Here is a 72089-nt window from a genome sequence, read left to right on the forward strand (position 1 = left end):
TGGGTGGAAATAGGGAAATTAGAAAACAACTAGAGTCATGAAAAGATATGTGATAGGTAATACATGAAAGGAAATAAGTTGAAAAGAAGTAGACAGGAAAGAACAAAATTATTTTTTCAAAGCAAAAATAAATATAAAATCTATTGTAATCAGTGGTGCTGCCTTTGCCCCTCAGAGCTCAAACAAAGGCAGATGAGACACCCATAATTATTATTTATTCATGCCCCTGGCTTCGGTGGGGTTCTCCTGGCAAAATTCCAGCAGCTTTGCCATTTTCAAGAATAAGGGCTTGAGAGTGTATCTGCTTTGCGGATTTGGTCCTGTAATCTTCTTTAATGTTGCGTTGCATCAAAAGGTCATCTCAATTCAGATGTTCATAAAATTGAAATTAGTTTGAGGTCCCTTGGAGATCTAAAGCCCTGGCAGACAGGAGATGCCTGTAAGGGGTATCATACCCAAGACATAAAGAACTCTTTTAAAACATACCATTTTGTCGTCTCCTGAGGTTTGATAACCATGCAGTCACACTGAGCCTGCCTTGTCCATCCTATTGCATATATCCTGCCACAAACTGAAATTTCAGTAGCAACCATCATGACTGAGTTGAAGAGCTCAGTATTCCACCAGACATGGTAATGGAGAACATCTTTTGCTATTTCAAATAAGTTTTGTACATATGCTTAAGCATTTGTACATATTACATTTTTAGAAGTACATTGATGGGTCAAAGGGATTGTGCATTTAAAAACTTGATAAATGCCACTCCCAATTCACTACTGATAAACATGCAATTTTGTAAAAAAAAAGGAAAATATATTGCCATTAAAATCCCAGCACATACATATATCCTTGGTAACATGTAGAAGTTTTTCTCAAAGGCAATTCCCTATAAATGGCATGATCTTGTAAATGGGTAAGTGTTTTCAATGTTAGGGAGACTTGTGGAAAAATCTAGGAATCCAGGGAATGAGTTATGGGAAGTACACAGGAAAGTGACTATAACATGAAGCCCACCTCACTAATGTTGCAGCCCTGAAAGAAAAACATGTGGGGACATATCCATGAGTGTGCTTCATTCATTCAAACACCACCCAGTATCTGTGTCCTGGAAGCAAACAACAGTGCATGATTGTTGCTTTAAGATACTAGAAGCCATTTGGAAATAGGACTTTGAGATAATGGGTCACAAAAATTAAGTGAATTGGGGAGAATGTGGGGTCAAGAGGAGAGCCTGGAGGCGAGCGGCAGCGGTGATATGGGTACTGAAACACAAGGAGGTGGCACTGAGGGGAGAAGAAAGGCAAATGGAAGGCAATGGAGATGATCATTTTATGAGGACAGCTGGAGCTAACTGTTCAGTCACCTAACAATGCAAGAGAGGTGGGGAGGAGAAGGAGTTGAGATTCTCTGGCCACAAGAGGTCAAAGTAAAAATTCCAGAATACTTCTGTGAGCCCTTGTGAAAACACTTAGTAAAATGGGGATCCCCCAGGTCCTTCCTTTTTTCTCCCTTAAACCTTTTGAAGGATCTGCTTTGAGAAATACAACAAACCAACACTTGATGTCATTGTCATTCCATGTCCTTCTGGTAGGTGCTACAAGCACCAGGCCACTATCAAGCTTCTTTGCCTCTGCTCACCCTCCCCATGTCAGCATTTCCACATAGTAAAAACCAATCCTCTTTGCATTTCCGGACAGGAAGGCTCTTCTGCCAACCTGTGGTCCTTTTTCTCTAGGACAACTCCTAGCATCCTTGAAGTCTAAGCTTCCAAACTGTTCTTCTAGACTGCTACCCTGTCCCCTAAGCTAGCAGTTCCTCTTGGCTGAAATATTTAGACTAAATATTTTGAGTTCTTTCCACCATCTATCAAATGGTGATTAAACAAACATATGTTTAATTGCTTATTTAATTCTAGTGTCTAAAAAAAAACATGAGAGGAAATATGCCTACCCTGAGTACCAATTTATCCATGGGATAATATAATACCTAGCACACATTGGAAATAGCATAGAATGAATGACCAAATGAATAGATGGATGAACAGACAGCTGAAAAGCAGTCATCAGTGAGGTGAGGAATTAGACCTATGGACTTGAACAATTCATAAACTGGAAAATAAATTTCTGAATAACTAAGAATTAGCTAATATTCTCAAACTGTCTTGATAAAAGTTTGTACACAAAAACATTCAGAACTCACCATGAGATAAATGAGTTATGAAGAATAATAAATCCTTGCTTGTGCAGTCATATAAAATATTTTTGAAATAAACATATCAGAATTTATCTGTTCATCAAATGAACATAAATGCATTTAAATGTACACATATTTAAGTTTCACATACTAAACTATTTTGTCCTGAAATAAAATTTGCACAAAAACTGAAAAGTTACTTTTAGGACAGTGGAGGGTTGTGCTGTAGTCGGGCTGCAGCAAAATAACCGGGGGGTGACGAGCAACTTGTGTAGATTGATATAGCAGGAGTGGGAGCCGTTTATTGTAGGACAGGAGGGGTATTTATACATTCCACACAGCTTATCTTAATTAACATAAACTAGATACAGCAGTCAACCAATAAGAAATCTCCACACTTAATGGCTAGCTGGCGCCACCTCACAAACCACTCCCCCTGGCAAAATACCAGGCGCCATCCTGACTTGTTTACAGACTCTAACCGGGTTGAAAATATTTTGGGATCTTTTATGAATTAGGGCAAGAGAACAATTTAAAAGATTAAATCATAGACTTTTATTTATGAGACTTACTTAACACTAACCTTCCTGAATGACACAGACTTGATTTGATGCTTATTACTCAAGTTAAAATTTATCTTCATTTTCAACTCTTAAAGTTTATTTACCAAAACTGTTTTATCTAAGGTGCCCAAACATATTAATTGTAAATAAAACATTGCCTTTCTGATAAACATGCAATTATCCCCTGCACCCTTATTAAACATGTATACTATATTATTTACCTGAGAAGTTGGAATTATTCCAGAACTCTCTATGTAATTGCATAATTAGGTGGTTTCTTAAAATGAGGATCATGTCCTAAAACAGAAAATGTCTGTTTACCATTCTAATATATAATCAAACTGTAGACATTCCAATAAAATTCCTGCCAAAACTCATATAAATGTACTGAAAGCACACAGGAGATGCCAATTAGTTTCAGCTAATAGGAATTTGGTAAACATTACATCAACTAACTTTATTAGCAAAAAGACCCACCTAATATGGATAAATCAAAGGGATTATGTTGGTGATGAAGTAAAAATAAATCTCTCAAAAGCATTAAAACATTGGGTCAATCCAAACTGCTTATTTTAGGGAGGGTCTAACTCCTGGAAGTGTATCCCATTTGACTTGAAACTAGTCAAGTTATTCTTTTACTCTCCAACTAATTTTTTTTTCAATCACCAAGGATTGAATTATCTATAATATTTTTGTAAAAGTGGATTTATTGAATCTATTTAAGATTTTCTTTGCAAATTAAAATTTATTCATCTTAACAAAGCTATTCCCTTAAAAAAAAATCCACCTTTTGAGTTAAAAGCGGTACCGATTTGATCTATTTTTAAGAACTAAATAAAAAAAGCAATTCAGAGTTTTTATATTTATTGTTTTTAAAAGCAGGCCAAAACTTGTGAACTACAATAAGTGTCACAGTATTTAAAATCTATTATCTATGTCCTACTGAGTAATCTATTTGTTTTCATAAAGAGCAAAACCAAAGCACCAAGCTAACAGTAGATTTCTCTTACACTAAAGAAGAGTTTGTATGTTGGCACTTCCCTTCTTTTTAACATTCAATGTTCTTATCACTGTAAACTCATTTGGCGTGAGTTACTGATCAAAGGAAGTTATGCATGAGAGAGTATTTTGGTTGAGGAATGAGGGTCTGTCATGCCCTGAAACATCTCTGTGATTTATAATATATGAACTCTATGTGAAAAGAGGCAAATAAATTAAAGCAATTTGAAAACAGAGGGAAAACATGCTGTATATACAAGTGATTGGTCACACAGTCATGGATATTATATTCTAATTCCATTTTAATTTCTTAAAATATTTGGATGACATGGAAAGAAAACTGTCCTAAATATATGCAACAGTGCACACACATACACATGCACAAAGATCAAATACAATATGGGAACGCTGGAAAAATCATTTTCATGGCTACAACTTTTAAATAGATTGGATGCTTCCATGTTCTCATTAGTTAATTAAGTAGGCTGTTCCTTTGTTTCATTTTTATCTTTAATTATTGAAAGAAGATTAAAGACAAAACATTCTGTCTGCTAAAGCAGGAAAAGTTTAAACCATACCCATGACACAAAGAGAGAGATTGAGACTGAGCAGGATCAAGAGTCAGAGAGACAGAGACACAGGAGTTCAATTCAGGCTGTATTCCTACATCAGATTGAAAGAATGAGTTACTTCTCTCCTTTGTAGAAAAGAGGAAGGTGAAGAGCAAAGGGCAATAGAAATTGCTGGGGTAACTCTGCAGATATTCCTAAAGTCAGGGTTGCACTTTGACTTAAAGGTTGGTTTTGAAATTTTTTGAATGAGAACTCAAATGATCTCATAGTCATCAGTGAATGTTAAATTTCCTATAAACAAGTTATTTGTGGACTGCTTGTATTTTAGGATAAATTTGTACAATCTTCCTTTCTATTACTATGGAAAATCATGTCATTTTGGATGGTAAAATGAAAACTCTAGGAATGCTAGTAATCAACTGTAGGCATTATAAGTTTTATACCTATATTTAGATTGAGGAATTGTCCCCAAAGTTTCACTGACCAATCCTCCTTATGAACTGGTTCAATTTTTTTCCAAAGAGAATCTGAGATGGTTTACTTTTAAGATGCAATCATGCTAAAAATATAAATAATGGAAAAAAAAGTTGAATGAAAAGAAAAAGAAGGTAGAAAAAGGAAATGAGACCAGTGCCAAGAACAATATATGCTGTTAATCATAACGGTTTTGTTTGTTTCAAGAATTACATTGTGAATTTGATTCTAAGCTTACTGGAATCCAGAGAAAGTTACTGTTCAGAAATATAGATTTCCCAAATTCTGAGAAAAATTCTCTCCCTTGTTCCTCATAAAGGTGACACTATGAGACATAGGAACTTCTCCACAAGGTCACAAAACTCTTTATTTTAGCAATATTCTTTAGGAAAGCCAATGTACAGTGACAACGTGCCATTCAGTAAAACAATTTTTCATAAGGGTAAGTTTTTCTACTTGTAACATTCTATTGAACTGGATGATTAAAGAATGAATTGTCAACCATCAAGAATTTTTAGATTGAGTACCTTTTAAATGAGTTTCAAAATCTTGCAACCAAATTCTTAAGAATAGGAAAGAAGCAAAGAGACAATTCAAGGGTTGATTCCGTAGGTAAAATCCCTGTGCCAATTAACAATAAATTTATGTGTTTGATAACCATCCAAAGAGTGGGTAGGAGTTTCATTATCCTCTTAAAAAGGGAAGCCTACTGACTCAGATGATGTGAAAGAAATGGCTACCCAACTTCCACAAGTGCCACCTGATGCTCTTGAATCAATTCTGAAGTATTGCATTATGCATTAATTCTGACTGATACATGACATTTGAAAATACTAATACACCCATTTTTAAAGGAGTCATTTAAAATGACAAGTTTGCAGATGTGAAGAAAAACAAAACCACAATTCTTAATGGCCAACACTTGGGAATTTTTCTGTCTGCACATGCAGGCACTTGAACCTTGACTATAATAACATTTATCATAAATGATTCTTCACTTCCACATCTCTCTTTCCACATCTGTAAGCATTTGAGCCTTGCCTATCATAGCACTTATCACAGGGTATTATTTCAAATGCCTCTTTACTTCCCTGTTTGCACCACAGGCAGGAGCTATGTCAGTCTCCTTCACCTCCTTGATGCTGGCCACAGTGCGGCTCCTGACAGGATTAGTAGATATCTAACAACCGAGTGAATACCTCTAGGAATAATTGTAAGAACAAGGGTGAAAAATGCAACAATGCATAGCAGGTGTTTAGTAAATGTTTATATTCTTAGGTTTTCAGCAATGAAAATATAGGAAACTTTTAAACAACAACAGAAAAGCTTTCTCAAGGCTCAGAGAAGGAGAAGCAGAGTTACCATCAAATATCTCATGTCTTTCACTTAGTATTTGGCCTGAAAGTTTGTATTTCCTGTACATGGATTCAGATCTTGGTTTCTAAATTTAGCTCAGACACTAAGTCTGCATTTTCTCATCTGTACAATGTGAATGCTATTGGTACCTAGTTCTAAATGAAAAATAAATGTGATAATGCATATATAGCGTATGACACACTCCACATCCTCAATGAACATTTTTAATGTTGTCCTGGCTCCTTGTCAGCAGAGCTGTGGCTGCTTCTACAGCTTCTCAGGCTGCCCTTGCTCTCCAGGCTGCCCTTGGCTCTCTTCTGGATGAAGTATATCTTGACAATTGATCAGGAACAGAACTAGGTCAGTGCAGAGATATTCTAAAGATATAAAATCAGTTCTTAGAGGCAGGAACTTTTGTGTTTGGATGGGAAAAAAAAAGATGAAGGAGATGAAATGGCTGAGATTCTGCTCGTAAAAGTGGTGTATGAGTAAACAAAATGTATAGGAATTATGAAAAGGAGAGCCCTTAGGAATTTCCCCTGCATATCAGAGGCTTCCAGTTTCATTTGTCCCTTATATTTTATTCCTCTCCTTGAAGAATATACAGAGAATGAAAAACTCCCCCCACCCATTTTGCTAAGAACCATGTACTACACAAGGGTGGTATTTCTGTGCAAAATTAATTCCACACATGTATTCACTCTCTTTTGTTAAAATAGCTTAAGTTTTGTTAAAAGTATAACAAAGCATTTTCAGCCTAAACAAAGTTTCAGTTTGAATACTTAATTCTTTCTGTTCAACATTTCAGAAATATATTTATTCCAGAAAGCAAGATACAATTGACTTATTTTACCCTGTTGAATTTATGTATTGTTAGTTACAAAATCTGCTTTATACTTCTGGAACAAAGTATTTCTACCAGAATATACCAGGTCAGCTGCTGGAACAAGAGCTTGTGTTTAGCTGAGGTTTAAAAGGTGGTATCTGCCTCCCCAGTAAGGTGAGGTGGGGTGACAAATGACTGAGATATCTGAGGACAAGAGTAATTTTATCCTTACAGGATTTGGTACAGTGCCTGCCATGTTTCAACATGCCATTGTTATTTAACTAAACTATTAATAGGAATAATGGAAGTAGAAATTTCTGTAAGAGGTATTGTATAGTCCACGGCTCTCATTTTATAGATGGGGATCTAAATTCTTTCAGGTGACTTGCCCAAACTCACGTAACTCATCAGCTTGCAGGCATAAATGTGGTAGACAGCCTTCCATGCTCCTTGCCTACTGGTATTCATGCCCTTGAATAAACTCCCCAGGAGTGTGGGTTAGACTTGGTAACTGGCATCTAATAAAACAGCACATACCTGATGAATGTCGCTATCCAAATGGGCACAAAAAGATCCCAGCTCTGTCTTATTCATTCTCCCTTGCTCACCCTTTCTTGCTCTCTCAGATGACGGATGGAAGCTAGATGTCATGTTATGAGTTCCTCCTGGAGACATCTACATGGAGAAGAATTGAAAGGTTTCTGTCCAACACCCACTGAGAAGCTGAAGCCCTCAGTTCCACAGCTTGCCAGGCATTGATTCTTGCTAACAGTAGTATGAATGTGTTTCAAAGCAGATCCTTCCTCAGTCAAGACTTCAGATGACACCACACCCTACTCATGGGTTATTGATTGGTAGAAATTCTGGGATTATGAACATTTTAAATGATGAAATTTTAGTGTAATTTTTTAGTCAGTCATAGATGATTAAAACATTAGGATGAAGTCCTGAGTGTTTGTTTCATTTTGTTGATGGTATTTCAGAAGCTATTCTCTGAGAACTATTTTCCTCATTACTTTGGTTTTCCTGCATATTTTTTCCATTTACTTTAAAAATCTTCTCTTTGTGATGTCAATCTCTGTCTTCTACTACTAAGAAAGTTTTTTATTTCTTTTACTTTCTGTTGGCAAAGTTCAGGATAAGTTCTGTACCCTCTGACATAGATAGTGTAAGTAAGGCATGGTATGTCAAAATGTGCTATTTTATTAGATACGTATCAAATATATCTATTCTTAGAGATCCAGAAAGACTCAAATAAGCTGCAAAACAAGAAATAGAAAAGGCCTAACACTCCACCCCTGGGGTATATCCCTCCTTCCCATTTTCTACTGAGGCTGTGTTGATTCCCTACATCTTACCCAGACCTTATGTTTAGTCTGGTGGTTTGAGGTTTTTAGGTAGCGTTTTTGGGTTTCCTTTCATTGATTGTGTATCTAACCTTGGGCAAGTCAGTTAGCCTTGCTGTAGCCCTTTTCTACTTTTTTGTAAGTAAAAATAAAATGACTTGGGCAAAAATGTAGAAATTCCCAGAGAAAAATTATTAATAAGGAATATTATTTCAGATAAAAAAATAAACTAATTATATCATACACTTATCTTTGTTAATTGTATTATTTCACATGCGTAGAGAAAACATGTGTATTCACAACGTTTTACTGTTGTGGTTATAGACACATTCAATTACAAAATCAGTGAACAATTCCTACTAAATGTGTTGAAAAGGTAACAAGCTACCTATCTGTGTGGTTTACATACTATCTACCACTCTGTCACAAAATGCATAAAAGCAGAGTTCATTGTTGTCTATAATGTTCCAATAAATCACATCAATTAAGAAGTCAGAATGTGAGATCATAAAGGTGTGGAGAACACACGTTCCATTGCTATGAAAGGATATAGAATTGATTTTAATTGGATTAAGCGAAACTTCATTCTTGATCCAAGTGGAAATTTTCCTCTTTCCAGGGGGGGCTGCTGTGGCTGGCTCTTTCTGTGGGGAAGGAGAGTTGACTCTTCCTTTATTCTCCCCTTACCCCCACTGGCAGCTGTGTCTGTCCTAGCCAGGGGTTTACATACCATCTTCTCTATCAACTAGAAAAATATGTTTTTTAAAAGAAGAGTCTGATAATCAGGCTGTCCTGATATTCTCTAACAAAACTCACCATTGGAAGGTGCCATGGTGTACCCTCACAGCCATTCCTCACCCTGTGGTTATAGGCCCTTTGCATGAGTCCAGTTGCTGTGCCTCCATGACTTCAGGGAAACACCCCACATACTCTATCTGTCCCATTGAAGTCCCCTCACTAAACTTGGTATGCAAAGGCAAAGATTTCCCACCTTCCTTTTGTCAGAAGATCTCATAGCACAGCTCCGTCTAGACAAAGGGACAGACAAGGAAAATCTTTGCCAGGGAAATCTCTTTCTTCATCAACCAAAACCTTTGTATTCCCCCTGGAATGGATACAGGCTGTTATAGTTTGCATATAACTATCCTTGCAAAGCTTATGTGTTAGGCAATGTGGGAACACTCATGGGTGAAATGATTAGCTCATGAGAGCTATAACCTCATGAAATGGTTAGTCCATTTGATGGAATATTAATTTAAAGGGATTATTTGGTGGTAACTATAGGCAAGAGGGGCAGGACTGGAAAAAGTAAGTAAGAGGTGGGGGGGCATGCCCTTGGGGGTTATATTTTGCCCTAATTCTCTCTCTCTCTCTCTCTCTCTCTCTCTGTGTGTGTGTGTGTGTGTGTTTCCTGGATGCATGATCAGAGCAGCTTTTCTCCACTACATCATTCTGCTATGGTATTTCTGCCGCACTCAAGTCTAGAGCAATATAGTGGCCAACCACAGACTGAAACTTCCGAAACCATGAATCCAAATAAACTTTTCCTCCTCCAGGTTGTTCCTGTCTGGCATTTGGTTTTGAAAAGGGAGTGAGGAACCGGGAGATGGGCAAGCGAGAAATGAGAAAGACGGAGACCAGGCAGAGATACACACAAGAGTGTATGTGTCAGAGTTGACAAATAAAGGCACATCTCTCCATAGACAAAGACAGGCAAAACAGGGTTAGGGTTCAGGGCTTTTATGAGGCAGGCTCTGGGATTAGAGCTGGGTGGGTCCTAATGCAGGTGGTTAAGGGTAGGGTTGGTATGAGGGAGTGGTAAGCAGAAACACCCTTGGGAGGGAAAGTGAAATTTTTCTTAAAATGGTGGCTGTCACTTAAGATGGACATCCAGATGCAAAGCAAGGACCCTATAGTAACAAAAGCTGAGTAACACATGGGCCAAAGGTTAAAGAGTCATTTTCAAGCTAGCACCTCAGTAGACATCACATCCTCACTTGGAAAAATTATATCAAATATAATTTCCTTCCGCAAAATTTCCAACTTAACATGCCTGATAGAATGACCTGAACTATGGTGGGAAAAGTTGAGTGGCAAATTGATCCTTGATTCTATAAAACTCACATGTTTTTGTATGCCCTCAAACACTGATAGCTGCTCTACTGGGAAAGTGTTCATTGAAAAAGATATAAGGTTTGGACGCACGCCTCTGATCCTGTTACAAGGTAAACATAAAAATGTCCCCCTTCTGACACTTTAGATACCACGGTGTGGCCTAGGTCAAAGTCTTATGGCTAAGTTATAAATTCCAGAAAAGCATTATTCTTGAAGCATTGGCACAAGCTTAAACTACAGCTGCTAAGCAGAGCAGTGGGAAAGAAAGAACACATTCAAAGGTATGTAAGAGCAAAGTATGAAATGTGTCTACGATAGTGATCTTTTAATTATAATGAATATTTTACATGCAGTAAGTAGTAGCAGAAACACTACTGAGGAATACATCATTTAGAACACCATTGTAATGCTAACGTAAATAATCACCAATGGGCTCTTGGTGTTTATTCCAGTTGTCTGTTAGTAAACAATAAACTTAAACTCAGTAGTTTAGACCACAATAATTTATTGAATCAGAATTCCTCAATCTGGGTTGGATTTAGCTTTATGGCTCTTCTTCTGGTCTCACTTGAGGTCACTCATGTTGCTGTAGTCATTTGAGGCCATTGACTGTGACTGGAAAGCCGACTTGATTTCATTTACAGGTCTATCACCTTGGAAGGGAGGACAAGATCTGCTGGAGAAGTGCTGGCCATCTCTGTCTGTGGGTATGATCTCTCAAGAAGAGTAACAAGAGCAACAAAGTTGCCTAGGATTCCTTGGAAGGCCTGGATACATGATCACTATCACTACCTTCCATAGGTTAAAGCAATTCACAAACTCAACCCTGATTCAAGAGGATGGGAAATAGACTTCATTGGTGAGAAGGAATTCTTGAACATTGGTAATTCACCACATGATGCTTTAAAGAAAATACTTTGTTATCTCTGGAGAACAATAATATCAGTGTTGATGAATACTCTCAGAATTGTCAATCAATTGATGATCTCAAACTCAGTCCAGCAACATTTATGAGTAAAAGAGAAAGAGATTTCATTCAAAGAGATGGTAGCAATATTTGTGAGACCTAGAAAAAGTGAAAATACACACATAGGGAATGTGCTAGATCTAATATGTTCCTTCCTAGCCATCTCTAACTTCGCTGGTCTTATGTATTTATCATCAGTGATTATTATAATCTCTCACCCTGGTGACAGCATCCCAATGGATCATTAATAATTCATTAAATCCATCCTTCCACCATTAATCCATTTATTCAAGATGGTTTGATCACCTTGTGTGACAGATAGTGTACTATACCTCAATAATATAAAAATGAACGATGCATAGTTATTTCCTTCAAAAAACTCACAATTCTATAATCGCAACCAAAGTTTAAGGAGTGATGTGACAGAGATGAAGAAGTCTGTTAGCTCAGCCTCTGCAGGGGTATGGTGATAGATTTGACTCCTAGAGAGAAGGGCAGCCAGTCTTGAGAGAGGAGTGGAGTTCACTGGGTGAATAGAACATACTCAAATTCATGGAGGCAAGAAACAGTTTTTAGGGCTGGGGATGTGGCTCAAGCGGTAGCGCGCTCGCCTGTCATGCATGCGGCCCAGGTTTGATCCTCAGCACCACATACAAACAAAGATGTTGTGTCTGCCAATAACTGAAAAATAAATATTAAAAAAAATTATCTCTCTCTCCCTCTCTCTCTCTCACTCTCTCTTTAAAAAAAAAAGAAAAGAAACAGTTTTAGTGCTCAGAAAAATGAGAACAGTTCAGCATGTACAGAGAAGGTAGCATGTGTAGAAAATAAACTGAATGTAAAGTAGAGATAAGCAGGACTTCCTATGCTATTCTAAGGAGACATATTTTAACCAGTGGAGATGAGGAGACACCGAAGCAGAACAGGGACCTCTAAGTTACTATTCCTTAAGGTCATTGTTTCTTTCTGCCTTCAGAGAACTATCAGTTCTATTGTCTCCTTACAATGAATAACACTGCAGACAGACTACATTCAACAGTTCTTAATGATAATAATATTATGTAATCACAGTTCTTCAAAATCTTTTTCTAGTGTGATTTTTCCTGCAGGCTACCAAAAGACATTTTATAAGATTTTCATTCCTACCCACATAGAACCAGAATCAGTGCAGTTGAGACAGAAAAAGCAAATAAAACAGAAAAAAGGAGAGGAAAATGTGCCATGCTTTAATGACAAATGTATAAAAAAACAGATTTCTCATTTCTGCTCAATGAAATACAGAGACAGTTGATTAGCAAGCACACCAGCAGAACAAACATAGCATGTGCAATACAGGTATTCAGCACGTAACAAGGAGAGCAATTTGTGAGGTAAGCATTTCATTTACATTAATTGAGTAAGCCATATCCATTGCCTACAAATTACTTTCTGGACCCATTAGTGAACACTAGGCATTCAGTGATAAATGAAATGGATTTATTTCCACCTTGTTGGTGCTGGCCATTCTTCTCCCAAAGTATTTGATGGAAACCTCAGGAGTCATTGCCCAGAAGTTAATTTTTTTTTACTGATAAGGTATGAGATAAGGATTGGAACTTCTCCTGGAGAACTTAAGACTTCATCAAGGGCTCACCCCTTACCCTGGCTGCTTGACTAAATTATAATTAAGTCTGTCACATTCATTGTCACCACCTATGGGTTTTGTTTTTGTTTATGTTCTTTCTCTGGAATGGAAGGCAACACCTTGATTGGAAGGAGGTAGAACCCAGAAAACTTATTGTTGAAGACAGGAATAGAATAAATTGAGAACTAAGGCTTTTCTTCTGTCCTCTAAAAAGAATTTTCTGAGTGTTGTTATGTATTTACAATTAAATATCCAATGACAAAGTGCACAAAGTCATTAGTGACATGTGACCCTCTTGTACACATGCTTCAATGAAAATCTACTATAAATGTTCCTAGTCTAATACATCCATAGTTCTTCCTGCTGCAGATAGGACGCAGAATCTAGTTTCAGCTTATTTTCTGTTTGGAGCACAGCTTCTAAATTAGGGACAGTCCATTACCAAGACCTACTTGCCTGGTGAGGAAAAGTTGACTTCAGGATAGTTGTTATAAAGAGAATCTCCCATTAAAAACTGTTCAAACTACAGAGGTCCAGATGTTGAGCATCTGCTGTTTTTGTCAAGAGCTTGAAACTGACAATCCATAAATGGTATATTTGGAAGAACAGAGATGATCCTGGAAAGACCACCCCCTGGTCCTTGATATCTAAATGAAGATTTGGGGCTAATAGCCCCCCACCCCCTTAGAATTTTTCAGAATTGTAGCCTCTAGGATTCTCATTTGCTCCAGTTTAGCCAATTTTGGACATACTCAGTAGGAGATATGGCCACTTCCCTACCATGCATTAAATATTAATAATCTATTCATTTCAGAGAGCTAAGTAATACAATGAGAATTTAATTATTTTGTTAAGATCAATTAAAATTAGGCTACCAAAAGACATTTTATAAGATTTTCATTCCTACTCACAAGCTCTTTAATTTGGCTAATTTAGCATAAGACTCCATGCTGGAAGCCAAACTTGTAATTTGAAAGTAAGATGGGCTTTTCAATTTAAGTCTCCCTCCTTCCCCTGGTTTTATTACAGCCAAATGCAACATGCTGTTTTAAGATTCTGTGGATTATAAACATTTATGTGCAATCCTCTTTTAAAATTATTATTTTCCAGACTTTAAGAGGCTAGACCTATTAAAAAGTTTAAAATTTCCTAAGTCTTAGTTTAGGAGGAAGAGCAAAAATGGTTTCTACTATTCAACCTTTTGTATGTGCAAATTCAAGGTTCTGTTTTTACAGAAGAACCTTTTTCCAAATTTATTTCCAGCTACTTTTGTTTTCCTTGAGGGACCTTTGAAACACTATATTGCTACTTTTCATGTTTTTTATTTGCCCTCTGGAACAATAAAAGCTCAAAGGTTCATAAATATGCATTCTGTAAATGTATTATGCTGACAAAGTGTTGCTCAGATAGCTGTTTTTGCCTTTGGGGAAATGAATAAGTTTACAGCATGCTTAAACAACATTGTAAGGTGGAAAGAGAGGAAAGAAAAAAAAAGAGCAGAAGAAACGGAGAAGGGAAGGAAGAGAGAAAATTGGAGATAAACAAAAATGGAGAACAAAGAAATGGAGAAAATTGAAGAATCCCATCTACAAATGAGGGGAAGAAGAAACCTGTAGTGAATGAAAAATGCAAAAGGAAATGAGAGACAAAAGCACAGCCATATTTTGTACATGCTTATAATGTCAAGAGAGAAAGAAATCTGTTCTCCCACCAAAAATCCAAAGTTAGTTTTTTCCCCGTAATGTGGTTGGAACTGAGCAACATGCAACACTTCTAGTCTAATTTATGTCATGCTTTTATTAAAATAAAATTTTAATGCAAGGCTTTTGTCCTTATTAATTCTAATTTTCTCTGGACTTAGTCTAGTGCAGCTCCACTCAACTAAAATTAGATAAACCACAGTCCTGATGATTATCAGTATGCAAGGAGTAGAAAGAATAGCATAATGACAGACGTGCAAAACCCCTGAACACAAAAATCTCAAGTGAAATATACTAATGAACATAAATATAAATATTAGTGGAACAAAGGTCTGAGTCAGAGTAAGTGCATCAGGTCTAGCAATGATAATTGGCTAACCACATTAACAGTCTCCTTCTCAGGAGAAATTAACTGTGAGGCTCAGAAAATTCTTTATTTTTTTGAAATGAAAATGAATGTTTTATACCCCAAATAGTCAAACTTGGAGAAGTAAGTAAAATGCATTTGTAACTTGAAGGAAAACATCTCAGAGCAAAATCACTAAGAATCTGGAAAATTGTTTCAGATATGAAGAGACATTGCATAATCTCTAAATCATCAGATTATAATTATTGGTGATAATTATTACCAATTATTGCACCAACATTGTTGCTGATCAGCAAAAATATTGAAAAGTAATAAAATATCCTGCAGGTTTTTGTTAATTTCTATAAAAGTTTTTAACTCTGACAGTCAAAAGTCTATGATTATCGTCTTACATCTTTCTCCTTTATGAAATTCTCAGCCATTGTTAAGTGGGTGAAAGTTTCCTCCCAAACTTGTTCCTTCTTTCAAGATTTCCTCAAAATCCCATCATTCTGAGGACAAAATATCTTTTGTGTACTTTACAAAAGTTATTTTGTTTTTATTCCTTTTTCATTTATCCAATGGACATTGAGAGTTCCACCTTTTATTAAGCAATTGTCTGAGGAGTTTCTAATTGCAGAGAGGTGAAGAACTGTATATAACAGGATGTGTGGGGTGCTCCCAGAGAGATACATCCATAGCACAACCAGAAGCGCTGTGTCCCACTGGGAGGAGCCCAGAGGAGACGATATTTGAATTGGGCCTTGAAGTTTTATCAAGCAAAGAAATAGGTAGAGGTTTGGCCAAAGGCACGAAGGCATTGACTATGTTCAGGGAGCTGTGTGGGGACTAAGCTGGTTAGATAATTTTTAAGAAATGAGGAGCAAAGAAGAAAGATTCAAACGGCAGAGAAGAAGTCAATTGTGAAAAGCCCTATAAACCACACTGCAACTTTTAGGCCAGAGAGCTTCCCATATTTCAATAACAATGTGTAAAATGAAGCACATAATATACGCAACCCAGCACAACATACATACAATAATTCGAAGTTTCACATAAGGAAACTTTTGATTTGCAGCACACAGATTTTTTAAGGTTGTTTACATTGATTATGACCTCAATTTGAAAGAAAACTTGCCCTAGGTAATGGGTTTTGTATGAGAATGATACATTTAATCTCAGTTTTAGAAAAAAGAACTAGAAACTGAATAGAAGAGGGCTTAGAAAGTGGAGAAGCTGAAGGCAGAAAATCAGGTTGGAGCAGTGGCTGTAGGGATCTGGGCAAGAGATCTGCCATTTTAGCAAGTGATAAACTGCTGTTAATGTCAGATTGTCCAAAAAAGATCTGTGCACACCAAGGGTGTAGTGATTTACTACATTGCCACTTGCTATTGTTTGAACCTGGAATGTGCCCCACAGAATCATGTGTTGAAGGCTTGGTTTCCCAATGCAGCAATGTTCAGAGGCGGGGTTTTGGGGAAGAGATTGGAATGTGATCTTATCAGTGGATTAATCCATTCATAGATGAATGGACTATTAGGAAGTGGTGGAAATTATAGGTGGTAGGGTCTGATTGGAAGAAGTAGGTCACTGGGGGGTGCCTTCTAGAAGGATATTTCTTGTCCCCTGTCCCTAGAACCCTCAACTAGACCCCCCAAGACACCTCTACCCCAGCCCCCTTTCTCTCTTTTTCCCATCTGCTCTGAGCTCAGCAGCTTTTCCTGTTTTCCGCTCCCTTGCCCTTCAGACACGATGTTCTGCCTCACCTCAGGTTCAAATCAATGGAGGTGGCCCACCACGGACCCTCTGAAACAGTGAGTCAAAATAAACTTTTCCTCCTTTAAGTTGTTAATGTCAGGTATTTTGGTCACAATGGCAAAAAGCTGATTAATACACCACTCTCAGGCCTATTTATAGACCTTTAAGGGATTCTTAAAAGAATTCTTTGAAAGGGGTGTTAACCTGGGGACACATTTTACTGGAGTTACTCAACATATCTTTCTCAGGGGGTTTCCTATGTTTTGGTCTGGGCTATAATTATGCAACAAAATTGAGATCAAGTAGTTGGTAATAGAAATGGGTACACATAAGTGCGGCAAAGCCACAGTAATGTATGAAGTTGTCCCTAGCTGCTTTTCTAAAAACCTTATCTTTTCTGTATCAAAGCAGAGGCTTCCTCTGACACAGAATGAGTGCAGGAAACCTGCCACCTCAATGTTTTAAAATAATCTGTAGAGGACCAACTAAAGGAGGAAGAAACAACTGGGACTCTGTCAATTTATTGTTTATTACCTTTTGAAATTTATATAAATAATGCCAAAATAACACATAGAAAAAAATTGTCATTGTCTCTATCGTATCAACTATTTCCTTTTTATTTCCTGAGTTGTAATCATAGTAAATTTACAATTTGAATTATTTTTTCCTTACTTAAGCATTTCCACATTCATGTAGCGCCTTTGTAGAATTGAAACTAGAGGCTTTTTCCTATTTCCATTTGCAGAGTATTTACAAATCTTCCCCTATTTTTCTCAAACTCAATTTGAATTCATGCATCCATACATGTCCCATTTTCCAAAGGAGAGGATGAATTCAAATGGGAGAAATACAATGTGATTCTAAGTTATGGTCTCTCAGAAAGCCAATTCTGGAATTTGAACTTAATGTTGGGTTCACATTAGATTTTCTAAACCATGGTTTAAGGTGGAGCATTTTTTTAATATTTAATTTTTAGTTGTAGTTGGACACAATATCTTTATTTATTTATTTTTATGTGGTGCATGAAGATCGAATCCAGGGCCTCATATGTGCTAGGCAAGCGCTCTACCATTGAGTCACAACCCCAGCCCAAGGTGGAGCATTTTCTACATAATGGGCAGAGAGATTCAAAGCTAATGAGAAAGTTCAGATATAGTAAACACAGTGGGACAATTTTTTTTTATTTTGTTTTCTCATCTCGTTTAAATGAGCAAATAGAGCCAATGGAAAGCCTCCTTGGTAGGCCACCAGTCTCTCACTCTTCAGGAGGCCTGACTCTCTTCAAGTGCCTTTTGTCTTATGTGGTCCTCAGTATCTTCCATTTCATCTCCATTCATTTTACATTCCATCCCCTGGCCCCAGAGACATTCTGTAACACAGAAGTCTTTAGATTTCCCTTCTCTCTCACTTTAATTTCATGCCCTTTTATCTTCTGTGTGTGCACGCACTTTCTGAAGAGAGCCATCCTCCACTGAAGCAATTTCACCACATCACTGAGGGTCTTTAAGGAAAACTTGAAAAGTCAGCTTTCATGTGCTCCCCATTCACCATCCCCTGAGAATTCAATGAAATCGGCTACTGCTGGGGCTAAAATCCAATGAAACAAGGCTTCTGAGGGTATCCTACTTTATTTGTTTATTTATGTGTTTATTGTGCTTTGCCTTTAGAAGTTGATTCCAAGAACTGTTCTTGATTCTAAGGCACTCCTGGATAATGGATATTAAAAATGAATTTTATTAAATAAGAAAATGAGGAACAAAACAGTAAGCTATCACCCAGGATTCGACCAGCCAGGAACATATATTAACAAGGAGGTGTGCATGTCCTAGTCCACTGATAGTCCATTATCACAATGATGGACCTAGTTACTCCAAGTCTCCAGACCTCGGTCTGAGTAGCCAAAGGGTCGTGGCATGCAGGAGAGTTTCATAAGAATGGTCCCAAGTCTTTGAAAATTAGTTTTCTCTGGATTCTCTAGGTGAGAACCTCATGTAATTAATGGTCCATACATCCAGAAAGTTCTAAAAAAAAAATCTCAAAATATCAATGACAACAAACAACAAAGCATGCTGTGTGCTGTTTACATCTTTATACACTGATTTGTTTGTGAACTACAGTTATGTTTATAGTTATTCTATGCTTTGGAATTAAAAACTTCACATATAGCAGACTTCACCTTTATTTTGCCCTCATAATTACTCATCTCTAGCATTGGTAGTTTGCTCCATTTTCTTAACCACCTGGATTCTCTCTTGTCTTCACACTGCACAGGTAATCACTGTCTCACTGTCTGCCTGAGAGCCATGCGCTCCCTATTGTCCCCCGCCCCCTGTGTATATACATATATAAACAAAGCAGTCCCTCCCAGGGCTCTCAGAACTTGGGTAGGTTTCACTGGGTTTCCTCTATTATTTCTTTGCAGTACATATTTATATGAATACAGTGATATATTAAATCTCCTGTTTACAAAGTATTGACCCATGTTTTATTTCCTCACTACCTTCCCATTTTCTCAAGACTAGTCTCACTCACTCATCAGTGTAAAATCCATGCCTATATCACCGTATGCTTATAATCGCTAGCCAAGGAGCACTATAATGTAAAGATTAACATCATGAGTCCTAAAGTCCGACCACAATGGTTCAAATCCAAGCTCTGCTGTGTGACATTCTGGGACTTACTTAGCTTCCTTGTGTCTCAGTTTTCTCATCTGTGAAAGAAAGATATTAATAGTACCTACCTATGGGGTAGGATTAAGTGGGTTAACACACATAGTGTTTAGAATGCAGTAAAAATAATTTGTCAACAGTGGCTTTGCCTAGAACTGTTATTTGTATTAGATTATGATTGTCATAAAAACAGTGCCTGGCTCAAGGTGCACGTGGTATGAGTAAGGAGTGAACCAGGTGAACCTTGAGCTAGTGGCTTACAGTCCAGGGAGGAGCAGAGAAGGAGATGCACAGGAGCCACAGTGGAAATGTCCCTTATGGGAGTCCAAGCAAGGCCCGCAGACTCACTGGTGACCAGAGCTGAGAACAGCAGAAAAGGCTTCTGGTGCTGGGAGTGGGGGTATTAAATCAGATAGAACTCTCAGGATCACAGCTGCCAGAATCCGACCTCAATTGTCTCTCGAAATCATAATCCCAAATCCCAAATCTATACACATCCCAAACAATGAGGTCCCATTCATCACAGAAATATTTTCTTTTAAAATGTGTCCCATATGGAGGCCTCTAGACAGAGCCAGTACAAAAGAAAGCAGGAAAACTTTTCCAATTAGTTTTCAGAGTGATTTACTCTTACGTATGTTACTAGATTAATGTTCAGTAGTAGTACGGAGAAAAGTGCCACATTCATTACATTGCCCTGTGACAGCATCATCTCCCATGCAAGCCCAGGAAGCGCTGTTCTCGCTGTGACTATGTGGTATGAAATGTGGGCTCCAGGAAATACCTGGAGGGAATAAAGCATGTGTGACTTGCCCTGGGGCTGGGCAGCACAGAGTGCTGAAGCTAAACCAAGAGGTTGGGGACATATTTGATATTAGAAGTTTATTCTCAGAAATTCTTGAGATTAGAAGTAAACATCAGTCATTTCACACTTTTATTCACCAGCCCTACTTTTGCCTACACATGAAACTATCCTACGTATGCTCCTTAATACATTAGAAACCTTATCACTGAAGCCCCACAGTAAAATTGGCAAACACCAAGTATTTACTGAGCTTTTATTTTAAGCATAACACTATCTTAGGCGCCAATGGGATGCAAAGACCCATTCATTGTTGTCACCTGAAAAATGGCTTCTCAATATTCTCAAGTCCTAACCCCTGGAACATGTTCATGGTACTTTATATGGCAGATATGATTAAGTGACGAATCTTAAGATGGGAATATTACCCTGAACGGCCTGGATAGGCATAAACATAGTCAAATGTCCTTTTAAGAGGGAGGAAGACAGAGAGTTGACTGCAGACCAAAGAGAAGTGATGTGACAAATGAAGCCAAGATTAGAGCAACTCAGCCTTAAGCCAAGGAAGGACAGAAGTGACCAGATGCTCAAAAGACAAGAAAATAGCATCTCCCCGGAGCCTTCTGAGGGAGAACCATCTTTCAGATACCTTGATTTGGCCCCACTGGACTCCATGCAGACTTCTGGCCTCCAGAGGCATAAAAGAATACAATTCTGTTGGTAAAATTCACTCCCTTTATGGTCAGTTGTCAGAGCAGCAATATGGAAACTAATATAATGCTGTATACACTTATAGCATCAAGATAGCAGTCCACTAAGGAAGCCAACAAATATTTCCAAGGAAAGAAATTAAGTGGTCCTGTCCTAATGAGAGTAACTGAAGAGGTTGTTGTAAGCAGAGTGCCAGAGACCTCAGAGAGGGGAGAGAATTGAACCGGAATTTGTCAGCTGGTAGCAGAGAGGGAATGCTCAGAGCATTTCAAGCCAGGGAACACTACTAGCAAAGACTCCAAAATTGGAGGCAGAAAGGTATTTGAATAAGGACAGTTTACATAAAACTCTCCATTTGGTAACTGTGCAGTGGTGATGGCAAATGATTGAGATCCATCAAGGACTGGATGGCTGCAGGTCAGGCATACGTAATTGTTTCTGTGTATGTGTGCATGTGTGCATGTGCGTGTGTGTGTGTGTGTGTGTGTTGCTGGGAATCAAACCCAGGACCTCATACTTGCCAGGCAAGTGCTCTACCACAGATTCACAACCTCAGTTATGTAATTATAATTTTTGCCATTGATTATGACTATAGTAAATAAGACAGCTCCCCCCCCCCTTTTATTTTAGAACAATGCTTTTAGAGGTAGAAAAAGTTGGTTTTTGAATGGCTCTATTATTCAACTAGCCTTGTGATTTAGGACAAGTCTTTCAATCCTTCCAAGTCTCAGTTTTCCAGATGTGACTAATATTTGCTTCCAAGTGCTTTAGTGAGGATTAATACCATGTCACGTGGAATGCCCATAGTGCACTGATTGTTTATAGTACCTTCTCAATCTTTATTACCAGCCTATGAAGTAGGTCTGGTGTAGCCTGCTTTAACAGATCTTTCCTTAACCACCTCATTGGATAGACCATAGTTGTTCAGTACCCTGGCACAAGTATAGACTAAAGCCCACAACACATTGGTCAATTGTGCAAAACGTCTCCAATACAAAAGACACTGTACACTGCGACTATTGAGTGCTTGCCATGTGTCATTCTGAACTGAAAAGTGCCGCAAGTATAAAATATCTACTAGGTTTAGAAGTCTTCATATGAAGAAGAAAGAATTTAAATATCTCAATTTATGGATCAACTGTGGAAATGATTTTTATTGAAAGACTGGTTTCATCTTTTTGTCTTTCGGTTTTAATGTGGCTTCTAGGAAACTTAAAATCACATGTGCGGCTCACAATTTCAGCCGGATGGCAAGACCATTCTGGAAAGGTGCCCTTCTGCTCCCAGTGGGGTCGAGGTCTGCTTAGCAAGAATCAGCTGCTTTTCTCCATTTTCCTTTATTGCCATTGTGCTCATATTACTATTACGCAGCCTAGTTAAATAGTAAGATATAAGAGCAAAAAGAAGTCTAGTACTTCCAGAAAAGACTTGAAGAAAAGCTAGTTGCTAAAATAAATGGCTATTAAATTAGGCGTAGATCAGACAAACATGAAAAATAGAGACAAATTGTAAAATACATTAAAGGTTACTATATTGAGTTTCTTTTGCAATTAAGTTTTATTATTTCCATTTTAGAGAAATAAAAACTGAATGTCTATACAGTGCATTTTGGGTATGACTTAGATAAGAAATGTCAGTCCAATGGCGCTGGCCTGGTGTCAGAAGATTGTTGAATGTACTTTTAGACATTTTAGGCAATATTAAAATTTTGTATGATACAGATGGCATTTCGTGGTTCCTTAAGTTATTATTTTCATTAACCAACAACCAGTCCTAATTGCACTAGATCAGACCGGTTTCTTCTATGTGACTACTAACTGAGAAAATGAGGACTAAATAGCTTAAGGCACTTGTCTAAAAACATTATCTGATGCAAACAGACATTGAAGCATAGTCACAGGTCTCTATATGCCAAAGCCAAAGCCTCTTGACATTATGCAGCCCTATCTCTTGATTTATAAAAATAACTTCAGCCAAGATTTATAGCTGTATGAAATGAACTATTTCATCCTAATTCCTCTAAAAGCACATTGATCTTTATGGGATTAATTTATGTGATCAAAATAAACTAAAGACCGAATTTTCAAAACTTAGTCTTCATTGGCCACATAAAATTAAATCACAGTTTTTTAAAAAGGAAATCTTTCTCCAGATGCAATTAAATTGCCCCGTTTGGCCATTTCTTTCTCGTTTGGAAAATGTAAACAGTCAATATAGAGCATAACTAAGCCCAACTATTGACCTCAACAGGTCGATATGGATGTTCGATATTAGTCAGACATAGCTCAGTTGTCAAATTTGCACTTGAGGAAAAGATTACTGTTTCAGTTCCTATTACCTATTCCAGGAACCAACTGATTCCCTGTGGTCTTCTATGTAACCTATCTGTCATATTCAAAGCAAAGCTGCTTTCAAATGCAATATTGACCTCAGAGAGCAATCCTGTAGGGCAGAGAAATTTTTCTTGGTCTGAGTATTTGTGCTTCAACCATGCATTTATCCTGGCCCTTGCCAATCTCATCCCTGTGGAAGAAACAGATACATGCAAAGTACCAACCGAGCCATGCAGGATAGATCTAAAAGAATAATATAATCTTGCATTCTAAACATTTACTTTTTAGTGAAATCCAACTATGCTCTTCATGGAAAACAGTTGTAATTTTCAACTGCCAAGAGAAAAAACTATAGAGACTCTTCATGCAGACCAATAAAAAAACATGCTATGTAGCTCAAAATGTCACTTGGGTGGCTGATCTTTGGGAAATAGTAGGATGGAAATCTTTCTTCCATGAGCACTGAATCTCTGCTATGTAACTCAAGGAGAAATCACCATGCATCTCTTTTGCCAATTCATAAGCACAAGCCTAAACACAATACTCACACACAACAGTATCATGAAAACAGCCTCAAAGAAACACAACAATAAATTCAAATAACATAGCACAAACTAAAGCCTTTGTAGAGAGAATCAAGACAGGAAACAGCACAACAAGGTGACTTAACCTGTAATCTTATTGTACTTCACCCTTCCTACCAGGTTAGGAAAGGACAAAGATGTCTCTCCAGAAAAAAAATTCCATTGCCTCCACTTCTTGTGATGTTGATTATATTTATACACTTTTAGAAGATACCTATTTTAAAATAAGAAAATAAACTTTTTTTTTTTTTTTTTTTTTACCAGTTAAGCTCTGTTCATGTGGAGGAATATTTAGCAGCTGATGGATAAAACAAAAAGAAATTAAATGTCAGTTGATTAAATCTTTGAGCCATGTGTTTGGATTTTATTGGGCCTCTAGTATGTGTTAGTAATGAGATAGACATGGGGACACAAGAATAAATGAGACACAGCCTCTGGTTTCAGAGAGTGCAGTGTCTAATGCAAGTGGTGTGCATATAATGATAACACGATAATCAGAAACAGAGGCTTAAACAAGGTGAGAATGTCAGGACAAGCTTCAGTGAGGATGTAAGAATTAAAACTAGGTTAGAAAGGATAAGCCCTTGAAAAGACTCCAAATAGTGGTGTCATAAAAATAACAGTGGTGAAGACTAACTGGGAAGAGAGGAGGTAGAATGAAAAGAAGAAAAAAAGAAACAAAAAATAAGTAAAAGAAAAAGTTGAGGCCTAAGTTGAAGGACTGTATATGTCAGGATGTCTAGTCTGACATTTATTCCAGAGGCTATGACAGCCCAGTAGATGTTTCTAAGCTCAAGGAAAAAAGCAGACAATATCAGATATGTGTGTTTAAAAGAAATCTGACATGGTGTCTAGAACTAATAGGCACTCAATATATATTCGATAATGGAAAAATGAATATAGAGGTTGCATTGGAGGGGAGACACACTGAACAAAGAGAAACTAGTTTTACAATTATCAAAATACAGATAAGAGAAATAATGACAGTCTACAGGCAGAACAGAGAAAACTAACAGAACAATTGACCCACCACATGTTAAGGAAGTGTAACTGACTTGCCTAGTTCAGAAGTTGAGGGTTCAGGAAAGAAGAGTCCGGAATTACTATATTTCATGTTTGTGTGACTTGATGTCTGGTGTATCAGCAAAAGGGGAGAAGAAAGATGACAGAGAATCAGATTTCTGTTGGAAAAAAATACAGTTGCTGCTTATCCCTATTATGATGTGTATGCATTTGCGATATTGTGTATTTAATGTTTCTTCCCTTTGAGTTTTAAATTCTATGGATGTTTTGTTTCTTGCTTCATGAATTTTCTTTCTTGCTAACATGAATTCTTGGTACAAAGTAAGTACTAAGTTTTCATTTAGACAAGAAAGGAAGGAAAGGGGAGGAAGAAGAAAAGAAAGGGGAGGTAATGAGGGAAAAGAAGAGAGGGAGGGCAGTAAGAGGATCAGTATTCAGCAGAGAAGTGCACAGATCTGCAAATAGAATCATTAGATAAGACCCAAATTTCATTTACAAATTATAGAATTGATGCTTCCATATAACGGCTGCTTTAACTCTTCCATGCCAATATAGATTTTTTTAAAATCCACAAACTGTTTCCTAGTTAAAGGGCATTTTTTACACAAACTTTTATCTATTTCCATTGAAGATGTATCAACATTATCAATACTTCATTATCTGTAATCGAAATATTATTCTATGTTAATTAGAAAGCATCCTGATGCATAGTAGTAAACTAATGGTTCTGTACTTGGGTTCCCATATGGAATACAATAATGTCTTCAATATCACATTTTTATTGACCCATTCCAAGAGATAAAGTACAAGTTTTCATAAAACTGCAGACAGTCTAACAGACACAGAGAGATGAATTCCTAAAACCAAAGTTTTCAGGACTTATAACAAAAGCATCATTATAGTGTTTAAGCAACTACTATTAATCTGTCAATTCAATGTTGAAATATTTAGCTCATACCCCATAATTCTGACATAGCTTCACCAACTGTTTTGTGTAAGGATTGAAATTATTAGCATATCACAGGAAGAAACAGAAAGGCAAAATAACACACAGTGAGTAAAAATCACTCTGTATGTTTTAATATGTGGTGTCAAATATTCTTTAACACCTGACTCAATTTTGTCTTTAACAGAGGCCTGACTTAATGTAAGATGACTGACATCGTCTCCCTATTTCATCTATTGTAATGTTCTTCAATTGCCTGAGCATTTCTTAATCAAAAGAAGAGTTCCACACCACCCTTGAATATCAAAGGAGAAGGTTTCTATAGCTATTACTGAATCAAAGAATTATTCTTTGAAGAACCTAAGGTGAAACATTGAAAAATCCTTCAGGGATAAAGATAAAAAAATGCCACATATGTGTTTCCCCCAAGTATCTGGTGCAATCCATCAAAAAGACTAATAAAAACACGGGTCCACACTCACTTGATGCTTGTATTCATTTTTCCTATTCTTTTCCTGCATTTTCTGTGTGGCTGCTGATCTACTAATCTTACTCATGCAGAGTAGACCTGGACTCAGGAAAAATGCCAGGCCTGATTAGTGAGTCAGGTGAGAAAATGACCTCGGAAATGCTTTCATTTCAATAAGCCTTTTATGCTAAGGAGCCCGGCAAGAGTGGGGAGACAGCATCCTGGAAGAGCAAAAGATACATGAATAATGGTGAGATTTCTTACATTAAGGCCTGTGCTCTCTGTGGCCATAATGTCACTGGGTGAAAGTTATTTAATTACTTTGTTCTGGAAACCCAAGCCTTTTTGGTTCAAAAGAAGGCATTTATAAAGCCTACTGGGAATTAAGGTAATTAGCACATATCCCATTATTCAAAAGCTCAATTCTGTGAGACTAAATAATTATAAAATTCAAGTCAGAAATGACTCAACATATTTTTAGTACTATGGCTGGTGAACAGAGTCTTTTTTTTTTTTTTTTTTTTTTACTTCTTTTTAAGATGGAAACCTACGCATTTGAAAACAGAAGTTGTTAACTTGCTTCTTGAATTTAACATCTGGTAACATTTTCATCTTTCAAAAACTAGTAAAATGTTATAGTATTTTTGACAGTGGGAGTTCAGTGCCAGAAGAAATTTTATCAGTACAAAGAGACTACAAAATGGGTTTCTTACTGGGCCACAGGGTTTCCTTAATCCTTATCTTGCAGCATAAAAAAGCGCTGCGGGGAAGGTGCTATTTGCCTGTAATTTCGCTAGGAATTAATTTAGAGAGAACTTAACGGCAAAGAATGGGATACAACTATTCCCATATACTCTGTTAATGCACAGAATGAAATCTGCTCTGTTTTAATGTTTTAGTTATTGAAAGACTTTATGAGTCCGGCTACTTCATTGGAATCCCTCTCCCCTCTTATTCAGTCAATTATATCTATCTTTTATGGGACTGCATTTATCATTCATTGATTTAGTTTTTCAATGTTAAATTTTAATACCATGTGATATTCAAAGACAAACATAGTAAATATCAATAGCAAACTCTTAATATGGAAAAATGAAAACACTCTGGAGCCCTTGAAAATAGCCACCTGGTGTGCTCAATACACACATTCTGAATGAACAGAAATATTTGAACAGAAGCGGACATGGTCACCCAGCAGCGCAGTGTAGACTGCCCATGCGATGCACCTATGAATCTGAATTTATATTCAAGTTCTTGCACTTACAAGTTGTGGAAATTTTCTCAAGTCTTCTAAACTCATAGTCCTCCAATTTCTCACTGTAAAACTCAGGAAATAAGACATGAGAATTAAGATAATCTATGAAAAGCAATGAGCACAGTGTGGCACATATTAGGGCTTAATAAAATACTGGTGATTCTTCTTCCGGTAGGAGAACTGTGTGAAGTTTCAAGGGGCAGGAATTATTTTGAAATTTCAGCTTCCTTATGAATTTTGAGCAAAAAGACACGAGAAGCACACGTGCGCTCACGTACTCACGAAGTAGGTTTATATTCGACTACCATCGTAAAAAGTGAAACATTTGTCAGAATGCAGAAGCCTCTGTATACAAATAAATTATTTATCAAGGACTAGGAAGTACAGATTACTTCTCTGAGGAAAAGAAGGGTCATGCCCAATAAGTGTTCTGATTAAAAACTTCTAACTGGGCCTGATTTGTCTGTGAAATTACAGAAACAATTTTCCAGGCCCAAAAAGAGAAGTAGCATCTTTTCAAAACCAAATTAAGCCAAAACCATTAAAAATCTTGGTTAAGGAAAAAATAATGGAACTATCATCAAAATGTTCTCTGCAGTACTCATAATAAAGGGAAATAAATTTTATGAATAGTTGTTGTGTACAAAGAAGAATGATTTTTATTTTATTATTATTAAAATAACATCATTGCCATGTGCTTTGAACACCTATTGTGTCTGGCACATGATAAATTCTTTTCACACATTGTCTAATAGAATCTTCACAACTCCCGAAGCAAACGGAAGCTTAAAAATGGTAAGAATTGCCCAAACTCTCAGTTATAAAGAGAAACGTAGACCATGGACCTTATGCCAAGTCTAGCTGACTACAATGCAGACTCCTTCTCAAGTTAAGATGTGCTGATTCATTTTTGAAGGCTCTGTAAAATTAGAACAACTCAGATATAACAGAAAAGCATTTTCTTAAAGAAAACTATCTGGAACTTCCTTAGGAAGCAGAAGACAATGTATGCACATTCTCACAATTTTATGCACCACAATCAAAGATTCACATTAAATAAATGAAAAACTGAAAATGTACATATAAGTTTGAAAATGCAATAGACAATGACTATGAAACAGTCAGTATGAAATAGTCACTCCAAGAATACAAGGCACTAAAGTGAAGAAGGGGAATAGATAAACTTACCTCTAGAATGTCAAAACAAAGGCAAAAACATGGCTTGAACTCAAAGCTTTATCAAAGCCATAGATGTATGATGACAAATCCCTTACGTAATACATCAATGAGAGTGAAACTTCGCTCACTGATTTCATGACACAAGATACAAAAGTATTTGCCTTTCCAGACTTGAGCAGGGGAAAAAGATGAAAAAAAAATTGTTATGCTACAAAACTGAGGAGTCACTGCCCCTCTACTGTTTTGTTTTGTTTTTATCAGTAATACCTCTCTTCCAAGAGAAGAAGCCACATAGAGCAGTCCTTCTCACCCCAAATTCAGTGGACATGTCACTTTGGGTGAGCTATTTAACCCCCATGAGGACTAAATTATTTATAAAGCAAGTAGAACACCATCTAGCCCAGAATCAATTCGGTTTTTTGTTAAATACATCTTTTTAGTTCCATGTTTAAATAGAAATATTTGTACTGCAAATAATAATAACTAGAATATATTGGCTACATACCATATGGCAAGTACTGAAATAAATTCTTTAAGTGATATCATGTACTTAAATCCTTGCAATAAGTTTTGGAGGAGGTAACTACCAGGTAAGAAAAGTGAGGTTAGAGAAATTAAATAACTTGCCCAAGGTCACGTGGCTGGTAAAAATTTGGGACTGAGAATCAACCCAGGCCATCTGGCTCCAGAGGCCCCATTCTTAATTAGAAAACTGAAAACTATTCAACTAAATACAGGAAGGAAATCTCATCATTAAAGCACTAGGGAAATTGGTTAATGATAAGCATCAAGTGAGTCCTTAAACAAGCTTATTTTTCAATTAATCATCACAAAGTAAACATCTTATGCTGTCTTTAGCTCAACAGGAACATGTGTGTGTGTGCGTGTGTTTAATTTGTCAAAGACCATTGAATCTAAAATATATATTCAAACTCTTCCACTTCAATATTGATTTATTTTGCTATAAACAGGCAAAAAGAAAATAACCACATAGATTAACTATGACCTAATTATGTTAGCTTTGTTCCCTACAGGAACTTTCCATCTTAATTATTAGCTTTATATTGAACTAAAGACAGCCCTTTGTATCCTTAGTGATTCTCATGCTGTGCACACAGAAGTCCACAGATAATAGCTATTGTTTATTGAAATCTATCACGTTCCATGTACTATAGTAGCCCAAGGCGTCCCAAACCATATCAAGATAAAAATGTTCTATGAGATATAATTGGATGAACCAAGAAGAAAAAAAGTATGTCTTCTCCACACAAATAAATTGGAATGTTTAACTGTTAACCAGGTTTCCTTTTTTACTGCAGAATTTCTCAGAGCTCTTCCTCTATTTGCCAATGTGTATGCTGTGAACCTCTAAGTAGGGGATTTAGCAAAGTGGCTTTTCCCATGTTTATTTGACCATGGAGACTTCAGTTGTTAAGAGCACAGATTTACATCTCCTGCAGTTAAGTGATCTCCAGAACACACTTCAGTACATGGGACTTTTATGTGACTTCTGTTTTACATGTTACATTTTAAAAAGACAGGTACCATTGTCTTTGTTGTGCAACAGAAACTAATGCTAGAGATATCAAGTGTCTTGACTTAAGTCATAATTATGATGTGGCTGTGGCAGGATTCAAACTCAGGTTCCACTCAGTCCAAATTGTCCTGCTCATTCCATTCCATCACACTGTGCTGCTTGCCTCTCGAAGAAATGGAGCAACCCACTCCCCAGAGGCAGGCTGCTGCAGGCTCCTCAACTTTCTGCTTCCTAGAATTTCTTACCACCTGCACGTACCCGACATTTCCATGAAGAGAAAACAGTCTCTGTGCCCTTTGTTTTCTTTTATGATCTTCTTCCGGACCTTCCTGGGAAAATAAAGAATTATAGAATAATTTTGTTCACTCTAATATCACCCAAACTTTGCTTTTTTCTAGAACCTTCATTCATCCTCTCGTTTAATGTTATAATAACTACATATTATTGAGCTTTTACTGCATACTAGATGGTTTATCTGCTTTTTTCCCCTAATCCTCATAACTCTACAAGGCATATAAAGAAAAATAATCTCCTAACTCCTCTGAGTAAATTACTCTATGATTCAACTTAGTTGTGAAATAGTCAATACTTTACTCCAATCTCTTTTTTTTTTTGTGGTTGTTAGAGAAAAAAAATACTTCTTAAACATTTATTCAATGTAAAAATGTTAAACTCACTGTTTTATTCTCTAATGAAGCAAATCTTGTAGTCATTTTCATGTTACAGGTAGCACTATTCATTTTCAGTAACTGTTAATATGGCATGAAATTATTCAGAGTTTGCATCGTCCACACAGTCTGGGTTAAAAATGTATCCATCCACCTCAGCTCTCGCCTACATTTTCATTGATGTATTTACTTGGGTCAAATGGATGCAGTCTTTTCTGACCTGCAAGGTAACAAGAACCAGACCCTAAACATTATGTAATAAAATAAATCATTTTCCTCTTCTGTTCTTTTCTCTTCCCATGCATCTAACATGGCGTCACCTAATAAGGAGGTGGCATTTCTTGTTTTCTATCACCTTGTTTTCTATCTGAACTTCTTAAAATTTTAACCATAAAGTCTCTTGGAATTAGTTTGGGAGTAAAGACTGGGAAAACAGTTAAGCAACCAAACTAAGCACAAATCATTTGCCAAACTGCTCAGTTGGGGCTTATCATTTAAATACATAGAGTCACAATACAGAAAAGAATTTGGAAAAAAAAAAAAGAAAAAAGAAAAAAAGAAAGAAAACAAAACGTATATTCACTTAAAAGTAAGCACTTTTCATATTCTAAAATATCTTTAAATATTTTGTCCAACATATGCTAGTGCTTCCTGTTTTACTGTATTAACATGTTTGCATGATATCCAATCATTATGCAAATATAATTGAGGGGTACTTTTCATAAACACTGTTGTGGACATCTGCACATTTTCAGTAACCAACAAACATTATAAATAGAAGCAACTTTATTCATTTACTGATGTCAGGCTTATGGAATAAAAGATGTCAGTCAGTATAGTGTTTGAACTTGCACAAGTGGATGGAGAGAGAAAACAGCTGGATTTAGCCACAAACCGATGAAAGGTTGGAGTATGTGTTCTGGATCATTCAGCTAAAAGAATACATAAAAATAGTAAGGGTAATTGGGAGAAGAAAGAAACAGGAAACACAGAGAGAAGCCATAGATTTCAACAAGAGATTCAAACAATAGCGGCTGTTTATATGACTAATAAATCCCCCCCCTCTCAGGATAATAGGTCTTTTAGGCAAAAATTTCATTTAAATAAGTCCATGTCCACATATAAATGTTTGTAATTAATTACAATCATTTTCTCCAGAAAACATTTAAGCCATTAATGAGATTTACCTTTAAATACATAACTGGGTGTGTTTTTTAATCCAAAGGAGACTGGTCAACATTGCAACAACTGTTAAACAGAGGAGAATAGAACACATTAGTATCAAGAATATTCCCCAAAGCAAAAAACCTAAAGAGTAAACCACTTTTGGGAGGAGAGAAACAAATGAAATTGGGATATTTCAAATGAAAATGGAAAATATTCCTGTTTTCTTCATGGGAAAATATTTTTTTCAAAGAATGAGAAATGCATATATGAAAGCAAGGATGAGGTAAGAAGGAAGGTAGATAATTTTGTCTTTTTATAAAGCTTAGTAAAATGACATACTGGTTCCTAGGATGTTAATGAGTTCTACAGTGACAGCTCATGTATCCTTATAGTTAGTAGAGACACCAACAAGCATCTTAGAGCAAGTCACCAGTTTTGTAAGTTGGTTAGAAAAAGATCAAACCCAACTCAAACAATAAAAAGAGGGGAGAAGAAAAAGGGGGAGAAGGGATGAGGCAGAGATGAAACTTTTAGAAGAATGAGAAATACATGCTTTCTAGGGAGGAAATCTGCTAAGAAAGATGGACATAGAACACCAGTGGATTTATTCAGAAGCTTAAGCTATAGGACTCTTCTCAGGGCTCCTTCTAAGATCTGGGGTGGAAACCAAGAAGGTTTTCACATTGTGTTATAATATTCTTTTGTAATTTGCAAAACATTAATAATTTTAATGATAGCCAATATTATGGTCTCCTTCCACTCCAGCTTTCCCTCTTCCTTTCACTTCTGTGTTAAGTATCAAAGGAGTGGCAGTGAGCATGCTCAGCATATAGCTGAGCTCAGGGAAGCTGAGTTGAAGGTAAATTTAATTTGTAGCATTGGTTCATATCAAATCAAGAGAGAAAAATGACAGTAAATTAAGGAGGAAAAACTCGAAGAATTATTACCTATTAAAATGAACTGGTGCCCCTCAGGTGATGTAGTCCTGTAATCCCAGCAGGTTGGGAATCTGAGGCAGGAGGATCACAAGTTCAAAGCCAGCCTCAGCAACTAAGTAGGGCCTTACACAATTTAGTGAGAACCTACTTCAAAATATAAATAAATAAATAAATAAATAAAGGCTGGGGATGTTTCTCAGTGGTTTAGCACCCTTGGGTTCAATCCCTGGTACAAAAAAAAGAAAGAAAAAGAAAAAAAGAAAAGAACAAGAGGAAGGAAGGAAAGAAATGAATGAACTGCACAAAAAAAAAAAAAATTGGCTGGTCAAAAAAGGAACTCCAAAAATTACAGGATTAGTGGATATAAAGGATAGCCCCAGTCAGTAGGGCTGAGATAGAGTGTTCAATGACTAGTCTCCCAGTGCTCAGATCCAGACCCTAACTCTCTGAATGACATAGAAGGCCCCACAGTGCTATGTGGGTGGAACGTGCAAGAAACCAACCCTTGAGGGTGCCAGGGAAGGCTCCTTATGAGAAGGACCTTGCTGGAGCACTCCACTATGAAGCATACTGACTGCCTGGTGCTGCTGGCCACTGTGCAGTACAGGAGCCTGGTACTGCCAAGCTGGCAGAGTGGTGGGGGCCTCACGTGGTGAAGCCTCTGCCTACAGGAACCAGGTGCTACATAAACTACCCATGGAGCATTCCAGAGGCAAGGAGCAAAACCTTTCCTCCAGTGCCCTCTGCTATCAAAGCTTAATATTGTGACAACTGTCAAAAGAAAAATATAAAGGGCCTAGATTCTCTTTAGAGGGCAGGCAATGAATTTACAGCTGAGAAGCCATAAATTAACAACTAGCAGTCAACCCCTTTGACTATTCAGCTTCTATACACACCTGGATTCACTTTTAAATCTGACTCCATATGGACCATTTTCCATACTTTTCTCTAAAAGTGTTTCAAAATTACATAAGCTTCAGGCCCACTCAAACTTGAATCCACCCCTTTATTGATAAAACATAAAAATACTGATATTGTAATTTGCCAAGTATTTTAACATTTTTACATATTTAAAAGCAATATTATTTAGATAGACATTTACATACCAATCTGAGACTTATGATGTTTTGTCCTAAGGCAATAAAAGTAAATCTAAAACTTCTAATTATTATGGAAATATTCTGTCAGCAAAGATTACTATTCTCTTCACTGGGACCAACCCATTAAATTCCTTGTGTTACAGTGTTATAGTTCTTTTAAAATATCTTAAAACTTCATTAAAACTTAAATTGAAATATCTTTTGTGAACACGGGGCCCCCACAAGCAGTTGTGTATGCCATTTGTAATCATAGATTTGCATATTTATTATAAAATTTTGTCCCAGAAGTTGGCATCAAGTGTCTTATTCTAAATCGGCTAGTATAGCATGACAGTTTCCTGACAGATTAAAATAAAATGTCTTGAGCACAGGTCTTTTTTTCTGATTTGCATCAATATGCTATCTGAGATACTTGTTGTGTTGAACTGTTTTGGTTATATGAGAATTCTAACCTAAACCTCAGATGCAAATTTAATTCTATGAGACTGTCAACATGCAAGGCTTCGTGGGGTTGGAGACAATCTTACCCCATCAGGACTTGAAAAGGAGAGGGAACACATATTGGCAGCGGAACAGTATTTCTTCAGCAAAGATCTGGCTAACTCCTGATTCAAAGATTATTTTTCTGGATTCTGTTAATAGATATTTTGGGGAAAAAAATGATCTGTTATTATCTAATCAATGTTAACTAAAACACTCATGGAAGAGGGTCATTATGGTTTGGATGTGAGGTGTCCCCCAAAAGCTCATGTGTGAGACAATGCAAGAAGGTTTGGAGGAAATGATTGGATTATGAGAGTGCGTTGATCCCCTGATGAGATTAACTGAGTGGTAACTGGAGGCAGGTAGGGTGTGCTGGAGGAGGTGGGTACTAGGGGCATGCATTTGGAGTATATATTTTGTATCTGATAAATGGAGTCTCTCTCTCTCTCTCTCTCTCTCTCTCTCTCTCTCTCTCTCTCCTTCCCTCCCTCCCTCCCTCCCTCCCTCTGCTTTCTGATCATCATGTCAGCTGCTTCCTTCCACCACACTCTTCCACACTCTTCCCCTCTGTTGTTGTACATCACCTTGAGCCCCGAGGAATGAAGCCAGCTATCTATGGACCAAGACCTCCGAACCCTTGAGCCTCCACATGAAATTTTCCTCCTCTAAAATTGTTCTTGTTGGGTCTTTTAGTCACAGCAACTAAAAAGCTGACCAAAGCAAGGGTTAAAAATATTCAAGAAAATATGATCCAACTGGGATATCAGTTTGGACCTGCTATTGGTTTTCTTTCGTCTCCCTTTTCACTTATACCTGTATGACCATATATGTTAAAAATGAGTGGATGATCTTCTAAAAATGAGTGTTTGTACAGTACTATTATAAACAATGAAGTAAGTACTGGCAGAACGTAAGAGTTAAAAACCAAAGCTGATAAACAGCAGGAATGGTTTGCAGGTTGAGACTTAAGAAGCAGTGTGCCGCTGAGAGCTTTGAGAATAACATCAAGTGCAAACAGGAATGAAAATGATTTTGAATAGTGGAAAGGCTTAGACATCAACCTTGACTGAAAGACCATGAATGGATGTGCAGGATCAGTCGTTCTTTTAACTGAGGATTAATACAAGTTGCCCTATTATTTTAGCTGCATAAAATGTGCACATAATTGTTAAAGCTCTTGATGGCATGCAGTTCTTGAAAGACTCAGCTGAAAAGTTTCATTCCCTACCAGAAAGCATTCTAATGCACATTCAAGATACAGGGTAGAGGGGTGTCTCCTTAAGTCATTTCCTTCCATCCTAAATTCTAAGACTGGCACAATTAGGCTGCTTGTACTTCATTTCTATTTTTGAATGACTAGAGAATTTTAAAAGTAAGAACTTTTGTCCTTTTGCTTTTTGTTGATTAATCTAGCTTTTAATCAACAAGTAATAATTATAAATATGTATTTATGAGGTACAATGTGGTATAAAGAATATATTTGCTATCTAACCCATCTACCAATCAATAAGGTAGACTTTGCCTCAGCAATTCTCTCTTCTCTACCTGTTCTTTTTTGCATCTAACTCACACAGGATTCTTTTTAAAAAAAAAATATTTTTAATACCTTTATTTATTTATTTTTATGTGGTGCTGAGGATCAAACCCAGGGCCTTGCACCTGCTAGACGAGTGCTCTACCGCTAAGCCACAATCCCAGCCCCCACACAGGATTCTTAAATATCAAATTATATTTTTTTCCTGAATAATCAACCCTTTCTATTGCTATTATCTCCTCCTGCAAACACAGTGGGAACTTTTTATTGGCTTTATCTTTTTTAAGATATGGTGTGTGTGTGTGTGTGTGTGTGTGTGTGTGTATGTGTGTGTGTGCATGTTGCTGGGGTTTTTAGAGGTTTGCTTTTGTTTTGTTTGGTGTTTATTTTATTTTAAAAACAAGTGCTTCAGTCACATACGAGATTTCACTAAATCAAACTGACTTTGTAGTTGTAAATAAACACACTTAGGTAGTCTACTACCTAAGAAAGTATAGCCCCATCTCTCCCAACAAGTAAAAGGTTACCCAATATAAAAGTATCTGAGAAATGCTTAGCTCATGAATGTTCAGCAAAGGGGCAGTGCAGTTAGAAATACGAATGCAGTGACAACTTTGTGTATCAGTGACAGGAAAGTGTCAAAGGTAAGAGAAGAAAATGAAGATATTATATATAAATATTAAAAAACAACTCTAGGATAAAAGGAGAATGATTTAAAGAGGGGCTACTTGTTAAAGGCAGCTGAAGAAAAGCTGGAAATCAAGGGGTTACTTGGTGTATCATAGGTCAAAACAAAGGTCCTTTCAAAGAAATCTGTCTGATAGGCGAGCTATCTATTACTGTTCCGAGTGAATGTACTGGACCAGATGACATTTCAGGCTCCCTTTTTATGAGGAGCTCCTTGGAATGCAATCTGACCTAACTTGAAGGAGACATAAGGAGAGAGCTGTGGAGAAAAGAGGAAAAAGAGGAGAACAGAGAAGAGGTGGGAAGCCAGATCCCGGACTGAGAAGAAACAAACTGGAATTAGGTGGAGAAAACTAAAAGCAATGAATAATATCAATTATTGAATAATGTGCTAAATTAAATTGAAAAACAAAACTATGTCTTATACATTGTATTCTTTTATTATTCTGCAATTGGTAACTAAGACTCCCAGCTGAAAGGATTTATTCTAAAGTAAGCACCACCAATTGGAATCAGATGGTACTGCAGAGATGTACCAAGACAACCACGCACCTCAATCAAGCATGTCACGCACTCCCACCCCAATCTCTTACATTCCTAAGTGGATGACTGAGCAAAGAAGAAGGAAAACAGCTGAGCTGCGAGTTGTCCATTGATAGGGCACATGGTGCAGATGGATGTTTCTTTTCCCCTCTAAAAACATAAGAGAAGAACACCATGAAAATGACGGACAAAGACTAGGGTGCTACAAGAAGAGGAGACAGTAGCATCTTCTTTGCTGGCTGGACATTTCCTTTGTGATGGCTTTGTGACTCTACTCCTGTACATATTTGAGTAAAGAAGAAAAAGGAGAGAATTAGAAGAGAAGTGAAGGGAAGGAAGGGAGAGAGCAGCTGTATAGCATATTGCAAATCTATAGTAGTTTCCCAAGGAGAATTTTCCAAGGGCCACGTGGACAATGAGGACAGCATGGTAGTCTTTTAGGACCTACACCTGAGAGAGCTGCCTTGTTGTGGCAGGGGACTGACAGGCGTGAGGCAGGCACCAGGTAGAAAGTGAAAGGCAAGGTCAAGCTGGAATCAGACCTCCAACGCTGTAAAATAGGCAGTTGGTTTACTTCTACACTGACCCTTGAAAGAGCCAGTACTAGGATATTTGTCACCAAAAGCGTATTTTCCAGGAAGCTTAAGATTTCAAAATCTGAGAAGGGACTGAACAATACACTGGCATCATCATCATCATCATGTTTATATTGTTTTGTTGCTTTTTGACAAATATGGAAAAATAGGATACTGCTATCGAGTGAATATTTATGTCCTCAAAATTCCTATTTCAAAGCTTAATCCCCAATATGATGTTAATAGGAGGAAGGGCCTTTGGAAAGTAATTAGGCCGTGAAGAGCCTTCATGAATGGAATTAGTGCATTTTAAAAAGGGAAAGAGACTAGATTGTGTGTCATTTGCCCTCCTATCCTCTCTGGCATGTAAAGAAGAAGAAAAAAACAACTGTCTCCATACACCTGATCTGCCAGTGCCTTGCTCTTGGACAGCACAGTCTCCAAACTGTGAGAAATAAATTCTTGTCATTAAACCTACCCTGCCTATGGTATGTTTGTTACAGGAGCCCAACCCAACTAAGACACGTATTGTAACAAAAATCACTTGAGATCACTGTCTCTGTGTACTTTAATTTCCCTTTTGGTCACATTTCCTTTGGGTCATGTGGTGGGATACAGTTGAAAGGAAATGGATTTGGGGTGGATTTAGTTTGTGGTTCATGAAATATAGGTGTGTGGATCTCAGTCACTTCCATTCAGAGTTAGGTTGCTGCTGGCTCTCAGTTTTCAGGAGAAATACTTATATAAATATTCCTACTATACAGTGTGCCAACTCATCCAGTGTTGTTATGATGTGAATGTGTCCTAAGCCCTCATGGAAAGTATGTAGGTAGTGAAAAAGAAACAGGATTTAAAATGTTTAGAATTAGAAGCTAACTATAGAGTTTTCCTCCCAAAGATCATAATTCATATTTAAAAGAAAATAAATATGTAACTGCACTTAGAACTCACTCAACGTTTCTAAAAATAAGTTATAAAGCTACAGGATAATTTTATACTGTCATAATTAAAACAAATTGAGTGAAATTATTTTCAATAGAAAATGAAATTTCAAAATTGTTGTCACATAAACAGTTATAAAAAGCAGAAAATCAAAAAAAAAGATTGAGGGGCTGGGGTTGTACCTCAATTGGTAGAGTACTTGCCTAGCATGTGTGAGGCACTGGGTTGGATCCTCAGCACCCCATAAAAATAAAATAAAGGTATTGTGTTCATCTACTATAAAAAGTATTTTTTAAAAAGTTTGATAAATGATATTAAAGTGTTAATAATGAATATATATCGTTTTTCTAATTTTCTTGTGCATTTGATGTTCATACCTTTTTAATTTACATAATATGTGATATATTTTCTAATATTGAATGTGTCTCCTTTCTTACCTAATTTGTATTTTTATTTTGTATGATTTGCCTTAAAGAGGGTCTTCAGTTTGTTTAAGCTTGGTGCCACCCCACCCATTTGTCCTGTAACCCCAGCAGTTCTGGAGGCTGAGGCAGGAAGATCGCAAATTCAAAGCCAGCCACAGCAACTCAGCAAGGCTGGGGATGTGGCTCAGTGGTTAAGTAATTCTGAGTTCAATCCCCAGTACAAAAAAAAAAAAAAAAAAAAAGATTTCTACACGTCACTTCCTAAAAGTGAATGATAGAGTCATTTTAGCAGTTCCATATCCTATGCTGTTCCAAACCTATGCTTTTTCTGCCCAAAGAGTGCAGAACACCAAAGTGGCAGTGATGATGACAAGGGAGATATTCTGATAAATAAATGGAAATGTAGTCACCTTAATCCATGCAAAGGGCAGGAAGATATTATGAAAGTTATATTTAAGTAACCCCCATTTAGGACCATTTTATTTTGTAACGTTCATTATTGCTTGCACTAAAAGTTTTTAATCTTTTCTTCTTATATGGAAATTCACAGTATGTCCACCAACCTCACAAAGGTTTCATCCTGTTACCCTATTCAATGGTTCTGCTCCTTTCACATTTCTTACTAGAATAAAATCCCAACACCACTGAAACTAGAGATTTCCAAATCTAAAGAAGACGATTTCTCCCCTGAAAACGAAAGGCACGATTATATTAGCAGGGCTCTCTAAAGCCCTGGTCAGGGTTTCTCCAGAGAAAACGAATGGTGGGGAAAGAGGGTGGGGAGGAGACATCATAGCAATTGTCTGATACAATTATGGAAGCCAAGAAGACCTATCATCCGGAGTGGCTGTGGATAGTGGTGCACACCTGTAATTCCAGCGACTCCAGAGACAGAGGTTCTAAGCCAGCCTCAGCAAATTAGTGAGGTGCTCAGTAACTCAGTGAGACCCTGTTTCTAAATAAAATACAAAATAGGGCTAGAGATATGGTTCAGTGGTCAAGTGCCCCTGAGTTCAATCCCTGGTACAAAAAAAAAAAAAATCCATGATCTGGAGAATCAAAAAAGACAATAGTATAACTCTACTCAGTCTGAGTCCAAAGACTGATGAATCAGGAGCACCAACTTTTGAGAGGTGGAGAAGATGAAGGTCGTAGTTCAACTAGGAAGGGGATTTGTCCTTCCTCTGCCTTTTTTGTCCTATTTAGGCCTTCAGAGGATTGATGTTGCCTACCTGAATTAGTGGGGCTGGACCGTATTCTCTTTGTGTTCACCTTGTGTGACAATTCCCATGCTCATCTCTTCCAGAAACACTCTCACAAATACAACCAGAAAAAAAGTTTTTTTTTTGTTTTTTTTTTGTTTTTTTCAATTCTCTGGGCATCTCTTAGCTCCATTGAATTGACACATAAAATTACCCACCACACTAGCCTTGCTCAGCTACAATAAAGATTATTTATTTCAGCAAAAAATACAGCAAAGTTGCTGTTGATATAAATTAGAAATTTGAATTAAAAAATATTTGAAATTCCAAATGCTTGAACAAATAAGAATGAGTTGTATTTCATTGCCATTATATAATTACAATTAAACCTAACCACTTGCACAATTGGGCTTTTACTGTTGTGAGACAGATCCCTGGTGACTCACAGTCCCAGGTTTTTAAGAACAGGGGTAACCAGCATTAACTAGGGCTGAAAACCTGAATTTCCTCAAAAATAACTAATTACTTGTTTTCTAAAATAATTGAAACTTTCATTAAAGGAAAACTTTTTTTTTTTTTGCCTGTTGGTTAAGAACATGGGAAGCCCAAAAATGTGCAGGTGGCAGTCTCATCTCCCAATTCAGTGGAACCATTTTTCAGTCTTTCCCCTGGTTGTTCCCCACTTTCCCTAGACACAGGTGAATTCACCCCCTGAGGTCTAACGATTCACTGCCATCAGAACACTAAGAAGGCCCTTAGAGATATGATTGCTACAGTGTGACTTCAGGTAACAATCATTTTATATCCCCTGTAATTTCCATGTTGAATCCTAAGTGTCACTTGTAATTGTCCTGAAGCTTTGATGGAGACTTCCTGACATAGCAACGAACCACAGAATAACATCAGGCAAGACAGGCAGGTTTGATGAGCTCCCTGCTTCTTAGAAATGGCTAGTTCATCCACCTGTGTTTAGTGGCTAAAAACCACTGTGGGTGGAATAACTGCCCACAGATTGAACCTGGGAAGGAGTCTGGAGATCTATGCAGAAACTTGCAGACACGGCCTTCATTGTATTCCATAGGAAACAATTTCAGAGAAGGGCCTGACTCAGACTCATAATCCACATAACCAATTTTGAAAGCAAAGAAGTGTCTAGCCTGTTCAATCCTATAACAGCTTCTCTGAGAGAGGCTTATTTTAGACTCACAAAAATAGGTATTTTTATTCCTATATTAGAGATAAAGAAACTGAGGCTTGGAGAGATAGCCAAGTAGCCAGAAGCTTTTAGGTGGCAGAGAAAGAAATGAGAACAAAGTTTAACTCATTATAAAGCTTATGCTCTTTTTCTTGCATCTTGTCAGACATGTTTCACTCTAATAAAAAGGGTAATATTCACATATCAATAATGCTTTGAGAGTATTATTCACTATTTGAATTAGCTGCTTATTTTTTATAATTAATTCAAGTTCTACAGTGACCCTTTTCTATAAAAGTTTTCACTATCTCAACTGATTTATAAAATCTAGAGTATTTTGATAGTACGTTTGGCATAGCACAATCATAGACTGTACATAAATTATTTTAAAGGTATAATAGATCTCCAAGGACACTCTCATAGATTAAGTGTCAAAAATGAAATATTGCACTTTAACTTCATAGGCTTTTTGAAAAAGATACAGAGACAACAATCGAGAGTTTTATAAAGAGCAATTTATGATAGTGAAATTTTAGGAGCCAGTAACTTTTAGTAACGATTGAATAAAATGCATTATTTGCCCCCAAGAGTGGATTCTGCTTCAGATCCCATCCCTGTGACAATGCTCCAGGCAATCAGATTACATTTGTGAATTTAAATGATTTATCTCACTGCACTTCATCATTATCACAAAATTCTCCATACTTTGAAAAAGAGTGTAATCTGTAATTGAGTTTTTGGCAAGCCACTTGATTGCTTCTCTAAATAAAAAGATTCTTTAGAGACACTGATGCTAAAGAAATTTTTTTTAAATGTGATTAGCAATAAGTGGATGTTGTCTTTGGCTCATGGGCAGCTCTTAGAATGCTAGGAGCCAGCATGGAATCTCAGATATAAATGGGTGAAAGTATCAAAAAAGAAATAAGATCCATTCCAGCCTCCTACCTAGCAATGCAAAAGATGAATACCTGCCTGCTTAACTTTTCTGTATTCAGAAATATATACACAAAGCTCAGTGGTCTCTGGGCAGCAGGTGATCTGTAAAGTCCCTTGTCTGTTTGGTTCTGGTCTAAGAGCAGCCTTATTGAGCTCTGTGATATTGCTGTTTCACCATTTCCTAGACAACGTCTTAGAGCTCTTCAAAGAATAAGGAAATCAATAAAGTTTCTTCTGTTTGTTTACTGCAATTTGGTATACAGTCATTTGAAAACCTCCTTTCCACGCTGGCTTCAGCAACTGAGGGTGGATAGAGGAACAGAAAAGCACTTCTGTCTTCAGGAGCTATGTTGTTTCTTCCCCTATTCCCTGTGGCTGAGTACAGGATGATTTAGCAACACAGCGCAGTGCGGGGGATGTCATGATGGGCTCTGACACTGCCTGCCTGGGCTGAGGCGAGGCCCAGAATCCTGGGGATGGCTGATCACACAGGAGAGAGAGAGAGAGCCTCTCAACTCCTGGGCTAGTTTGCCAGCAAACCTGTCTCTCTTCAACTTGGGAAGATAGCATTTCTTGCAGTAATTTTTATATGTTGTCAGATTAGTCAACCAAGGTCAACTTTCCAGTGAAGGGACATTGTCCTGTTATGCTGCCTTTTACAAAGCAAGGCTGAAAAAATGCCTTGAAGCTTAGATGTGGGGTGTCAGATGCTTAGAGGATGTTGCACATCTACTAGGAGGAAGAAGCCTCTAAAACTGCAGAAAATTGATCTGGATACTTCTCTGCTCACCAGTTTAAAAGGCAAGGATGCCTAGTCTCCATCCATTATCCAGAGTGATTCCAAAATTAACTCTGGAAAACTCTGTTTATTGCACCATACTAACCAAGGTTAGAGAACAACTTAGTGACAAAGCTATAAAACAATTCCATATAAGTGACATTCCAAAGCAAACAATATTTCTTCTTGATTAGTTTTGTTAGCATGTGGCCCACTGACTACCCCTCCACCCCAAAAAATCTTGTATTTTACTCAGACCTCCAAAGACTTTTTTCCACAAACCACTACCAATTTCAGCAAAATTCTAACTTCTTAAGAGTTTGATACAAGTTTAGTGCTTAACCAGTTATGCATCCTAAAATGTGAAATCAGTCAAAACCTTCATGAGAGAGTTTTATCCTATTTATCAAACAAAGCAGCATTGTGTTTTTTAATAGCTCTCACCCCAAAATTCCCAGAAATGTTACTCTCATGAGAGCCAAACTACGGGGCCTGTCTTGACTTCTGTAAGTAAGAAATAACCACTTGTGTTCATCCATAGACTACAGGGTGAGTGCATATATCTGAGGACTGCATAATGCCATAGCTAATAACTAAGTTAGAACCTGGGAGATCCAGGTTTCTTAGATTCTACCTCGTAGGAGCTTTCTTTTCTAGAAGAAACAACTGTGGATAATGGTTCTAAGGATATTTACCTGAACTTAATTAACTTATGGTTTCAGCCTGAGGATGATTCATGCACTCATTAGCTCCCATTAATTGTGGACTAATGACTTGGTGGAGTGATGAAAAACAGGCAGAGATACACCGAGGAAAAAGGATGGAGAGCTACCCAAATGAGAAGTTCTTATGGAGAATGGTAGACACTTCGCTGAGCCCAACAGAAGGTTAAATGTGGTTGACTGGGTTTGCTTCTTTAATTTAGTGAGCCAATTCCAAAAGACGTTTTTACTTAATCACTATCACGGTCCTCCCAGTGCCCTAATGCTCAGAACCGGTGAATTTGCTACTTTACCTGGTGAAGGGTGTTTGCACACATGATTAGGATTAAGGACCTCCAGTTTGGGAGAGTAACGTGGAATATCCAGCTGAACCCAACCTAATCACACGTGCTTCTAAAAGCAAAGAACCTGTTGCAGCTGCAGCCAGTCAGAGAACCGGCAGTATAAGAAGAGCTCAGCCACCCTGGCGTTTCATTCCTGCCTTTCGAAATGAAGGAAGAGGCCACGAACCATGGAAAACAGGGAGTGCTGGAAGACGGAGAGCATTTTCTTCCCCATGGGATTCCAGAAGGTGAGAGTCCTGTGGGACTTCTGGACCTGCACACGGTAAGATAATACATTTGTATCTTTTAAACTTATTTTAGCAGCAGTAGAGAATGAATGAAAACATTCATAGGGTGCCAGCCAGGCCAGCATCAGGCTGTAGTACTAAAACTACAACATTCTATCAAAGTAGACCCTAGTCCTGTCCCGAAGATGCCGATAGCCTAGTAATTACTGGTGGTAAACCAAGGGAAAACTAAGATACTGAAGGACAAGCTAGGGAGGGAGACTCTTGTCGGGGCACTTGCCTTCTATGGTGTGTCTTAAAATTTTCAAAAGTAGCCAACTCCTGAATCAGCTTTTCTACCTATAGAACGTGCTTTTCACGAAGCATAATGTATAAGTAACTTCAGAACCTGTTACTACTGAGCTAAATAAGGACTCCAAAATTCTTATAAAGGGTAACTCATTATATACCACTTGGAGAAACAGGGAATGAGATGAAGAGCAATAAATTTGGCAGGAATAATAAAAACAGGTGACAGGTGGAATTACATACAGAAGCCTACTGGGTGTGATGTCTGTTGTAGTGACATTTGGTTATGTATGAAGACTACACTGACATAGCTACATATATACTTATAGTATGTTCTTAAATTTTTTATTTTCTTGTTGTAGTTGGACACAGTACCTTTTTTGTTTTATGTGGTACTGAGGATCAAACCCAGGACCTCACATATGCTAGGCGAGTGGTGTACCGCTGAGCCACATCCCCAGCCCCCAATACATTGATTCTTAATATATGAAGAAATAATCATGTCCTTTCACTAATTGACTTAAATTTGTATTTTGTTTGGATTTTATACAAAATAATACAGGAAGTGTCATTATTAATAAAATTCCTTTTTGTTGTCCTTGTCACCAATGGAACCCAATTGACTTAGTTATTTCAATTTTGTCTTTCCAGCTGTCTTTAACTAGTTAGGCTTCTCGGTGAAGCATTTTCAACCATATCACATCTCATTTCAGAAAGGTCCCAGTTTAGGTGAAAATAAACTAGGGGACAAACATATTTCTCAACAGCCAATTTAGAAAGTGAGGATTCTACCTGATCTTAAGATGATCTTTTTCAAGAATATAGGAACTCCTCTATAATAGCTCTTATCCTGGTAATGGCTATAGACAGTACAGTGTAAATAAACTTGGCAGGAATAATAAAACCTTCACGTATGAAGTGCAATCAGTTCCTAACTTCCAGTATCACATCATGGTTCTCTAGTGTCCATGAGGATTTCTTAATTTCTACATTATTGACTTAGGGGGCTGGATAGTTCTGTATTCCTGTACTTCCTTGTACATTGCGATATTTAGCAGCATCTGAGTTCTACCAACTTTGTACCAGTGGTACCTTCTCCCTACTCACCCCAACCTCCAGTTTTATGTTTAAACCTGGTTCTAGTGACCTAGTGGGAGATGGAGTGCAAGATCTTAACATTTGAGAATCCCTAGTTCAAATGATGACTAGAGAATAATGTAAACTAACAAAAAATCTCTTTGGAGGCATGAAGTCACCTTATTGTTCATGGTTGCCAATCCTTTTATTGACATGAAGAAAATGGGTTTCTATTACCAGAGCATGGCTCATTTTTCTGAGACGTGTCTAATTTTGTAACCTATTGACCGTTAATGTGGCACACAGATCTTTCATTGCAGTTATTAACCTCTTCCATCTTCGTAGCTAGTATTAAAACAAAACTTTAAATATAATTGAAATTTCTAGGAAAAAAACACAGCCACACTCTCAGATCATTTTGTAGAACCCACTCAAATTACACCAAAGGATGGCTATGGATAACAAAATAAGGCAAAATCTTAAGACAACCCTAAACTACTTAAATATTGCATACATCAAGAAGGAGGATTAAAAAAAAATCACAAAACAGTACATCAGAGACTTCCATGACAAACTTAATCCCTTATCATGAAATAGCTTGATGAATGAATTCCTGGGGTGTGAAATGTGTGGTATCACTTAAAAATGGGATTTTATGTATTTTTAATGTTTTAAGTTTATTTACAAAATACTCCCATGGAGGGAACACTTTGTTGTGGGGGCGGGGAAGGAGGCATGCTTATAAAACTCCTAAATTATCACTTTATTTTCATAATCAGTAAATCATCTGTGAAAACATTTTGCCAACAGTCATGAACAGTAGCTTGTGCCTAAGGATTAAAAGGAAATATTTTTAAAAATCCAGAGTTTTTTTTTTTAAGTGAAATAACAGATCCTGAAAATGAAAAGCTTTATTCCAAACTAGTTCAAGTCTCTAAAGACATGGATCAGTAAGTCAATGTACACAAATGGCAGAGTTGACAGATTTCTGTAGTTAAACTGGACCATGCCTGTAAACACTGAGAACATCATTGAGGGCTTAGCAGATATTTAAGAATGGATGACATGGTCAGAGCCTAAGGTAAACTGGTAGAGAATGTTTTCATACCCAATCCTCCTAGGTGGCTTGCAGTAAGATTAGTATCTAGATCTGTTTTCATTTCTGTTGCCTTGAATTTAGCAGAGGTTGAGAAAAAGGGCTTTTATCTGAAACTTTATCAAAAGAAATCAGCATCTTATTTAGAACTTAAAGATTTTTTTAAAAATCACACTTTATTTTGTCTTCAGAAATGCAAAAACGGGAACAGTGTCTAACAGCGTGGATCAAATTTGTTTGCTCTTTGTGCATATCTGGCATTAGATGTATAATCCTAGATTTCAGGAAATAACAGTATGCTTAAAGAATACTACTACAGTTCTAAAGAGGGAATACTTTTGAATTCCTCATTTTAAACTTACCGTATCAATTCCTGTGGCTTAATCTATGGAAAGACCAGATCTTGGAGCACAATGAACACATACACATACCCGCATAAGCAGGTGTACACAGCTACGCATAAGCAGGCTGCGTGTTCTTTTCGCCCTTAGGAGTTTGAAGTTTGATTTACTAAGCTGGTGGACGGGTTAGCAATTGAAATCAAACTGCTGCTCAAAACACTAGGCAATGAGGGTCGTTTCTTCTGATTGGTTATCCCTGGAGAGAAGTACAGAGCGGAGGGAGAAGATATTGTGTCCAGAACGCACCTGAGCTGGCTGCCGGATCAATGGTCAGTATCAGCGGGGCTCTATTTAATGAAGCGTGCACCCGTGTCACCGCCTTGCTGACAACAGTGGGTAGCGCTGGTGCCGGTGCAGAGGAAGCGGTATCTAAGACGAAATAATTGCTTCATTTTGTGGTACAAAGATATAAATCTGATTTTTGTGTACATGAGAGCGAGCTTTAAATCCTTAGCTGGAAGAGAGAGCCTTACACAGAACACAGCAAAACATGATAGAGAGCGCGAGAGGCAGTCTGGCTCACAGAACTCCAGGAGAATGGCTAAGAGGGCTTTATAGTCGCAGAATCGCTGGCTCCGTGGGCAAACGCTCCCCCAAATCATGCTGTCTTAGGTACAGACAGAAAATAGTTGTTTTCATTTGTGCTTTTTCCATGATAAAGTGTTTTGACAAATCAATAGAAGCAGAGGGGGGAGCGCAGCTGATGTGATTTGCACCTAATCTATTTTATCATTGCCTCATTATTATGGGGAGCCTCAGCAGGGAACCTCCCTAAATTCTGCATCAGGCATACACTTGAGAGCTATAAGGAGAATAGAAGGGACAGACCTAACTCCAAATATCCATGTCATGTTTTAAATTTTCTCACTTACTCAAACTGCCTTGGTGCTGCCAAGTAAAATTATGGGGCAGTTAAAAGCTTTCTAAGATGTTTCTAAATGTCACTAAGATTAAAATAAAGGTGTTATTTCTCTGAAATATTACACTAATGCACCCTAAAATAAGGATTCACATGCTATATAGCTTCATGTAGATCTTCTCAGATAGCTCACCTTGAATCTGAATTTGATATTTAAAATTGCATTATGCTTGTTGATGAGTAATAGGATTAATTGGTCCTTCATTAGACACCTGGAAAATTACTTAACAGACTTGATTAACTTCAAAGCAATCTTCAAGTAGAACAGTAGAAAAATGCAGGTCTCTGCGATCTTGGTGGAAGGGAATGGGATTTCAAATTGATCATTCGAATTTTAAGTCCCAACTTCAAGGTACAATCAACAATTTAAGAGGTCTACTTAAAAGGATAATATCTTTTATCGACATCTCTATTTTACAAAATCTGTCTTCCTAATTGTCCATCCACAGACACACAACAGTTCACTTGGTCATATAATGGATGTATAATTTTCTGTTTCTGTCAGTGTCCTCGGGCCATTTGATATTTTGAGCTTCCTTTGATTTTCTTTTTTTTTTTTTTTTATGTGGATAATGGTCACAACTAGCTCCTAAAGCAATTGTGAAATTTTAAACAAAAATGAGTATAGGGCACTGTGCCTAAACATCATGCCTGGCTTGCCCCAGTGAATACAAGCCAAATGTATTTACACTTAGCATTCACCTTTTTCTCTTTAAGCATTAATGGAGATCTACACAGGATGATAAAGAAGTATCTTATTGATCTTCATAGTTCCTTGTATTGCTGGCTTATTAAGCTACCATTTCTTCCCCCACTAGGTCAGTCATTAAGCAAGACCTTTATCCACAGTACCTTCTGGGCTGGTTTTCCTTAAGTTCAATTTTGCTAAGGGTATCAGCAAACAACCAATGATGAGACAAAGAATAAATATATATTAGCTCTTTAAAGCAATTTCTGTGCAGTCAACAGATGACAGAGTGGCATGACACTTGTTCTAAAAATTATCTTTTTTAGCGGATCTTGGGACATCCTTTAAGGGCCTCAGTGTTTTCAGCTGCTGTATAGTTGGGGGGCGGACATCATTCTTACAGAAGTACTAAGAAAATACATATAAATGAGATAATGTGTGTAAGCATTCAACTATTCGTTGGATACTTACTATATTCTGGGTGTTCTGCCAACACTGAGGATAGAGCACAAATAGATGTATTCTCTCGGCTTTTAACCTTACTTGGAAAAGGCATGAACTGGGGAATATCTGGTTGCAAGAGTGTTATAAGTAGACATATTTGTGTTAAAAGCATATTTCAATGCATAGGAATGTCAGAAAAGCCCAGGTAGAGTAAGGAGCATGCTGCCACCCTTATTTTAAACACTTAGTAATGCAAGGTATATTTCTGGATCTGACTCGTACAACCCTTAAAATAGAAATATCTCCTGTTCACTCAGCCCTTTTTTTAATGAAAATGGAATGAACTATGAAAATAGCTTATACCATCAAATATATGTATGTTCACATATATGAAAAGATGGTATTTCTTTTTGATGCTTGAGATATTCAAGCATACATTCCAGGCTATTGAAGATACATAAGTGACGAGGAAACATGAATGTTGACAAATGGTTTATTCCTTAGGCATTGCTAGTTAGATTACTTGTCAGATTTCCGTATTTTTCATTCATCCCTTATCAAGAAAGGCTTTAAGTGCATCTGTGCCAGGCACTTGAGTTTCTCAAGCAAAACTATAAATTCAATGTATTTCCTGGCCCCTTATGTCCTGGCCCTTCTTGCTTCCTTTGGATTGGCCCCAGTCCTTTCTATGCCCTCATACTACCATCTTTCATTAAACTTAACTAAATTTCTTTTCAAACCAAAGTATGAGAGTAGCTGATTCTTCAGATTCTCTTTGAACAGTGGAGAGAAGCGGGGAAAGTACTGAGTCTTCTATAGGGGACACTCTTGTGCCCTGCCACTTGTCCTTTTGAACTACCATTTACTCGAGCCATTGCTAAGACAGTGTCCCCCAGGCGGAATCTATATGGCCAGACCTCTGCTGAATTTGATTCCCACCGCTTACCCAGGACTTCTCTGATGCTGGAGCAAGGGATGACTGGAAACCAGTCTGGTATTTACACATGTGTGACATGCAAGTGAGAGGTAGATGTCCTCACACTTGAATAATGTAGGCCTGGCTGGATGGCATGTAAGTGCTTTTTTTTTTTTTTTACAAATCCAAGCATGCATTCTGTAGCCTAGAAAGTTCCAGTGGGATTGAGTTCCAAGCTAAGTGGTGATGACATGAAGACAGACCTGGAGCTGTCTTCTTTCCTATTGTACTTGTCCAGTCTTTCACAATCATTTTATATGATCACTTTCCTCCAGAATAAATTGCCTGCATGCAACTCCTTAAAGTGCATTTGGACCAGGAACAGGGATACCTAAGGTAATAAACTTGCTAATGATCCATGTGTGTACTTGATAACAATGAAGAGGGAAGACTGATAATTCCAGTGCATAATGTAGGCTTCAAAACAAAAAGTAACCAAGTCAGGTCAGGGATGCCAATGGGAGGGAGTTGGTACATGATCTTTGATAGGAAAGATTTTGCTATCATTTTCCCTTGAGATCAAGAGTTCCCTCTTCTAAGTGGCCTTTCCAGATCCTATGGAAAATTCTGAGGCAGGGGAAAGAAGGTTCCTTTTAGTCAAAAGTGCAAGGACCCTGAGGTCTCTTAGGTATATCCTGGAAATAGAACATCAGTGTAGCTGGAGCACAGAGAACTGGATAAATGATCAGACTGTTTTTTGGGCCCTTTCTAGACCACGAAAGCTTGGATTTCAAGCTAAATGTAAGATATTGAAAGATTATACACATATAAAGTAAAATGGCATGTATATTATAAATGGTTCATATCAATGTTTGCCTGGAAAATTGACAGCAAAAAGGTAAAAGTGGAAGCAGGTATAGTGCTTGGGAGATCCAGGTGACAGATGATAGTAGTTTAGACTTGGATAGCAACAAAGGGGAAGAAAAAAATCTAGTCAAGAAAGAAACCTATACAGTTCAGCTTCCAGGCAACACTTGGATTTAAAAGCCCATATAGTACCCCACTGACATATGTGGATTGTCTTAGCAAAGAGTGCCTAGTGTTTGTACCCTGGGGTTCCCAGATACACATAACATGAAACATTAGTTCAGCATCCCACTTTGAAAGACTGGGTTTTAAGATTTATTACTCATGAAATAGTTTGGTTCTCTTATGTTGACATAATTTCAGAAAGTCCACTTACATCCTGTTAGTCTTGTTAAGCTGATGTACAGTGAGCACAGGAAATTGTTCTGCATACAGTACTAATTGTGTAGGTCAGTTGGAGAAAAGATCTGTTGCTGTTTTCCATACAAACCTTCTCATCTAGGTAATATACAATGAGGTTAATAAGTATTACCATAGAGGTAAAATTCTACCTTTATAGAAAGCAATGGAACCATTTAAAATTATTTTAAAAATCTAACAAGCTAAAAACTTTTTTGGGTACTTACTACATGTTAACAGATTACTAGGTGAATACATACTAAATTAATACATACTTACCAAGCTAAATATTTTAAGACAACGGCATCTAGCTACATACTTTTAAATTATTGAAAAAGTCATTTGTTGAATATAACCCCTGGGAACTTCTATCATTTTGGGTTCATATTTTACTTGCCTGGTTTCAGGTGTTATATGCATCTATCTAGATGACTGGCTAAGGATTTCATTTTTGTTGTACTTGGCTTCTTAAATTTTGTCCTAAAATGTCTTCACTTTGCCCCTCTTCTGTCTCTTAAGCAATCAGTTATTGCTTTATTTCCCTCCTTTTGAAAAGGGGCTGAAGCAGTCTGTAGAACCAGGACCCCTAGGGAAGTCAGACTACCAGGGCTGGGACCGAGGCAATGGAGAGGGGTTGGGATGAAAAGACTATAGACGGTAGTTCTCACTATCAATACTTGCCACCATCAGGTAAAAATTAAAATTTGGAGAGGAAAAAAGAAATCTGAATTTTTTTATTAGTAGTGGAGGCACTGGTGTAAATTCAAAATTTTTTAAAAGCATACACACAGATATGTATTATAAACAGATATGTCTAGCTCTAGCCACTGTAAAGGCCCAGAAGCAAGACTATCCCAATGGAAATGACACTTTTAGCACTGGCTTTCTTATTAATATGCATTAAAAGTACATACCGATGGAGTTCAGTGTGATATTTATGTGAAAATAGGAAGCAGTTGTCAAATCCATTCACCCTTTTTCCATGCTCCCAACCAAGCAAAGGCTTACCAAACTCTGGCAATCACCCTTCTATTTTCAGGTCACCTTTTAGCTTATACATACGAAAGAACTTGGGTGCTTCTGTGTTTGCGTTACCTTAACTAAATTACCTCCAGTTGGATTCATTCTGCTGCAAATTATAGGGTTTCATTATTTTAAAGAACTAAATATTTCATAGTATATAAGTACAGCATTTCATCTGTTGATGAGCATGAGGCTAATCTTACATCTTGGCTATCTTTGTGCCTCAAACACAGGTATGCAGGTATTGTCTTGGTATGTTAACTTCATTTCTTATTTAACTTGCTTGTACTTTGTTGAGGATATTTTGCATCTTTAGTATTGGTCTACAGTTTTTTTTTTATACCCAACATTAGGATTCGTTTTGACAAAGGCATGGAATAAGATTGGCTTCTAGTCCCCAGTCCTTCCCTTTTTGTCCCCCATACCCCCTTCCCTTCACTGACGTTTCTGCTACTCAGTTTTCTTGGTATCTTGTGGATGTTTTTTTAATCAGGTTTTTGGTAACAGGAAAATGCTACCCTCAAAGGATAAGATTAGAAGATTTCTCTTTATAATTCTATGGAATAGTCTGAGAAACTGGCAGGATTCTTAAAGTTAGGAAAAATTCTGGAGAGAACCCATTTGGCCGTGGCCTTTTTTTTGGAAAGGGGGTTGGGGAATCTTACTGGTTCAAACTGTTAGTGGTTTATCAATTTGGTAGGTCATGTGTCCATAAATTGGCCATTTCATCTGGGATTTCCAGTTTCTTGGCATGCAGTTTTTTCACAACCCTAATGATTCTGTATTTCTGTGGCATTATTTGGAATGTCTTTTTATTTCTGTTATCTGTTTTTAATCAACATATTATACATAAAATAAAGTTCAGTGTGAGATTTTGACACATGAATAAGCACATAATAATTGTAAAAGACCACCCTCTCATGTCTTGACACTGTTCCAAATCTCCCCTAATCACTTTTCAATGGATAGGTTGACTTTTCAGTTTCTACAAAATGAGAGTGTGGTACTTGTCTGATTCATTTCCTTTCGTGTGATCATCTTCAGTTGCATCCATTTGGCTGAAGATGACAATATTTCATTTTTGTTTGACTATCACACTTTCTCTATCCACTCATTTGTTGAGGGATACTTAGACTGATGTGGTATCCTAATCTTTGTGAATAGTGCTGCAATAAACATTGGTCTGCAGGTATCTCTTTGGCAGGCTAATTGCACTTCCTTTGCAGGAAGGGATTGCTGGATGATACAGTGGATCTGTTTTTAACTTGTTGAGCATCCTCCATGCTGTTCTCCATACTGGCAGTACTGACATTTGCATCAATAGGGTATAAGAATATTTTTTACTCAACCTGTTTGAGCATCTTCTTTGTTTTGATAATGCCATTCTAACTGATGAAATGGTATCTCATTTAATGGCTAAAAAATACTGATCATATGTGTCAGCCATTACCATATCTAGTATTCAGATCATCTGGCCGGTTTTTAAGTTGGATTACTTAGGGGTTTTTGTTCTTTGTACATTCTTAATATCAAACATTCTTGATATTAAACAATGGGTTGTAGCTCAGCAGTAGAGTGCTCACCTAGCATGCATGAGGTACGGGGTTCAATCTTCAGCACCACGTAAAAATATAAAGGTTGTATCCACCTAAAATTCTAAAAATAAAATTTAAACAAATAGTTGGAAAATATATTCTCACATTCTGTGGACAGTCTTTTCTATTGTGTTGATGGTTCCCTTTGCTGTGCAGAAAATTTAGATTAATGGAATTTCAATTGTCAATCTTATGTTTCCTATGCTTTTAAGGTCCTATCCAGAAAATCATCACCTATAAACAATGTCCTGGGTAGTTTTTCCTGCTTTATTCCAGTAGTCAGGTCTTTTATCCTTTTTTTTTTTTTTTTAAATACAGGATGAGCTTCAAGTTTGTTTTCTGCATGTGGGTATCTAGTTTTTCCAGCACCATTTATATAGGAGATTATCTTTGTATTTTTGACATCTTTGAGAATCAGTTGACAGTAGATGTGTGGGTTTAATTCTGGAATTTTCCATCCATTGATCAATGTATCTGCTTTTATTCCAATAACATGCCCTTTTGGCTACTATGACTCTGTAGTATATATTGAAATTGGGTACTGTGATGGGTCAAGCTTTGTTCTTAAGATTGGTCATTTGGGGACTTTTTTAATGAGTATCTCGTTTTTCCCAGTGTTACGAATAGTGATTGGTTTCAGTATATGGACACCTCTATAGATTCAAAGTATCTTCATCAAAATACCAATTAACTATATTTCTTCCAGTTGATGAATACAGTAGCTTTTTCCTCTTTTTAGTATCTTCAAATTTTTTCAGTAGTGTTTGCAACTTTAGAGATCTTTCATTTGATTTATTCCTAGGTATCTTATATTTATGACATGACTTGGCAATAAGGTTACTTTCATGATTTTTTTTTTCAAATTCATATGAAAAAATGTGCAACATCTCTAGCTACTAGAGTAGTTTTGATTTGCATTTCTCTAAGATTTCATCTCACTCCAGAATGGCAGCTATTAAGAATACAAACAAGTGTTGGCGAGGTTGTGGGGACAAAGGTACGCTCATACATTGCTGATGGGACTGCAAATTGGTGTACCAATATGGAAAGCAGTATGGAGACTCCATGGAAAGCTTAAAATGAACCACCATTTGACCCAGCTATCCCACTCTTTGGTCTATATACAAAGGACTTAAAAACAGCATACTATGGGGACACAGCCACATCAATGTTTACTGCAGCACAATTCACAATAGATAAAACTGGAACCAAGCTAGATGCCCATCAGTAGATGAATGGATAAAGAAAATGGTGTACAAGCACAATAGAATATTACTCGGCAATAAAATAATAAAATCATGGCATTTCCAGGTAAATGGATGAAGCTTAGACAATATAATGAAGTGAAGTTAGCCGATCCCAAAAAAACAAATGCCAAATGTTCTGATATAAGAAGGCTGATTCATAGTGGGGATGGGAGGGGATTCATAATGGGTTTGGGAGGGGGAAGCATGGGAAGATTAGATGCCCTCTCAATAGGGCAAAGGCAAAGGGAGGGTATGGGAGGGGGCAAGGGATATAAGGATAGGGTAATATCCATCTCATTCACCAAGTACATGTATGAAGACATGAATGGTGTGATCATATTTTCTATATAGACATGAAAAAAATGTGCTCTATATTTGAATGCATGCTGTCATATATAATGGATTAGAATAAAAAAATATAAAAAATTGGTGTATAGAAAAGCTAGTGGTTTTGTTTTTTGGTTTGCTTTGCTTTTTTGCGGGGGAGATTAATTGCATAGCCTCTGCTGAATTTCTTCGCTGAATCGTTTAGGCTTATCTATAGAGGTCATTTGACCTTACCCTTTTCTGTTATGCTTTTCTTATTCCTAACTTGTCTGGCCACATCTTTAGTACTGTAGGAGATAAGATCATTAATAGTGAACCCAGAATTAAAGATACTCAGTATAGGTAAGTCGGGGGTAGGATCAAAGACAAAGGAGACCTATTTGGGCCCAGAAAGTTGGAGACTGCCCCTGAGGAACTGAAATGTTAATGCCTTCAGAACCCTTCCTCCACCCTTATCCAGATAACCTGCCCCTGCTTCAACCCATTGCTAAGGTAACCTGTCCCAGGAATTGTCACTCCCTATAGGGAGTTGTAAAATTTGTTAATGTGTCCTGGGCTGCTTCCTGCCTAGATCTGCTCCACTTGATCCTTCTCCTGTCTGTCTGCTCCTCACCTTTTGGCCATCCCATCTGAGCCTAGTCACATATGCAGGAAGGTAGGAGATAAGGAGAAGAGGCAAGGAGCACAAAGGAAGCCTAGGACATACAAAGGCAGAACGCTCTCCCTTCTCTCCAGGTTAACAGATATGGCCCCCTCTCTCTTCTGGGTGAAGTCTGTTAGGCCTCTTTAAATAAACCCTGTTTTATAGGCTTGCCTTGGCGTGTTACTCTAATGTTATAGCTCAACATGAGAACTCAACATATGAGGAAGCAGGACTCCTCACTAGTAACCTACATTATTGAGAGTAGACACATTTGTAGTTTTTTTTTTTTTTAAAAAAAAAGCAAGGATTGAACTGTGGATGCTTAAGTACTGAGCTACATCCCCAGCACCCCCCACCCCCAAACATAATCCTTTGTTATGTCGAATCTAGATCCTTTTGTACCTAATTAGTTCAGGAATTTTATGAAAATATATTAAATGTTATCGGATGCTGTTTTTGCACATATGGAAGAACATGCGTTTTTTAGTAGTTATGGTATATTTGACTTGCATTGTGTTGAACCATTCTTGCAACCCTGGAATAAAACCAGCATGATTGTGCTGTATGATTCTTTTGGTGTGCTGCTAAATTTGATTTGCTGACATTTTGTTGAGAATCTTGGCATTTATGTTCATCAATGATATTATTCTGTATTTCTATAAATACAGCAGCATTCTTATTAGCATTACCCTGTTACTGAAACCTGATATAGAAAAGACTCAGAAGAAAGTTCTTCCCCTTTAACTTTATGAAATAACTTGAGGAACAAACCTGGTGATAATTCCTGTTTAAAAATTTGGCCAAATGCAGCTGTGAATTTGATCCATCTAGATTTGGGTATTTTAATGGTCTACTCGGGTATTTTTGTTCTCAGTTCAACTTGGTGACTTAATGTGAGTATTCAAACTGTTTATCATATAATTTTATGTAATCATTCTTAATTATCCCTGTTTCTGTGATCATTTGTAATGTTTTTCCTCGCCAACCTCCCACCTGCTCCACCTTCAGTACTAGGGATTGAATGGGATTACTCTACCAAATATTTTTTACACAGGAACTCACTGCTGTAAGCCTCCCCCTTAGTGTTGATTTTTGGTACATCCTTCAAGTTGGGCATGTTTTGTTTCCATTTTCTTTTTGGAGAAAATTTTAAATTTTCTGATGTCCTCAGTATCCACCATTTTTTCAAAAACAAGTTATTCTCCACACATTTTCATAACTTATAAAATTCTAGTTTTTTCCCATTGTGATCTGAAAAAATGTAGAGTATGGTATCAACTTTGTCTTGTGACCTAATATGTGGTCTAGCCATAGCTATGACATACTCTGAATGAAAAGTGGATATTCAACAAGAGACTCTATACAATGTCTCAATTCTTTTAATGTACAGTATGGTTTAATTTTGACTTTTTTTCCTGATATCTGTTTTTGACAGTGAGGTGGTGAGATTCCCCACTATTATGAGAGCACTTCGCCCTTTGGTCTTGTGTTGTATAAAATTAGATGTTCTGAAAATGGGAGCATATAGATATAATCTTTTGGGGGGGAAAGGGGGTACCAGAGATTGAACTTGGGGGCACTTGACAACTGGGCCAATCCCAGCTCTATTTTTTTGTATTTTAGAGATGGGGTCTGTTGCTTAGCACCTTGATTATTTATCTTATTTATTATTTGCTTTGGCTGGCTTTGAACTCACAATCCTCCTGCCTCAGCCTCCTGAGCCACTGAGATTATAGATGTGAGCCAAGGTGCCCAGCTCATATCTTGAAGAATTTATCTTTTGAGCATTATGTAGTGTGCTTCTTTGTCTACTTAGTTTTGGTCTTAAAAAAAAAAAAAAAAAACCTTAATGTAAGTATAGGTATTACTACTCATTTTAGGATTTCATTTGCTTGGAATATCTCTTTTCATCCTTCGTGTATCTTTTGGAGGTAGGTTTCTGATGGCAGCATACTGGGTATTTTCATGTCTATTCAGCCAGTCAATATTTTTAATGTCTCAATTGAAGAATTTATTCCACTTACATTTGAGGTTATTGTTAATAGGTAAGGACTTAGTCCTGTCATCTTTTTCCTTCTAATTGTTTGAATAATTGTCCTTTCTTCCCCTTGTTGTAGTTTACAGTTTATTGTACAATCTATCTTTTCCGCATAGCTACTTTTCTACTGAGATTTATACTTCGTATGCTCACACTTCTGGATGTAGGGCTGCCTTAGCACCTTTCATAAGGCTCTCTGGTAGTCATGAATCCTGTTTTTGCATACCTTGCAAGGTCTTCTCCATTTCTGAAGGATATCCTTTTTACAATATTCTTGGTTAGGAATCATTTTCTTTCAGAAACTAGAATATACCCTTTCCTCCTGCTCTGTAGGGTTTCTTCAATATTTTGTTAGTATCACATCACATTTGATGGCATTCCTGTCATACTATTACAGATTTCAAATAGTCTTGACAGTCTGACTATAATATGGTCTGGAGATTTTTTTTTTTTTTTCCTGGTCATGTCTACTTGAGGTTCTACAAACTTTTTGTACCTGGATGGTCCACATCCTTCCAAAGATTAGGAAAGCTTCTGCTATCACATCCTGGAATAGCTTTTCTATGCTCTTAACTTTTATCTTGGGTATTCAAAGATTTGAATGGCATTTAATGACATTACATTAAACTATGTTCTGCTGATTCTTGTGAGTTTTGTCACCCGTAGAAGGGATATTCAAAAGATCTTCAAGTTCAATATTCGATCTTCTGCTTGATCTAGATTGTTGAACTTATTTTCTATTTTACTTATGCCAGTCCCAGGACTGAGACCAGACATCCACATCTCCCCTGAACTGTGCTTAACTGCTCGCTATGGACAGGAAGAGCTAGGAATACCAAAGATCCAGGAACTGCTTCCCAGTAGGGGCATGCTGAGGTGATCTTGAGCAACACTATGGCTCTGGCTATTGCTCCTCTCCTAAGCTTGCATAACTAAGTGGGAACCAAGTAAAACATAGCTGGAATCCAGCCACATTCCACACTCACACCTAGGTGGCCAATGCTTAATGCATCTAGAGGAGAGAATCCTTGGCCATTGATTCGACCCCAGGCATGCAAAGCAGGGCAAGAACAGTACTTTGCCCAGCTCTGGATGAGATCTCTCTGAGGCAGGTACTACCACTCACAGTAGAGGACTGCACTGTTCCTGTTGCAGTTTCATATTCTTACTGTCCTCACTGGTCATCGCATACCTTGTCTGACCATATTCTACTGTCAGGATTAGGCATGACCACCATGGCGAGGAAGTGTGCTGTAGTTACTATTTCTGTATCTCCCCAAGCCATGTTTGGGTCCATGCTGTTGGCCTTTCGGAGGGAAGCTTTGAGCACCTCACCCCTATTTCTTCAGTGCCAAAGGCCCTTGCTAGTTGCAGAGCTATCAGTTGCAGCTCCTGTGGAAAGCCATCACCCGAGGATTGCCCATTGTAGAAGCAGCCACATAGGAATCGCCCCACACCCACTGCTGTAAACACCATCTCTGCCTGAACTGCTAGTGTCTATTACATAAGTCATACAGACATGGGTAACTCAGTCTCTGATGCACTGTGCCAATATTTCACTAGTCACAAACGGGTAAACCACAATATGGTACCCAGTCAACATTTCATGACAAACTGACGCCCTAAAATACATATTAAAGAGTCATACTATGAAAGGCCACACCATGTAAGTGGTAGAGCTATGTCTGATCTGCCAGATACACAAAGCTCAATGAGAGAGCATGAGAAACATGAACAAGCAAGGTAATGATTTCCAAAAGAACATAAATCCCAAAGAAACTAGATGTCTACTAAAATAGAAAAGAAATTCAATGAGATCCATGAAAACAAAGAATCCATTAAGTGATATTCGGAAGACAATTCAGGATGCCCATTAGAAATTCAGGTTTGAGAAAGGAAACCAAACCTTTGTTTCAAAGATCTAAGTCGGTCAAATAATCCAGTTGAAATTCAACAACAGAGATCAAGGAGATGATCAAATACTGAACTTGGGATATTTCAGAAGAACTGTCTTCATCTAGGGTTGACAAAATTCAAATAAGAATCAAGAGAACATAATTTAATGGAATGTCATTCCAAATGAACATTCACACCTTTAAATGCCTAAGATTAAGAGCATAGAAAAGCTATTCTAGAATGTAATAGCAGAAACTTTCCTAATTGGGTGGTTGGCCATGCCCTTGATCTCAGAGCACAAGCCCCTTCAACTCCTGTTTGAGAGTAAAGCTCTTCCCATAACATACCACCCATTCATACAGTGCATGCCCCCCAGAAGAATTGGGTCAGAGTTTCTGCTGGGTCAGGAGTTTTTGAGGTGGCTACCCACTAAACCATGCAGTGGGATGTCTGGAGTGCCAGAGGTGGGAATGCACAGGGCTCTGTAGTGCAGTCCAAGCTCCGAATATCTCACTTCCTAGGATAACTTCTGCCTACAGCACTTCGGATGTCTGGAGATATGAGATCCTTCTCCAGGTTATTAGATAATTGGGCTATAATCCTATGAATATTGTGAAAACTGATGTCACTTAGAATTGCCAGCGTTCAGTTTGATGGGACGGTCTTTACTCTTCTCCCTGCAAAAGGGAGACTCCCCATCCCCTGGCTATGGAGCCCGGTGACAGATGTCAGGGTATCATGCCCCCACTTTCCTACACTACTCTCTCAAGCTTCTGAACCTTACAAAGCTCCAGTCTTCTTGCTGATCTCCAGGAGTCTTGCATGACCACTGACCTTAAAATGGAGCTATATACTTGTTACTTTGAAGGCTGTTTGTGAACGTGAGTGCTAAATACTTCTATTCTATCATTTTAAAATCCCCTCCCCATGTCCATTTCTAAATTCAATAAAAGAAATCAGAGTTCCTCTAAAGTGAAGAATCCTAGGGCCTAGAAAAGTAAAATATGCATCTGCCAGAAAGTAAGCAAATGCTCAAGAAAAACGAGGGAGATCTGCTCAAAAAATACCAGAGCCGGGCTGGGGATGTGGCTCAATGGGTAGCGCGCTCGCCTGGCATGCCTGCAGCCTGGGTTCGAACCTCAGCACCACATACAAAGATATGTCCACTGAAAAGTAAAATAAATATTCTCTTAAAAAAAAAAAAAAAAATACAGGAGCCAGAGAGCCAGACTGTAGGTGTCCCTACTGACAATTTGATAGTAAAATGTGTATTGATAACAGATGAAAGCCTAAGCCTATTGCATAAAATAGAAATCTGAGCATACTGATATAGTAATAAAACATAAAAAGGCAAATAATTCCTTCCAGTGGAGTGCAAATTAATAAATGTAAAAGGAATGATGGGGGGCAAATGGCTGCATTCTAATTCCATCAGTCATAATTAAAATTGGGGAGAATCAGCAAACTAGTTTTATTCATTGCTCAAAGACATTATTTACATCTACCAAATACACACAATTGGATACCTTGTACTTAAGGTCAGCAACTTACCAGGTGGTCAAAATTATCACTGGACAAATTGACAGTCTTCACGATATGTTGCCTGAGATAAACTCAAGATTGTCTCTAATATTCCTGCCAGAATCCAATCATGAGGAAATGCCAGAGAAACCCAATTGAAGGGCATTCTGTAGAATAACTGGTTTGTACATTTCCACAACTGTCAGGAAAGACAAAGAATAGACTGAGGAACTGTTCCCAGATTGAAGGTGACTAAAGAGAACTGAAGAAAAATATTCAATCCTTAATTCTGGATGGGAGAAAAAACGAATCTTGGAATGAAAAATAACTGAAGTTTTAAGATCTTCAGGTTAGACAATGGTATTGGATCAATGTTAATATTTAATTGTCCTGTGGTTATGTGGGAGACTACAGTCTAGGAAAGACTGAAATACTTAGGCATCATGTTTACAACTTGCACTCAGTTGGCTTAGAAATTTATACTGAGATAATACAGCAAATGTGGCAAAAAACTAACATTTGGAGAACCCGGCTGAAGTATTCGTTGGCATTCTATCAGCTTGCCTTGCAATTAAGTTTGCATTTATTTCCAAAATATTGGTTACCTGTCTTATTATATATCTTCCTGTGGTAGTCAATGTTAGCTTATCTCATATCCATCCTTTCCTTCTTCCATGTTGATATGACCATATTGAAGTATACACACATAGAACTACTGTTAGCTTGGAACTTAAGGGAAAGAAGTATCATGTAAAGATAAATAAAACCATAACATTGCTTTTTATAATGGGATAAAATAATTTGTTAATCTATTCAAAGAAATTTAGAGTTCCTCCAGCAATTCTTCATCCACCATATACTGTGCGTCAAGTATCAATTTATTTCTATAAAGAAACCTATACATTTCTGCTTGTTTCTGTAGAACAGATTCTCCAAACTGATGTCAAAGTGAATGTGTACTTTACAGGTTTGCCATATTAACTTAAATTCATTAACTGATACATAAGAGCTGTACATACTATTGGAATAACATAAAATGTTTTGGCATATGAATGTTTAAATCGGGTTAAACATATCTATTTTCTTAAACATGTATATTAATGGAGAACTTTCAAAATCCTAACTTTTGAGAAATATAGTTAGAGTCGTCTATGGTCATTTGAAAAATAACTGATTTTTCTGTCAGCAACAGTATATTTCTACCTCTTCAATACTGCTGCCATCACTTCAAGTTTTTTTGACTGATTCTTCAGTCTGACTTCAGGTTGACAAGTGACTGAATTTCTTTAGTTGTGAATTCTGTTTATTCCTTGTGCTCCCCACCCCAAATCTTGTATTTGCTTGGATTTTCACTTATAAAATTGGTTATACCCACCTTGTATGTGGCTGCCAGTTTATTTGTATTTTGACTTTTGTTCACGTACACAGTACATGAACAGATACTTTGCCACTTATACAACTATAAGATTATAATTCCATTAACATGTAAATTGCGCATATTAATGGGGTCCAGTGCACATATACACCCAAACACTCATCATGCACTGATCACTTTCCACACCCCAGTTATCACTATTTTACTCGAAGGTCTGATTTTTAGAGGCTACATATGAGATTACATGTAATCCAGTCCTGGGCTTTGCAATGGAAGACTTTCATTACTTAGTGAAATCAAGATTTTATGTCCCCCTTTTTCTATTTTTGGTAAGTCATGTGTCCAAAAATTTCTCCACTTCCTAGGTTTTCCAATTTATCACTGATTTCTTATAATCCCCACTGATCTTCATATTTTTGTGGTATTGATTGTAATTTTTCCAATCTTACCTATAACAAACTTCTGTATAACATTAACTAAATACACTAATGGGGCTTGGTGAAATTTCCAAAAATGCTTAGTGTGCATTGATCATGTTCAAGATTTCTTCCACCCTTCTCTCTGAATCCACACCCTTGCCCATCCTAAATAACTACTTGACTATCGGGACAGGTCTTCTTTTCAGTTTATACAAATGAAGAGAACATGTTTCTCTTTTGTACAAAGAATTTAACTAATCTGTCTTCTGGTTGCATGCATTTGCTGTAAATGATAGGAGTTCATTGTTTCTAATGGTTGGGTAGTACTCGATCCATTCATCTGTTGAAACATTTGAATGATTCTATATCTTAACTACTATGAATACTGCCTCAATTAACTTGGGCATGCAGATACATCTTTGATATCCTGATGTTATGGTCTTTTTGGAAATAAATCCTGGAATGGGGATAGCTGGATCTTGCGGGAGATCTAGTTTTATATTTTGGAAGATTCTCCGTACTGTTCTTCGTGATGGCATACAAGTTTATGTTCACACCGAAAGTGTACAGGAGTTTTTTCATTGCATCTCACCAGCACTTGTTTTTCTTACATTATGCATCTATCTTTTATGCATCTATTTGAACAATCATTGTTACTCTGCGTTCTACTAATATTACATTTGTTTGCATATATTGAACCATTTATATATCCCTAGGCTGAACCAACTTGTTCATGATGTGCAGTCCTTTTGATGTGCTGTTGAATTCAATTTGTTTCATTGAGTTTTTCTAACTATATTAATCAGGAATATTGGTCTTTCTTTGGTTGTGTCCTCATCAGGATTTGTTAACAAGGCAATGCTCACCTCGCAAAAGAGGTTTGAAGGTTTCTTTCAATTCTGTGAAATGGTTTGAGAAGAGTTGTATTTTCTCTTTAAAAAGTCTGGGGAAACCCAGTGAAACCATGCAATTCTAGCTTTTCTTTGGGTGGTTATCTTACTGATTCAATCTTTTGTAATAATTTACTCATATGTGGGTTTTTTTTTTTTATTTGAAGACATTCTGAACACACATGACCCTGTCTCTCCTGGGTTTTCCAATTGTTTAGCATACAGTCCTTCACAATAATCCTTTGCATTCAGTAGCAGGTTCTAATTTTTCATTGCTATTAACACAAATCATAAGTATTAATGGGATTTAGTGCCGCAGTCTCTGGCTGGGCACAAATCACGAGCCTCCACACAGCTTGTAGATTCAAACAGCAATTCTTTATTCCCGAACTCACACCGGCCGTCTACAAACATGTTCTGGGGAAATCCACGTTCTCTGCCCAAATCCACCACTCCACTGGGCTTCTATCTCCCAAATATGCTCTCTGACCCTAAGGACTCGAGAGGAACTGAGGCAGCAGGATACGCCCTATTCTAAACGGGGAACGCCCTAATCTATTATGCTAAACCGGGAATACCCTAAACACTGATCTGCCCTGGTCCTTGAGCAAGGTCACCTTACATGCAATGTTGCTGCAAAATGTCCTATTTCCATGAGTCCTTCCACTAAAGAAACATGGGGGTACGCTGGCAAGGAAATTGTCATACCTACTTGGCTGATAGCTCCCAGCAATTTAGTTTGGTATTCCATGTGAATAAAGCATCCATGGTTCATATACAACCACTGCTCTTCTACTCCTTCTGCCCTCACAACATTGCAACTCCCCAGTAATCATTTCTCCTATCAGGACAAGGCTTTTTAGTATCTATAGATGAAAGAATATTGAACTTGTCATGTCATTCTGTGCCTATTTAACTTAGTGTTCCCCAGTTGCATCCATTTTTGCTACAAATGACTGGATTTCATCTTTGTCTACATAGAACTGCGTTGTTTTCTCTTGAGTGATGGCTGCCTTTGTGCAGTGTCAATTCAGATTATTTGTGCTTTCTTATTTTTGGTACCAGGGGTTGAACTCGGGGGCACTCAACCACTGAGCCACATCCTCAAACCTATTGTCTTTTACTTAGAGATGGGGGTCTCATGAGTTGCTTAGCACCTCACTTCTGCTGAGGCTGGCTTTGAATGCACAATCCTCCTGCCTCAGCCTCCCGAGCTCCTGGGATTACAGGTGTTCGCTACTGCGCCCAGCCATTTGCACATTTTAAAATTAAGATGACTTATATTTTTTCTTTAGTTTTCAAAGTCTTTGTCCATTTGGATTTCAGTCTCTTTCAGATGACTAGTTGGCAAGTTTGCTCCCTAAATTTTCCCCTCACTGAGATTTTACATTGTGGTGCAGAACCATTTTTAGATGTCATCCCCAATTTTTTCCCCTCCTGGTGTTTCTTTTTTCTATCCAGAAATCATTGTTCTAAAGTCTTGGAGTGTTTCAAACATATTTCCTTCCAACATTTTCAGAATTGCAGGTCTTAGATTTAAGTTCATGTTCTCATTTTGAGTTGATTATTTTGGAAGGGATGATGAGGGAGGTACCAAATTTACTTGAAGAAATGGGTAAAAACTAAAGAACTTAAGTAGATGTTTTGGTATAACTTACAGGAAAAGGTGATCATAACCGGAACATGCATGCAATGCCTTGGTGATCCAGGAAATCACTTCGGCGGCTATGGAGGAGTGGGTGTAAGCTCATTATCACTATCTCCCAGGTTGTGATCATCCAGGAGAGATTCTGCCATGCCAGATCCTGAGACTCCCATCTAGTGCAAGTTGGTCACATGGTCACTCAATCCTGATAGATTTCACCTGTTCTCTCAGGTAATGAGTCTCAAGTCACTGGGGGTCTTTTTTTCTTTTGTCATTGACCAGTTTGTGCTGCAGACATGCAGTTTCCCCAGAACAACTTACTGATGAGGTTATCAATTCTCCAATGTATATTTTTAGTGCATTTATTAAGACTCTCATGACAAGGTACAAGTGGACTTACATGGGGTTCCCTATTATATTTCTTGTGTCTGATTTGTATACCAGTTTCAGGCTGTCTTGAACACTTCTTTAGAACATCTCAAAAATTGGGTTTTATGACATGTGTAGCTTTCATCTTTTGCTCACATTGATTCACTATTTGGGGTCTTTTGTGCTTTTATATGAATATCAGTATAGCTCCATTCTGTGAATGCTATTTTGCATTGACTTTGTAGATCATTATGAGTAGGGTTGGGTAGTATGGACACTTTAACAATTTTTTTTCCATTTCCTTTCTTTCTGGTACCAGGGATTGAACTGGGGGGGGGGGCACTCGACCACTGAGCCACATCCTCAGCCCTACTTTGTATTTTTTTTTTTGATAGAATTTTTAATATTTAGTTTTCGGCAGACACAACATCTTTGTATGCTGTGCTGAGGATTGAACCTGGGCCGCATGCATGCCAGGCGAGCACTCCCGCTTGACCCACATCCCCAGCCCCCTATTTTCTATTTTAGAGACAGTCTCTGTGAGTTGCTTAGTGCCTCACTTTTCCTGAGGCTGGCTTTGAACTCGGGATCCTCCTGCCTTGGCCTCCCAAGCTGCTGGGATTACAGGCATGCACTATTGTGCCCTGCTGTCTTCCATTTCTTTCATTGCTACTTTGCAATTGTCAATGTGGAAGCCCTTCACCTGATGGTAAATTTCAGTCCTCATTACTTTGTTACTTTGAAAGGCTTGGCTTTATAACTTGTTTTCATCAAATTTGATGTTATAGAAGAGCTACTGGCTTTTGTATCTTTGTTTTCTGCTTTACAAGATTTGTCTGTTCTAATAGTATTTGGAATCTTTAAGGTTTTCTATGTATAAAATTGTATAACCTACAAATATAGATAACTCTAGTTTCTCCCTTTTTCAACTGCCTTTTATTTCCTCTAGCATAATTTCCCTAGCTAAAACTTCTAGGACAAACTTGGTTCTTTCTGATCGGAGGGAATGCTTTCAGTTATTCCCCGTTGACTGTGAGACTGACTGTGCATTGGCTGATGTAGCCTTTCTTAAGTAGTTGAGATAAGTCTGTTTTTAAATTGTTCAGGACTCTTATCATGAAAGCATGCTGAATTTATCATTTTTAAATGTATCTTTTGAGAACACATAATTTTATCCTTCATTCTATTAATGTAATTGTTTGCATATGTTGAACCATCCTTGCATGCCTGAATTAAAAGAACTTGATCATGCTATGATTTTGTGTTGCTGAATTCCATTTACTGATACTTTGCTGAGAATATTTGGTATCTATGTTCTCCTACATTGTTGTATCCTCAAAAGGCTTTGGTACCAGGGTAATGCTACCCTTAATCTTTCAAACTTATTTTTGTCCATAATATATATTTCAGAAGTGACACTACTGCCTCTTGGGAAATTCAGCACGAAGCCATGGAGTCCTGGGTTTCTTAAGAGACTTTCTTACCGATCTAATCTCACTTTCAACAGGTTTTAGATATTTTCTGTCCTCTTGGTTCAACTTGGTAGGTCACATGTATCCAGAAATCTCCCATTTCATCTAAGTTTTCCAGTTTCTTGGTGTTTTACAATAGTTTGCATATCTTTTCTCTAAGCTATTTTTTAAACACATCAACTGTATGTACATGTATTAAGGTTGAGTGTCATATATATTGACATGAACAAAGCTTCCATTTATCATATGTAACCACCCTTCCATACTTCAACACCCTTAAAAATTCTCAGCAATCATTATTCTAGCAGGTTGAGCTATTTAGTTTCCACAATCAGACATTGTGTGGTACTTGTCTGACTCGCTCAAATAATATACTCCAGTTCATTTTTTTTTTGGCTGCAGATGACAATTTCATGCTTTCTTATGATGGGATAATGTGTGCTTCTATTTTTTTTCTGTTGATGAACACTTTGGCTGGTTCCACATGTTGATCTAGAAGAGCTACTGGGTTTTGTATGGTGGTGTTTTCTGCTTTACAAGACTGGTCTGTTTCAATAGTATTTGAAATCTTGAAGGTTTTCTATGTATACAACTGTATAACCTACAAATATGGATAATTTTAGTCTCTATGCCCCAACAAACATGGGCATGCAGGTATCTCCTGGTATGGTGATTGTTTCCTTTGGAGATATACCCAGCACAGGGATAGGTGGATTATAGGGTAGGTCTATTATGCTTTTTTTAGCATCTTTCATAATCTCCATAGTGGCTGGACTAATTTATCATCCCACCCATATTCATTGGAGTTTGTTTATTCCACATATTATGCAGAAAATAGTACTTTCCTCTGTAAAAACTAGTTCTTTCAACTGGTGATATGGTTATCTCTTTGCAGTTTTCATGTGCATTTTCCTGATGCGTACTCATTTTGAACATTTTCTTATTTCTTGGTCATTACTTTTTCGAGAAGTATAAATTTGGATCATTCTAAAGATTACTTGGCTTTACTAAGTTAAAAATCCATTTTATAATCTGTATGTTGATCGTTCAGACAAATAATTGATAATACTTCTAATTTTTCTGGTTTCCTGTACCAACACTGATTGTTTTCCTTGCATAAACTATCTAATTTCTCACATCTTAATTTTTTAGGTTCATCTTCAAGATACAATTTCCTGTACCAATGTTTTAAAGTGACTTTTCTATTCCTTTTTTCTAGTTTAGAGTTATCAGGACTTCCATTTAAGTTCCTGATTCGTTTTGAGTTGATCTTTTGTATAGAACGGAAAATAGGGGTCAAGTCTCAATATTTTGCATGTGAATATGCATTTTGCCCAGAACCATTTATTGATGAGGGTTTCTTTTCTCTAATGGATGTTTGATGTGTTTTTCAACAATTAAACCCATGCATCCAAGCCATTCATCTCTGGGATCTACATTCTGTTTGATATCTGTTATGCCAATTTTATGCTATTTTTGAATGGTGTTTTTGTAGTACATCTCAAAATTGGGTCTTGTGACGTATCCAGTTATTTTTTTTTTAATTGATTTTACTCTTTAGGGTCTTTCATGCTTCCATATAAATTTCAGCATTTTTTTTCTACTTATCGAATGTCATTGGTATTTTTGTGGATTACATTGAATCTCTATTTCTTTGTAGCATGGACATTTTAACAATACTCTGTGAACATGTGTCTCCTTTGTTAGTGTTCAGGTTTTTGCTTGCATAGAAGAGATGCTTTTTAAATGTAAGTATGGTATCCTGGTCCTCATATTTTATTTTCTTAGTCATGCTTTTTTGTTTTATCCTGGGATAAATTGTCATATACTTATACTGCATATATTGGAGTGATGAGACTTAATCTTCAATTCTGTTTTTTTTTTCTTTTTGTGGTGCTGAGGATTAAACCCAGGGCCTTGTGCATGGTAGGTAGCACTCTACCAACTGAGCTATAGCCCCAGCCCTTAATTATTTTGTACATTGCTTTATGCATATTGAACCATTCTTGCATCCCTGGGATGTGATCATGGTGTTTAACCTTTTTGATGTGCTGTTGAATCTAATAATCTGGAATTTTTTTGGACTTACACATCTGTATTCCTTAGTCAATTCTATAGATATTTGTTGTTCTGACCCTGTCAGGTTTTTGAATCAAAGATAGTGCTGGCTGACTCATAGAATAATTTGGAAGTGTTCTCTGCTAAATTCTGTGGAATAATTTGTTGGTAATTAGCTTTAGCCCCTATCCACTGCTGGGTTTTCCCATGCTTTTCAAGCTATCAATTTTCATAATCAATCTTATTAGTTGATATGGTACTGTTTATATGGGCTTTTTCTTCCCCCTGTTCAGTTTTGATAAGGACAATTTTTTTGACATAAAACTTTCCTAAATTCTCCAATTTGTTTCTCAAAATGTTCCAGGATAATCCTTTGTATTTCTACAGTAATAGGTTTCAATGTTCTTGCCCTTCTAACTTTGCTTTTGTACTTCATTTTTTGGTTAGTTTCATTAAAGTTTTGTCAACATATTTTCACAATGCCACCTCTTTAATCTTTTCTATTTCTTAGGCTGTATCTGGATTATTTCTTCACTGATATTTTTCTTATTTGGGGGATTTGTCTTTTTCTGTATCCTTAGATGCTTAGTTAACATGCTTGAAATATTTCTGCTTTAAGATGTAAACATTCATGAACTTCCTTGTCAGTACTGCTTTTCCTACACTACAAATTCTGTTATGTTTCCATTTTGATTTAAGAATTTTTTAAAATTTCACTTAATAAATAGTGGATTGTTTAGTTTCCATACAGTGGTGTAACTGTTTTTTTGTATGTGTGCTAGGCCTTGTGCGTTCCCCGTACGGGCCACCAGATGCCGCAGTCTCTGGCTGGGCACAGATCACGAGCCTCCACACAGCTTGTAGATTCAAACAGCAATTCTTTATTCCCGAACTCACACTGGCCGTCTACAAACATGTTCTGGGGAAATCCACGTTCTCTGCCCAAATCCACCACTCCACTGGGCTTCTATCTCCCAAATATGCTCTCTGACCCTAAGGACTCGAGAGGAACTGAGGCAGCAGGATACGCCCTATTCTAAACTGGGAACCCCCTAATCTATTATGCTAAACCGGGAACACCCTAAACACTGATCCGCCCTGGTCCTTGAGCAAGGTCACCTTACATGCAATGTTGCTGCAAAATGTCCTATTTCCACAAGTCCTTCCACTAAAGAAACATGGGGGTATGCTGGCAAGGAAATTGTCATATCTACTTGGCTGATGGCTCCCAGCAAGCATCAGCTAAGGAAAACCCATTGGAGTTTGGCACTAGACCTACACTGGGAGTACATGGGTATAATCTGTCCAGAATAAACTCTGGTAGCCTACTATCATTCCATGATAGGTGGTACACCTGAGTAAGGAAACAGAGCCATTTCAATGACATTGGGTCTCGGGCCACTATAGCTGACAGACTGCTAAACAATACAAAAAGAATAAGGGGTTAATAACTCCCTGGGACCTTGACTTTCTCTGAAAGCCAAGTAGTTCAAGACAGAAGCAGGTTGGCATAGATAGTGAATATCCACCCTTGGTTACAATTTTGATAACCTCAGTGGAGACAGTTCTTTAATGGTACACTAAGACTAGCTGCTGAATATTCATGTATATTTTTTCCTGTTTTCTTTTACTCAGTTAAATTCGTTTGTTCCATTTTTTTATG

This window comes from Callospermophilus lateralis, chromosome 13, assembly GCF_048772815.1.
Source record: "Callospermophilus lateralis isolate mCalLat2 chromosome 13, mCalLat2.hap1, whole genome shotgun sequence".
NCBI classification, from domain to species: domain Eukaryota; kingdom Metazoa; phylum Chordata; class Mammalia; order Rodentia; family Sciuridae; genus Callospermophilus; species Callospermophilus lateralis.